This window comes from Symphodus melops, assembly GCF_947650265.1.
Source record: "Symphodus melops genome assembly, chromosome: 7".
Lineage (NCBI taxonomy): Eukaryota > Metazoa > Chordata > Actinopteri > Labriformes > Labridae > Symphodus > Symphodus melops.
In genome coordinates, this window is record NC_136697.1 from 2959094 (window position 1) to 3020135 (window position 61042).

Sequence of the window (61042 nt, forward strand, 5' to 3'; positions counted from 1 at the left end):
TTTTATTTGCCTCAGAGTAATGCAGGGCCCAGGTGGGACTTTCATACACTCTCTAAGAACACACATGAACCCTCCTGACAGACGTCTCCACATATCAGAGATTAGCGACTGAGCCTTCATTCTGTAGGAAGAATTTGTAGTGCGGGAAGGATCGGGTGTTTCCTGCAGTAACATCGAGCACTGAGCCAGTTAATGGTTCCTGTTCTTCTTAAATTGTTCACTGCAGCGCCATTACCATTAAAAAACCCTGCTGGTTCTGTCCCCTTCCTGATGCAACATTTATCATTTAAAACCTGCATTGTCATGAAATGTTTCCTGACCTGGCAGACACATCTAGCATTATTCCCCTTCTTTGAGTTCTCATGCTTCCAACAATATCAGCAAAACAACGAACAAGATTTGAAAAAAACATTTAAGATGTCTGATAAATGAGTGTATTAAGCTGCTTAGTGTTTGAATTCTCTTTCTATCAGACAGAGGAGGTCAGAGGCTGCAGACACAGCGGATGCTGATGTCGATAGCTCAGTGTACGGTGAAACTCTGAGGCTCCTTTAACTCTCTTTCCTCTTTCACCTGTCTGATAACAAGAACGCTTCAACAACCAGATATAAACAGTGGTGGTGAAATTTGAAAGAGTACGACTAGAGGTCTTTTTTGTGCTAAGCATGAAAACTAAAGCTGCAGAACAAAGAGCTGCAGTGGGATTGTAATCCAGCCGGTGGACGCATCTCTCCCAGGAGCAGCTAGTTTGAACGTTAGCTGAGAGTTTGAGCAGCCATGGCGAATCCAGGGGGGCGACCAGGGATGGCTAAGGGGCGACCTTAGCGCTCTGTGGACATGAAAAAGGCACTGTTGAAAGTTCTTGTTCTATTAGATCACCTTTGAAACGACTCGAGTTCAAAAGTACAAGTGCCTTCATTGAGCTCACTGTGGAGTATCACAGTATCACTTGTGATAACGCTCACCTCCACGCCAGGCTAACCTGTAGGGGTCACATCAAGAATATAGAAATGTTCCTGCAGCGCGTAACTCCAATCTCGAGCTTTAGTGTATTCCTTTCCCAGAGTTCTTCACTTCCTGCCCCCCCTGTTGTTTTCACGCGTCATCAGAATCACATGATTGCATACAAGCTATTCACTGATGTAACCCAGAAACAACATAAAGACAGGACAGCCGATCACTCTCTCCATTTTAAACTTGCTTGAAACTGTCGAGCCGTTCTGGAGACATGAGGATCAAGTATTTAGGAATGAAAACACGATATGTTGAAGATCTTTATTCGTAACATGACTTCAAATACAAACATGGAGTACCTCAGGCACTTTGAGGAGCTATCACTTTAAAGACGCTAGATCCACTGCTCTTCAGCTAATCAGTCTACTTCACACGGACAGCTGACTAAACAGTTCTCACATCATGCTAGCAGGTGCCTGTCATGGTAAAAAATGTCTAAAAAACAAAGCTAAATCCCTCTGCGAGCCTCCTCTCAGCTCTCATCAGTCTGAGCGGGCGGCTGTGTGTCCAGCATGTTAGCCAGCGTTTTAAACGGCTGTCCCCAGTCACCCAGAGAGCTGAAGTCTCCCGTGTCGTCAATGACCCAAGATTCCTCGATGGAGCTGAGAGAGCCGGCGATCGAGCCCTCGCCCTCATATGCGTAGGTAGCCAGTGAGTCGTAGGGCGGGGCGAGCAAACCCTTCTGACTCTCCTCCAGCCGCTGCTCGATGAACTCTCTGATCTTCACCGCGTCGCCCTCAGTCACTCTGCCACGGGAGGAGAGCGTCCCCGTGTTCACAGCAGCGATGACGCTTGCTGTTTGACAGTGGATGTCTGGTGTCCTGACGTTGTCTGAGCGAACGCTGAGATGCATCAGGACGCCGTCTCCGTAGCCATTTTTATCGTTCCTGGACGAGCTGCTTAGGGTGCTCGCGCGGTGTGGGTGTGTGTTTCGCAGGGTGCCCATGTCGTAGGCGTGCGTGTCAGCCTCGCCGCCGCCCTCGTCGTCATAGTGAATGACGTTATCACGGATGTCTTCCTTGGATGTCATCAGAGTCTCTTTCTCTTTGTGTCGCCTCTGGCTCATGTAAAGTGCTCCCACAACTGCAAGACACAATGAGAGATGATGGGTCAGGAAAAAATCTAACTGATACCTGCAGGTTAGTCAGGATCGAATACTCGCACACGTCTGGGCGTCAAAGATAATCCTGCATACTGATGCATGATTGGACTACTGAGTGGACTCAAAGACTGTATTGGCTTTTATTTTGATGGTGGACACAGTGAAGTGCGGTGCTTTTATTTTGATGGTGGACACAGTGAAGTGTGGTGCTTTTATTTTGATGGTGGACACAGTGAAGTGCGGTGCTTTTATTTTGATGGTGGACACAGTGAAGTGTGGTGCTTTTATTTTGATGGTGGACACAGTGAAGTGTGGTGCTTTTATTTTGATGGTGGACACAGTGAAGTGTGGTGCTTTTATTTTGATGGTGGACACAGTGAAGTGTGGTGCTTTTATTTTGATGGTGGACACAGTGAAGTGTGGTGCTTTTATTTTGATGGTGGACACAGTGAAGTGTGGTGCTTTTATTTTGATGGTGGACACAGTGAAGTGTGGTGCTTTTATTTTGATGGTGGACACAGTGAAATGTGGTGTTTTTATTTTGATGGTGGACACAGTGAAGTGTGGTGCTTTTATTTTGATGCTATTTTTTCAGCAAAGAATGCCGATAACCACGGCCGTGTTTACGTCTGATAAAGGAACAGTGAGCCACATGTTCCTCATCAATATCTCATCACTCCAGTGTGTCCTGTGTAAATGTGTGTGTGAGTCCTGACTGTCTCCAGTGAGGGAGAAGCTGGAGTCTTGCTGGCTGTGTTGTTGTTAGAGCTGTGTTTACATGGACGGCTCCTCCCCTCGTGTATGACAGCTGTTTTAGTCAAAGACTAGAGAGAAGAAGATGAATTATGTCCGCTGCTTGTGCTAAACTCCTTAATGCAAACGTGAGTAGAGAGGGGATGGAGGTGTGTCTCTGGAGGAGAGGGAGAATAGCAGAGGTGTTACCGAGGTTCTGCTCATGCTGGGAGACCCCTTCTGTGTCTTTGAAGGTTCTGCCCTAAATCATCATCCCCCTTTCTAACCAGCTAAGGCTGGATTCTCTGGTGGGTCATTCACCTTGGTAGTTAAGTTTGTGCCAGAAAATCAGACTCTTTGGAAAGAGTAAACTTTATCAAAGCAATAACTTAGGAGCACATATTCATAGAGGGATATGAATAACAAAGCAGTAAAAGGCGGGCTTGGACAGACCAGATTTAGTCAGACATTAAAAAGTCTAAATGTCTAAACACATGTATCAGGGTGAGACGAGCCTCCCAGGTCAGACTGAGGCTAATGTGCTCTGCTCTCAGCTGCAGTCTGCATGTCGGCTTCAACAGCGACTCAAACGAGGAACCAGCAGCTTAGAGGAGAGGAAGAAGAGGAAGTCCTGCTGTTTACATCAATCTTATCATTACACTCTCATTTGTGTTGGACTGCTGCTCTGCTGAGTTTACTCACCTGTCAACACCCTCACACACTGACTTTAACGCAGCGGAAACCCTACAGGCTGTGCACGGCGGATTACTGGACCGACTGACACTTCTGAAATAGATGACTTGTTCTTAAAAGCATGATATTCTCTGACACAGTGAAACTTGTAATTTACTGCATTCAGGTGGCAGCTGTGTTACATCTGGATGTCATGTTCAGTGTAAGAGGTTTAAAAGCTCCTTCACACTGCTGTACTCCAGGGGCCGCATTCAGAAAGCACAAAGAGTTGCTCCCAGTGATGAAATGCTAAGAAGAGTCTCAGATTCATGTTTTCTGAGAAGTCCCCTTAAAGGCTTAATGCGTAATGTTTTGATCCAGTGGCTGTCGCTCTTGAGCACCAGCGTGACACCAAAACAACTCGAGCTGCATTGTTATGTTAGCAGGCTAATGGTAGCGCTTGTTAATTAGCTTGTAGCTTCACACTGTATGAAAATTTACACAAAATGAGCGTGATCTAAAAACAGCGAGTATGTTCTTCTTCTTCTTCTCTCTTGTCTTTGACTAAAACAGCTGTCATACACGAGGGGAGGAGCCATCCATGTAAACACAGCTCTGACAACAACACAGCCAGCAGGACTCCAGCTTCTCCCTCTTTGTCATGACTCAGAGTTACTTACACATATTGGATTACTGCTGTATTTATATGTAAAGTGTTGCACATTCTTCCATTAAAGTTCAGACTCATTCACGAAGCATCTTGGCCTGAAGAGCTTTTGAGGTGAAGAGTTGTAAAGAGGAGTGAGGAGGAGTTTAACGAAGGTTAAGACGTTCTCAGATGGTGGAAATCTGAAGAGGAAGCAGAAGAGTTCTCCAAACGACAGTTTGACGCTACACGGCCTGTATTCACAAAGCCTCCTGAGTACTGACAGTTGTTCCTACATTTTTAGAGTCCAGATTTTCTTTTTCTCAGAATTTACCCTCAAAGTTCAGACTCAGGGTGCCTTCAGTTTGTCCCTCCTATCTCCTTTCACTCTCCTTTTTCCTTCACCCTGGAAGCAGTTAAATGGCGGCCATGATAAGAGCGGATTGAATTCTCTGAAAGTTAAGGAAAGGTGGGTCAATGCTTCCTTTATAACCTCCTTTAGGAAACACTGGACCATCCTTTACCAAAGGAGATGAAAAGGTGACGCCCCCCAAGGCATCTCACAGTTTGAGAAACTCTTCATCCTGTGAGAAGTCCTCCTCCTCACAGTGTGACAGCTGACGAGCTCTTTTGAGGGCTAACACTGTTTGTGGATAACTTTTAGGGGAAGTTCTTGGAAAATGTCCTGATTCTAAGAATGTGTGAATACGGGCCCAGGTTTGTCTGAGTGCTCAGCACGGTGGACAGGGTTAGTGAAAGCAGGGTGTGTTGAACTCAGGCCTGGATGTTGACCAGATCCACATGTGAACACATAGACAGCTGTGTATTAAAGTAACAGTATTCTGATCAGGCTGCGTGCACAACACTACATTACTGTTTGTAATGCTCTTTATAACTCGGAGGGTGAAACCTGATGTTGATGTGTTCGGAGGGTTAATGACCCCTCCCCTCCTCCTCCCCCTGTATGCAGACGTGTTGTCAGGTCCGTTAGAAACCCGCAGATCAGCACACAGATGAGTAAATACAACAACGCTACCTGGGGGGGTGTGAGCTATAGAATCCAAACAAGGTCACTCTGTGTGTGTGTGTGTGTGTGTGTGTGTGTGTGTGTGTGTGTGTGTGTGTGTGTGTGTGTGTGTGAATGTACAGGACTATATGATGTAACAGCTGGTTCAGCTCTTTGGGCGACTTAATAGAAAACCATCTTGTGCTGGCATCAGGGCTTTTTAGTGCGAACTGTATGCTATTCGAGGAGAGACAAACAGGGAGGAAGGAAGGATGGAAGGAAGGAAGGAAGGAAGGAAGGAAGGAAGGAAGGAAGGATGGAAGGAAGGAAGGAAGGAAGGAAGGAAGGAAGGAAGGAATGATAAGGATAAGGATAACCGTTTTAGGTGTTACAACGGCTCCAAAAAACAGTAAAACAGGGAATATAAACAGCATCAATAGCAAACAAGAAAAAACAGCAGCTATAAGCAAGTTTACATTAATTGAAGGAAGGAAGGAAGGAAGGAAGGAAGGAAGGAAGGTGCTTAAAGCCCATGCTCCATTTGAGTGTTGATTAGGTGCAACAAATGTAAATAGAATGATGCAGAGGAAACGCACGCTCCCAGATACTACACGATAAAAAGAGTGCAGCACTGTAGTGTGTTTTAATTCAGCTCGAGGAATAAAACTGATGCAGCATCACGGATGGCTCTTTAGCATCATCGATAACACACTTTAAATCCTACAGAGCCTTCAAAGTGCAGGAGGACATATTCTAAGAGAAGAAGTGGATCATCTCTAAACTGGAGCTGTCAAAGTCTTCTTTGCACTCTCTGTTTGTTTAGACAGCCAGCAGGGGGCGACTCCATCGGATGCAAAAGGAGTCCCAGGTGTGATTCACTAAGAATCGATGCTCCAAATCTGAACGTGTAGAGAAGCTGTCTGCACCCCAGGCCCTGTACAGCCCCCCCCTCCCCCTTCCTGTTTCCATGACAACAGTCTGTTGACAGCTCCATTGCTTTTTCTTTTTAAAGATTTATTTTTGTGCCTTAATTAGATAGTCGGAGTTGAGCCCGGGCCGCCCTCGTTGAGGACTATAGCCTCCGTACATGGGGACGCGCGTACTAACCACTGCACCACCAGCAACCCCGAGCTCTGTTACTTTTTACTTCATGTTTCATATTTGAGATTTATCCAGGACGTAGTAGATGTGGGTACAAGACACAGTCAGGAAATATCCTACGTTTGGAAAAGAGCGCCGGTGACATCGACAGCACCTTTCTGATAGGTTGAAAGATTTAAAACTAACTAAGTGAGCTCTGCTGCTGACTGATGAAATCAATCAATCTTTATTTGTATAGCATCAATTTATTACAGGTGTTATCTCGAGACACTTTACAAAAGCAGGTAAAGGACCTTACTGTTTGTCTGTTAACATTAACAAAAGAGCAGGTAACAAGACCATGCTCATCATTATGTTTACAAAAAGCAGGTAAAGGACCTTACTGATGGCTATATTACAAGAGCCCAGATTAATCCGTCATAGAAGAAAAAACTTCCCTTTAACAGGCAGAAATCTTCAGCAGACTCGGGCTCATGACGGAACAGCTAAACTGTGCTGGGCTTAAGAGAGAGACGGCCACATGACCGTGACATGTGTTTATGTGAAGAGGTCTGAGAGTCCCACTTTGTGAGAGAGGAACAGGTAAGAGGGAAGTTGAGTCACGTTTCCTGCAGCTTCTCCAGCCATGTGGAAAAGGTCACGTGTGCCTCACTTCTTAACACCTGAATTATTGAAGCTTCAACGAGCTGTCGCCAAAGAGCCGCAGCCCTTTAAGGTAGACTGAGGTGAGAGGAAAAGACCGACGCTGTCCTCCTGATAACTTCACCTCCATTCAAACGCCGGCCTGCTCGTCCTTAAGGGTGCACAAAGTTTGGCCCTAAAGGTTCAAGATGAAGCTCACAGAAGGAAAGCCACACAGGTGAATCTCGCGGCTCCACTCTCAGAGCGGCTGTGCTTTAACTCTCTAATGACTCGTCTTTTTAAATCTTAAAGGCCTCTGTTCTCACCGTGTTGAAGAGCTGAGAGACACAGTGTCTCTGCTTCATAAATCACAGCCCCATGCACACCTGTCTGATTCCTGTTCATGAGCTGATTCAGACATTCAGGTGTTCTGAGGTTTTTACCGACGTGGTGCGGCTCAGATATGTTTGAAAAAAGTGAAAAAGTTCATTTTCCTACTAGTTTCATGATATCTGCATGCATTAGCCAGGAAGTGAAACATATTGTTCAGTTTTCAAAGCCATCGTTGCGCCTTGTAGTTCAGGAAAACTCAAAATCTAATATATGAGAATATTAGAAAAAAGTAAAAACAGGTTAAGGTATCGGTGAATGGCGGTGGGGTGGAAGGGGCCATTTTATTACAACTTCAATATAGTGGTATACTCTGGGGAAAAGGTTTCTAATGACTGCATTTACCGCTCCATAGTGAAGCTCCAACAGAAAAGGGAGCAGGAGCAGTTGAAGCGTGTCCTGAACAGCACGGCTCTCACACAGACATGTGACATGGGGCAGGAGAGCATGGTGGATGTTTTGTGTTAGCAGCTATTAGCCCATCCTCCTTTCTCCTCGCTCGTCTATGTCGTCTTTCACTTCTCGTCCCACGCCACAGAGGTCGACAATGAAGGAGGGACAATGCCCCGAGGAGGCTGCTACACTTCTGTGACATGTTAGCGGTCAGGCGCACACGCAAACACACACTCTTTCAGACACATACTAAGAGCGTGCTGTCACGAGGTTAGAGAGGTTATGTAAGTGTGATGCTCTGAGAACAGAAGGATAGGAAGGATTCAGCCTCTGACAGCTCTTCATGTGCTCAGGTCAGGCTCCTCATAGGCCACTGCTGCCCTCTAGTGTTCAAACATGTACATGAACTTACTGGTACAACAATCCTCTTATCATCTTAATGCATCGTACTGTGAGGTTTCAGTTCTGTTTTGTTTTTCTGGTGTAGTTTGTGTTGTCTTTTCTCCCCCTCCCTCTTCTGGTTTGTTTTCCTTCTTCACACACATTCACACACTGATGGTAGAGGCTGCAGCGGGAGCACGTGGATCGAACCCTGGACCTTCTGGTTCTCTTCTGGGTAAACTAATGTTGGTGTCACCTTGTGAGAGTGTTTGTTGGCTTACCCATCAGCAGAGCTACACACAGCAGGATGGCCATCAGCGCTCCGGTGCTGAGGCCCACAGGAAGGAAGACGGCCTCAGCTGAACACGTGAGCAGCGAGCCCGCAGCCCCGCATGAACACACTCGGATGGTGAGGGTAGCTGTGCTGCTCTGGGCGGGGTAACCGCTGTCTTCAACCACGACAGGAAGAGTGTAAACGTCAAGCAGCCGGCGCTGGAATCCTGAACGCCGAGTCACGATGCCGGCCGTGTTATCTGGGAACAACGAGAGAGGAGGAAACTGCATCAGTGAAAATGTCACAGTCTTTATTTTTCATTTCATTTTGTTCATTTGTTCCGAAGATGTAAAAACAAGAACAAAATCCTATCATGTTCGGAAAGGAGCAGGGTGGAGAATAAATCTTATTTTTACCTGCCCCGTACTCCAAATAAAAAACAAAACAAGAAATGTCTGCTTTGACTTCACTTCCAAGTTGATAAGAAAAAGAAAAGAGCACACCAAACACACTAATTGCATTTTCACACAGTCTAAAAACTTTCTCCTCGAACATTTTAAACGGAAACATTTGAACTCTTCAAATCATTATGAAAGAATTTCACATTTTGATACCTGTTACAGAAAAAGTCTGTTTTAAGGTTGTAAGTGATTTAAACTGATGTTTAAAATGACATTTTCTCCTCTGCTCTTCATCTTCTGAACTAAAAACAAACATCTTTTGGTAATATGTTACTCTTTGCTCTGAACACAACTCGACTACATCTTTCAGTTTCATTAAGTCCATTAGTGTGCTCTCTGTCTCTCTGACTTCATGAATGATTCTTACCGCTCTTCTCTGTAAAATAAATAAAAAGGATTAATGTTTGTAACATAGATGTTACCCCACACTTCAACACAATAAATAAAATAAGGCAAAATAAGTGACCAATACAACATCCTCAGTGTCTTAATAAGACCCAACACAAACTTCACACCATAATTGTATCATTTAGAAATTCATATTGTGTCAAACGCTTTTTTTAAATCAATGAATGAACCAAGTGTATCTAGTTTTATTGTCTATTGCTGTAGAAATGTCTTCTATTATTGTCCTTAATGCTAAAGCTGTAGACTGGTTTTTCCGGGAACCAAACTGACTCTTACTTAACAAATTATTATTATTATTATTTTTTTTTTCAAACAATTTTCCAAGTAAATTGTGATAATAAAGACACTGGTCTGTAATTAGTGAAGCTTGGTAAACATCTTCTTCCTCTTGACTCCCCCACTTACTTCCAAAATCTCGGACGGTGAAGTTTCTGTTGCGGAGCTCTTTGGGGGACTTGAAGTAGAACCTCTGACCAAGAGGAGGGAGGTCTTGGTCCACGGCGCTGACCGTCTGGATCACCTGCTCAGGGAGCACACACACACACACACACTCTGTTCAGATCTGCAGCTTGTTTGATGGAGGATTCAAATCTACAAACATGCTGTCTGCTCATCTGATGACAAACACATGCTGTTTGTTAGTAAGTTCTGAGTTTTCTTGACCTGTCCCCCTCGAGAGTTTTCACAGACGAAGGTATCTGAAGGGACAGACAGCTCAGGGGGGAACTCGTTCACGTCCAGGACGTCCACGCTCACACACACTTTGGTAGACAGCAGCAGGTTATCTAAAAGGGTCCACATGAAGAGAGAGAGTCAGTGATACACAGACTGATGTCAGACATCGTCACACATGACAGAGAAACTGAGTACATAGAGTCCATACAGCCTGAGGTCAAAGGTTAACTCCTTCAGTATTAAAATGTGTCATAATATCAAAGTTGACTTCAAATGATTCTGGAAGCAAAATAATTTCAATTTCTCTTTTCTCAGTTTGCTCACTAGATGGAGACATACTTCTATCATGCACGACTCGCGCGTGTGTGTGTGTGTGTGTGTGTGTATGTGTGTGTGTAGGTGTGTGTATGTGTGTGTGTATGTGTGTGTGTAGGTGTGTGTATGTGTGTGTGTATGCATGTGTGTGTAGGTGTGTGTGTGTGTGTGTATGTGTGTGTGTGTGTGTAGGTGTGTGTGTGTGTGTGTGTGTGTGTGTGTGTGTATGTGTGTGTGTGTGTGTGTATGTGTGTGTGTATGCATGTGTGTGTAGGTGTGTGTGTGTGTGTGTGTGTGTGTATGCATGTGTGTGTAGGTGTGTGTAAGTGTGTGTATGCATGTGTGTGTAGGTGTGTGTGTGTGTGTGTGTGTGTGTGTGTGTATGCATGTGTGTGTAGGTGTGTGTAAGTGTGTGTATGCATGTGTGTGTGTGTATGCATGTGTGTGTAGGTGTATGTGTGTGTGTGTGTGTGTGTGTGTGTGTGTGTGTGTGTGTGTGTATGCATGTGTGTGTAGGTGTATGTGTGTGTGTGTGTGTGTATGCATGTGTGTGCAGGTGTATGTGTGTGTGTGTGTGTGTGTATGTGTGTGTGTGTGTGTGTGTGTGTGTGTGTGTGTAGGTGTGTGTGTGTGTGTGTGTATGCATGTGTGTGCAGGTGTATGTGTGTGTGTGTGTGTGTGTGTGCAGGTGTGTGTGTGTGTGTGTGTGAGAGTGTATGTGTGTGTGTGTGTGTGTGTGTGTGTGTGTGTGTGAGAGTGTATGTGTGTGTGTGTGTGTGTGTATGTGTGTGTGTTGGGGGGGGACAGACACAGAAGCTCTTGGACTCCTTCAGGAGCTCAAAGTGGAAACGAGAGGTGCACACACAGTCTGGATAAGTTCAGCTGACAGCACAAATCTACTAAATGTAGCTGCATCTGAGCAGGTTTAGGTATCAGGTGCATTTCAGGGACATGCCTATGTTTCACAGAATGATCTCAGTGATGGTGCACTGAAACTGTTTGAAGCAGATCTTCTCATTTTAAAAATAAATCCTTGTTAAAGTCAAAGGAGGATTTTTGGTCGGTTGAACTTTTTCTACTTTTACTTCTGTGATTTATCTTTTTGTTTCTGTCAGTCTGTTAATCTTTCAACAAAAACAACAAAATCTCAGCCCCTAATCTTGTCTTCATGGAAAGACTCCACCACTAGCTGTCAAGTATACGGTAACCACCCGGATGTAAGACGCCCACCCCCCATTTCAAGACTGCATTTTAAAATAGACTTTCTGAAGTGCAGGTCCTCAGGCTTTAGGACTGGGACGTTTCAGTAGTGCCTACAGAATGGTGCCAAACCTGCAGCGGTGCTGATCGTACTTATGGGCCAATATGGTTCTTCACATTTATGAAGCTCAAACAAGACACAAGATACATTTCTGTGTGAGCAGATGATTTCTGTGTGATCAGATGATTTCTGTGTGAGCAGATGATTTCTGTATGATCAGATGATTTCTGTATGATCAGATGATTTCTGTGTGATCAGATGATTTCTGTATGATCAGATGATTTCTGTGTGATTAGATGATTTCTGTGTGATTAGATGATTTCTGTATGATCAGATGATTTCTGTATGATCAGATGATTTCTGTGTGATCAGATGATTTCTGTATGATCAGATGATTTCTGTGTGATCAGATGATTTCTGTATGATCAGATGATTTCTGTGTGATCAGATGATTTCTGTGTGAGCAGATGGAGGGGCTTTAAAGGACAGATACTTACTGACTTTAGTCGCCACCACAGTGATGTTGTGCTGCACAGCCGTCTCTCTGTCCAGGAAGTCATTGGTTGAAATGGTTCCTTCAACAGTATCTATATCGAAACAGCTGTCAGACTCTGAGAGCCATTCCAGAGAATACCTGCAGAGGACAGAGCGGTCCACAGAGTCCATGAGACACACACTGGTTTACTGAGAGCTCGTTAAAACACTCCACCACATGAAGCTGTTTGTCACAGGAAACCCAGCAGAGACCGCTCAGTGACTTTTAGCACAACCTTCTTGTGTAGTTTGACAGGGTCTCTTCAGGGTTTTTACGATGTTTCCATCTGGATAATGACTCTTTTGTTACCTGACAGCACTGCTGCCGGCGTCCAGGTCATAAGCCGTCACCGAGCCGATGATGGATCCCGGAGGAGTGTCCTCGTACACTTCCAGAAAGTAGGAGGGCTTTGTGAACACAGGAGGCTCATCCACGTCCACCACCGTCACCTTGACTATCGCTGAGTCCTTAAAGGGCCCCAGATGAAGGAAACGGGGGTCCGGCTGTGCGTTGGACGCCTCCACCTTGAAGGTGTATGACTTCTTTGTCTCATAATCCAGAGCCTGCAGAGACAGGAGACAACAGAAACAGGGACACGGACATGAGACGCACGTATAACGTTCTCTTAAAGGAAAAAACAACTGCAACAAGTAAAACAGCAAATCATCGCTTTCATTGTTTCAACTCGATCATCAAACATTAATCTGGAGAGATGACGTGCTGCATTCAAGTGCTCCTCTGATGGTCCCAGCTTCTGAGGTGGGTAGACATTTTCCCAACATCAGTTCACGTGAGTTCAGTTTGCAAAGTCCGAATAGTGTAATAACAGCATCAAACATCGTGGAAATAAGACGTGTGGAATGTCTCTCTTACGACTGTCGGACATCTCTGTCAACATGGCGTCAAAGTTCAAACGCTTCATGCACGTCATACGCCAATGAAGCTAAAGAGTGGTTCCTCTCCAACAGGAAGCTGGCAAAATCATGACGCCAACGCAAACAACATGATGTCCTCCATCATCCACCAGCTGAAGACGTCTGATTGGTGCACAGCCGTGACCAGACAATCAACCAATCAGAGGCTGCCGAGTACACCTTAAGCTCTTGACCAGCTCAGTGTGCAGTTTGTTAAAAATCAGCTCGCCTCTGTGCCTGTCATAACTAAGTGCCTCGGTATTCTTGGTGTTGTGAGGTGTGGTGGACTGCTTGCATCATCTTTTCTTCTTGTCTTTAAGACACACTCTTTCGTTTCGATACGTTAAAAGTTTTGTTGTTTAATTCTGCTGGTTTTATTTTATTATTAGACAGATTGTGTTTGAGCAGCACCACAACGCTCTCCGTGTGATTCACCTTCGTTTGGTACACCATTCACTCTTTTTGTGAAAAATGTCCAAAATTATCTGACTTTAAGTTTCTGCACATTTCCCTTCTAAGTTTAAAAAACAAGAGCCAAACCAATGGGTGACGTCCCTGTGGCTTTGTCCATCATTTCCACAGTCAGGGAGTCACACCCTTAAAGAGTTTCCTGTCTTCTTCTCAAGCGTGATGCAGGGATAACCTGCCTTTTGTTGCATAGCAACCGTGACTGCATCTTGATTTAGTAATTCCTCACAGTAGAGACTTCAAAGGCAGCATATTTGGTTATTGATGTCCAATCACTTTGATGAAGGTTCCATGTCCTCATTGATTTGGGCACAGAGGAGGGTCCATCTCCATTCCTCCCTGTGCCACAGTATGTTTGTAATGCACAGGTGACAGATGCAGGAGACGGACACTTTGATATGGAAATGCAGCCGCAAACTGCACCAAGACACATTCTTATACACATCAGCCTGCGTTTGTCTCATAACGTCGGAGCATATTCACACTGTATCTGTTTTATACACTTCCTCAACACTTCAAGTGAACGAGTTCACTGGCAGTAAACACATCACATAAAACCCAAACACACACCTCATGTTCAGTTTGCTCAGAAACACTCCCGCCTGTCAGTCACAGACTTCCAGCATCCTCAAACACCCTCCTGTTTTCAGATGCACTGCTTCTCAACAGGCAAAGCAGGCAACTGCTTGGGGCCCCAGACCAGTAAGGGGGCCCCGAAGGGATCGCAAACTGAAATCAAAGCAGTGTGGCCCAAAATGTGCAAATTTTGCGATGACATAAGGAAGGTGTAACCGGACTTAACCTTGTTACGCAACAAAGAAAAATAAAGAGGAATGACCTGTCTATGGGGAAAAAAGAGGAAAAGGAGGAAGCGTTGGGACACTGGCATACATGATAGTGATGACAATGGATAGAGGGACCCCAAATCGTTCTAGCTGAGGGCCCCAACAGACTCACTCTGCTTTTTTCTCTTCTTAAAATTTTCTCTGCCTGTTTTGTAGGGTGATCGAAGGTGAGATCACGTGGAATACTCTCTGAAAGCCAGATCCAAACAGCATCAAGTTCCTCATCCAGGTGCTTTGTGACCTCTTGTTTGCACTGCGGTCACAAAGCAACCACCCGGCCCCCTCTGTGAGAACAATGGCAGTCTGGAAAACATCTTGAGCCGCTGCCTCGGAGCACTCGCTGATGGATGCTGTCCAGGTCTTCCGGACAATTCCTGAGTATCTGCAATATCCTCAACATCAGCCTGAAGACGCTGCTCGACGGGAACACCACGTGCTTGTCAAAGACGGAGAAAAAAGAACCAAAGGCTGGTTGCTCTTTACTGCCAGAGACTGGGCATGGAGAGCAGACCTCACAATCCTTGAGCTCAGTGTTCCATGGGAAGAAAGGATGGAGGATGGTTCGAGCGCATAGGAAGAGCTAAAAGCTCAGAGACACCTGCCCAAGAGGATAGGGAGCCAAGCGTTGGCTTGTGGAGGTCGTATGTCGGGGAAGTCACTCTGGAGAGCTTTTTCAGCACTCGAAATCCCAGGGAAAGGACGAAGAAGTTACCAACACCAGAGATACAGATCCAAACACATGGAGAGCTTCAGCTGTGGTTAGAGAAGGCTGATAAGGCACAGGCTGGGGTCTTATCAACCCGGATCAGCTCACATAGGCGAGGGTGCGTGATGTTCCAAAGACCTGCGACACCTGAGGTCCGACACAACACTGATCACTGAAAAGAGTTTTCTGAACACCAACTGGAGCTTGTAGCGATTTTTGTTGAAGAGTACCAGGTATTTGATTACAGTGCACTGTTGTGTGTTTCTTTGTTCTATTCGTAGAGAAAAAAGAGCTCCGGTGAGTTTTAATGAAGTTTAGTAAATCACAGTTTATACTGGTCCAAAGTGATCGAGAACATGACCCCAGACTCTCCCTACAGAGGACAGGACGTTTGTCGCACAATGTCCAAACTTCAAAAGGACATTATACTGTAAACACCGTCCAGGAATGAGAACAATGACACAACTGTTTCTGTTTGAGATCTCACTCTGCAGAGATCAACAGTCACAGTCTATGGTCGAACTCTACAGCGAGCCGTCTTTGATCAGACGCTCTTGTCCTTGAACATGAAGTTGCGTCTTGACGTAAAAGCCTGAATTTACCTGTCATATGAAATGAATGAGTAAGTCTTTTATTATCTGTTCAAACTCAGCTGACGGGAGGGATTAGAGAATCATCATCCAAACACCAAACTGCCTTTAGAGGCTGTCAGTGTTACAGAGAGTAAAAACTCTAAAGACCTCGACCTATCTGAGCATCAAGTATGGGAGGGGGTTGTGACTGCCGTATGACTCTGAGGAGTGAAACTTACCATGAGGGAGGGATGAGCACGCCACGGAGCAGAAACTGAAGAAAAGATGAATCTAGATGAGTCTGATTTTTTTTATTTTTTGTGTGTTGAATAAGATATATTTTTGAGTTTCCAAACAGTGGCAAAGGATTGTTTTTAAACAGAAGATGCAGAGTGGGCGACATTTCTCTCCAACCGTGAGCTACCAGAGGGTTTAGGATGTAAATAAAAGCGAGGTGTTGGACTTTGTAGAAAAGGATTTGTTTGTTTTCTGCAAGCTGAACGACAGTAGACCTTTTGGTGCATCTGATTCCAGACATGGTTCGATGTGTGTTTTCTTTTCTGAGCCCAAGATCCCAGCCAAAAAAAAGGCACATTTTTTCTTGCCACTGTCACTTTAGCTAAGACCACTGTGATGATAGAAATACAGATTGATTGACTCTGAGGTATTTTGACCAAGAACTGATAAAAAAGAGAGAGCCTTCAGTTGAAGCGATAGAAGAGTAAATCTTCCACAACATTCAAACTGAGCTCAAAAAGAGGGCCCAAGTTAAAATACAGCAACATGTCCATTATAGGTCACCTCACTGGTCTGATGTCCTCAGTATTAGCCTATGCAAAGGATGAAGTCTAACCTCTCCTGGATCAATAGAATAAGGTCTCTCATAAGTGACACACGTTCTTATCAGGTGGGGGGGGGGGGCAGGCCGACCAGCAGACAGGGAGCCACAGAGGATTTACCAGGTTGGCATCCTGTCACAGACAATGGAGAGGGAAGGTGCAGAAAGAGGAGAGAGAGATCAGTCTATCCAATCCAACTATAGAGCACATTTAAAAACAACAGAGTTAATCGAAGTGCTTTACGAGAAAAAAGAGAAGAAAAGGAAAAATAGCAATCGTCAGAGCTAAAACAAAACAAACTAAGAACACCAACGCATACAGATAGGCTTTCAGGCGCGATTTAAACATGGGCATCATGGTTTTTCAGCCGAGTGTTAAGTGAAACCAGAGGTGACTGATCAGCAGACCTCAGTGAGCAGTGATGTGCTCTCGCATGTGTGTACCTGTAAGGAGCCGAGCAGCAGCTTTTTGCTCACGCTGCAGGCGGGGCGATGAGTCCTGGCTCACACAACATAAAGAGCATTACAATCGTCAAGGCGAGTCTCTCCTGTCAATGACCAGCCTACAGGCCTGGACTATGTACTTCTGTTGAAAGGCTGAACTTGCAGCAGTTTTCTATTTAAAGTGTGTGTTGTTGTTTCACTTCAGTCTGCTCTCACAGAACCCACAACTTTTCACCCACTATCAGAAAAATAGGTCAAAGGACGAATGAGCAGTCCACCTGACAATTCTGAATCAGGCTGATCATAGACCTCACATGGCCCACACATCCTGGGTATGAACAGTATGAACATCACTTGTTCTGACTCCTCCACGCACATGCATCCATCAACCATGTCAGCACATTCATTCTCTTCGCCGGCCTCAAAGCAGAAATAAGGGCGCACATTATTTCAATCGCAGTATTTGAGCTTCAGAAGCTCCTCGCTGGATCCTGACCATCTGTTCCAAACTCACCTACTTACTTCATCTGCTCATCACTCTGCAGAACCACCTTCGTTCCCTCGCCTCCATCTGCAACTTCACGACCAGAGGCCATCCATAAATCCAGCCCTCCATTATTCTGACTTGCATCGCCAGAATTAACTTCTTTATCCAAATCAGTTATTGCAACGCAACACAGTCTTCCATTCCTACATAAGCATGTTTAACAAAGGTGCAAGCAAACCGAACCCCTTCAATCCATCTCTGACCTTCTTAGTCTCTGCATCCACACATTACCTTCAGGTATACTCTCAAATCCATCTTCCTGACTTCTTTCTGGGCTCCTCAGGTGCTCTGAATCAACTTCCACTTCATCCGTCTTCAATCTATCCAGCTGTCTGGCATCACACTCGGCTCAGCTCCTTTTAAATCGGACTCTTGGGGCCGTGATCAGCTCAGGCAGAGTCTCCTTCTGCCCTGCAGCCAACCAACGACATCCTCCTCCACACAATCATTGCCTTATATTCATCTGTCTCGTTATATGAGCCGTCATTAATTATCTAAAACCTATACGGTTTGGTTGTGGCGTGGTCCTTGCTGGTCTGAGTTCAAAGTAGGCCTGAGTTCTCCACTTTGAATAATAGTTCAGGATATTTGATAAAACATCTGTGCTAATCATTTAATGGATCACCTGCAGACCCACAGCCGAAAGCCAAACTGACTCAACCAAAAGTTAGAAACTGAAAAAACCCCACACAGAGCTAGGTGAACTAGATCATATATAGCACGATGGAATCTGAAAGCTTGGAGGAGAATCAAATAATGCTGCTGTCAGGGATCTAAGAGGAGAGAGCAATGTGCTGATCATGCTGTGATCCCAATCTCCCCCTTTTAACCTTCCACTTCCCAAGCTGTGGACACACACACACACACACACACACACACACACACACACACACACACAGTCTGAGTGGTGCTGTGTCAGCCTACTTACTCTACACTAAACTTTAGCAGCCATCACTCCACAGCTCTGTTAAAGTTTCCACTTCAACACAAACAAGTCCACATTCACTGAACCAAAATGTTGTTTAGCCAGTTCAAACAGCCAGCAAGCTGTCGCTGTCCTCACTGCCTCAGTAAAATATTTCATTCTCTGCTCTGAATTTCAGTTTCCCCTCGCTAACATTATAACATGTGGAGCTTTTATTTTGAAGGTGCACAAACGGAAGTGTGGCGTTTTGTATTAACAAGGAGGAGACTCAAATCGGCACACTGTCATTGAATAAAGTTTCTCTCTGGCGTTGACTCTCAGCATTTAAACCTGAGATGTGGATTTTTTTAATGCATCGTGACCGCCACTTTACAAAACAAGCTCACAAGCTCCGCCTTGTTCCTCGTCCGTCTACGTCAGTGACAAAGAGGAAAACAGAAACGTGTACGCTGCGTGGCTGGAGCTCGCTCTAAGTAAGAAAACTCCAAAAGTATTTCAATTCAAAAAACACATTTGTCCCCGGGGGGCGAGTTATAGGCACACAGGGCAGTAAAGCAGACCCAGCTGACCGTGCTGCTGACGCTGGCTCGCTTCACAGGACGGGCTGGGATTTATTCTCAATACTAACCATCAATCACACAGACACATGGTTTCAAACAATACACTCAATATCGTTCCAATTTTAGTGAAAAAACAAAACAGTTGGAATCTCCCTTTAAACATTACAAAGTCATATATAACCACTAACCAAATGACTGTACCGTTAAAGCTATTCACTTAGGCCAATGTAACTCCGCTTTTAATGTCCTAACTCTGCTGCACTGAACTGACAGTGTACTGTGACTGACTTCTTCTACTACTATCTGTCAAACCAATTACAATATTTATTCAAATGGACTTAAAATCAATGTAAAACCACTTTAACTGTAGACCTTCCCTTCTTACTTTCCGCTCAGCTGATAACTTTTATGCATTACACAACCACACACGTTTTCTATACACGACCTCAACTTATAACTTGACTTTAACTGTAATTGAAGTAAACAAGTTGTTGTTTATGTCTTTGCTTTGTGCTATGTGCACCTCTTTGTTTTGTACTCCAGCACTTTATCACAATTGTTAAAAAAAGGACAGGCTGTAAAAATAATGAGCGTGGACTGAAGGTAGGTCCAGGTCCTCTTTCTCTACAGGTGGGGGGCTCCTCGTAGGACCTCAGCACCTATGAGGGGTCTCATATTTGTATTAGCGTTTCTGACTTGACCAAGAAACAACACGCTGTACAAGTAGTTTTTATTATATTGAATGACCACAAAAAATCTCTGGGCTTAGGAGCCCACATTGCCCTGGTCAAGTCTCAGAGATCCCACTCTGCTTCTTTTAGACCTGCCAGAGTTCATAACCTGGTGGATTATAAAAAAAGTTAACAGTTTAGTACTTGAGTTTATAAGGACTCTTACCTTTTTCAGAACCACAACCCCCTCCTGAGTTTGGCTGTCAGAGAGGATATCAAACATGTTGCCCTCGTCTCCTGGAACGATGGCGTAGTCCACCTCTGAATTGCTGCCAGCATCCAGATCCTGGGCTCGAATCCGACCCACCGCTGAGCCAACTAACGCTGACTCTGGCACCCGCAGGTGGAAAATACCTGGCAGAGGGAAGGGGTCCAAATCAAGTCGGAGCAATTCCAGAAAGAGCGTTAATCCTCATTAATAACAATCAGTGAGTAAGTTCTCCATCCAAACAATCAATCAGAGCTCGTTCTTGAGACGTTCTTACTCTTAGCAAAGCGCGGTGGGTTGTCATTGACGTCACTTAAGCTGATGTTGATGGTGGTGGTTGAAGCCAGACCTCCCAGCTGACCTCCCATGTCCTTGGCCTGAAGGAGAACCTGGTACTCCCCCTTCACCTCCCGATCCATGTTGGCGAGAGCAGTCCTGATCACTCCTAGAGGAGGAGGAGGGGATTGCAAGGAGGCATATTGAGCTTTTCATACAGACAGATATACACAGATGCTGCTCATCACTTGTTTCTTTAGTTTGTCGTCAAACTACTCGCTAAAAGAAGTACAAAAAGTAAAACAACGAGGAACATTAACTCCCCCGCTTCAGCCCACCAGGGGGGAGGACAGCTACGTGTCCAAAAGGTTCCTCACACCAGTTTAGAGCTCAGACGGTGTGCTTTGATGAAGTGGTCTGAGGAGTTAATCACAAAGAAACCCAACATGAAAGGAGCAGAGGCCCTTTGGCTCTACGTCTGGTATTTGAACCGCTCTAACATCAAGTCCATCATCTGTTCATTCTGCTTATCAAGGATTGAGTCATGATGGCAACATTCACCTTTTCCAGCCCTCAACTTGTCCCTGCTTCTTCAGAGGGACCCGGCCGGAGGTGATAGGAGGTCGGGCATGGGGATGATGACTTCAGTACTTATTGCTTTCGCGTGCGTTGTTGTAGCTACATTAGTTTAACTTAGCGTTACTCGTGTAAGTAACCTTTTCTGGTCCGCAAAACTGAATGTACAAGAGTAGGTAAGTTTTGAGAGGGACACAGACGTGTAGCTTCTCCAGCTACAGCTTCAGATTTATTCACATGTTCCCAGCATGCTTGATCACTGCTTTATCACATACTACACACTACTACCTCATGGTGAAATACTCACAAGTGCCCTTGTCTGTCGACTGTCTGTCGTTTGTTATTTGTTGTCCAAATGTCTTTAGCTAAGTTATCTGTTTTATAGTATAGTTTTTTTTTTATTGCTAGTTTTTAGTGCTCTTCTTTTGCACTGCAGGTTTGCACTGGGGTTGGGGGGGATTGCAATTTCATCTGTGCTGTATGTTTAACATGGAGCATATTTGACAATAAACAACCTTGAACCTTGAACTTGAACCTTGAACCTTATGGCAGCTATGGCAAATCTCATGGGACACACTTCTCCAAAAGAAGAGAAACAGAAGGCTGTCCTGCGTCACAACATTTGATAACAATGTTAGCATCTTACTGAGGTTGAAGTGAAGAAGAAGAGTGGAGATAGAACAGCTGTGAGAGTGTAAAAGATGCAGCGGAGTGGTATAGAACAGAAAACAGACCCCTGGACAGCTGTCACCATGGACTCACAGACGTTAGCATCACTCGTCGTTTGATTCAGAGCCATGACTTGAAGACCAGACTGTCCTTTGGACACACAGTTCTGATGAGCGACATGCTGCAGGAAGCTTAGCGGGCAACCTGCCTGTTTTTGACTGATGGGGTTTTTCACGGTAAAGTAATTATAAGTATTTACAATAATTAGCATTAGTACTGGTTCATAAGCTGGAGCCGTACTTGAATATTTGTGTCGCTGGAAACCTGCACAGATAATACAGCAGTTAGCATGAATAGAAATCAAAATCCTCCAAGCAGGCAGCCTGGGTGGAATCTGACCTGCGGCTTCTTTCCCACATGTCACTCATGAAGGTCTCAGCCTTCTGGTTTATCCTTCAGTTAACCACATTGATGTGCCGACTCTGCACAAATCCTTCTGTGGATCCCAAGATCTAATTCATCAGCTTTCGGGCTCAGTCAGTAGGGACCTGGGTTGAGAATTGGAGGGTCGCCGGTTCAAGTCCTGGTGCGGACCAAGACTGGAAATTTGTCTGGTAGGTGGAGAGTTGCCAGACTGCCTCTTGAGCACGGCCAGGGTGCCCTTGAGCAGCTCCGTAACTCTGACGTCTCAAATAAATAAAAACTCTTGTGATCAAGGTCCAGAGATGCATAACTCCGCCCCCTCTGGGTATAGTTATAGTCCAGCTGGGCGTGGTGGCTCTCACTCGGAGGTTTTTGCAGCTCGCTTTGACTACTTCAGACTCTTTCGTGCCGGCTGGAGGTTATATTCTTCTTTCTGCATCTTGTCCCATCTCCCCCATCCCATTTCAAGCCCAGCACAGTTTAGCAGATGGCCGTCATGAGCCCGGGTCCGCTGAAGATTTCTGCCTGTTAAAAGGAAGTTTTTTCTTCTATGACGGATTAAGCTGGGCTCTTGTAATATAGCCATCAGTAAGGTCCTTTACCTGCTTTTTGTAAACATAACAATGAGCATGGTCTTGTTACCTGCTCTTTGTTAATGTTAACAGACAAACAGTAAGGTCCTTTACCTGCTTTTTATAAAGTGTCTCGAGATAACACCTGTTATGAATTGATGCTATACAAATAATAAAGATTGAGATATACAGTAGTTGGAAAGATGTTAGTCCAAGGTGCTAAGAGCGGACACTCTCCTCCCCGCAGCTTCGCCCCGAGATCCTGTCCATGAAAACACAAACACAACCTCCTTGGCAGTCAACATCCCCCGGGGGTTTGTTTGACTTTGAGCCAAGGTCACGGACACAGCTCTCACCAGAGACATGCTCGCTGAACAACCTTCTCTCAGTCCACACAACATTAAGCAGGACACGCACACTCTCCTCACCTGCCACATCGTCTGTGCTGTTCCTCCCCCGCCTGAAGTTGTTCATGAAATATGATTTTTATTGTAAAACAGCATTAAAGAGATACCATCTCAGAGAATCAGTGATGAACACATTTCACTCCCAGAGACGAACTCTTTGACAGAAATAAGAATCTGCACACAGCTCAGGTGACAAGTTCATAATAACATCCCCCTCTCTTTTTACCCTCTTCAGCTGAGTTCATTTACTTATCGATCCTTCAGATAAAAGCAGATTTGTTTCCAAACAGAGAGTAGAGTACCCTTTGCTTCAGAAAACAAATGTTATTCATCCAAAATAATTTTTTGAAATTCAGCGATTACTTGTGATTAAAAAAATTTACCTTTTGACTGTGACACTCTAATTTCATAATAATAATAATAATAAATGTTATTTATAGGCACCTTTCAAGACACTCAATGTCACCTTGAAGAAGAATAAAAACAACTCAATAAAACACAAACACAATTACTTCACCTATGATACAATACTACTTTTAAAGGGAGTCAGAACAGGCTGCAAACCAAGAAAGATGTTTCATGTACAAAGAAGGTTCTGATCAGTTCAGATGACTGTTAAAGGACCTAAAGTTGCACTTCTAACTTTAGATTCTGCTCCTGAATGCTGAGGATTTGTTTGCCAGATATGAGAGCAGTTATCAGGTGAACAGGTGTTGCAGCGATGGAAGCGGGCAGTGGAACTGGTTCAGATAGAAGTGATTGTAAAAAGCCTCTGCATGTTTCTAATAAGGTCCAGCAGCAGAAAGCTGCTCAAACTAGGATCAATGTTGGAGATGCTTTTGAAACATGGAGAGAGGTTAGAACGCAGAAAGCTTTACAGACCCATGCAGAGCTGGCTAAACACTGAAGCTACAGTGTCCACCACATGCAGAGCTGGCTAAACACTGAAGCTACAGTGTCCACCACATGCAGAGCTGGCTAAACACTGAAGCTACAGTGTCCACCACATGCAGAGCTGTGTGACAGGAGGGGGGGAGACAGCTCGAGACAGCTAGGGGGCCGAGTTATATTGCTCCTTTAAAATCTTTACTGGACAGTTGAGATGTCTTCAGATGGTGGCGTTGCTCTTAGTTGTTTAAGCATTCAGTGCAGGACTGAGGAGAATCACCACCTGCTGTGTTCTGACAGGTTTATTGGAGTGTAGTGTGAGCTGTGGGTTCACACAGAAGTCACAGATTTTTTACCAAAGCATGAAGAGCTCTGTGTTTGTTTTTTGGAAGCTGTGATGGGAAACATGAAGGTTGGCGTCCTCTCACCTGTCTTCGGATCCACGGAGAAGTAGGGCTGCCCGTGGAGGATGCTGTAGACGATCCGCGCGCTGTTACCATAGGTCGGGTCGTCTGCATCTGTGGCAGTCACCTGTGTCACATAGGTCCCTAAACAAACACACACACACACACATTAATAATGTTACGCCTCAACATGTCATAGATGATAAATAAACATCTGCTGAATACTTTCAAATAACCTGGTGGATGAAGCCAGAATATCAGTGTTACCGGTTTATAAGATGGCCTCTCAGGGTAAAACAACATTTAATCTGTCTTCCTGCATTCTGCCAAATCCACAGCATGCAGCTGTGCAGTTTTTCAATTACCAACAGTGTAAATTAATATATCTTTAAAAAACATCCCTATGACCTGAAGAAGCAGACGAGCTGTTAAAGGTGATGCTGCCAGCCTGTGTCGTAACGTATCCCAGCATGCAGTTGCTTCAAATACAAAACAATTGTGAGCAAGTTTTCAATCCCATCTGCTCACATGGAGTGTGGGATGCACTTGGTGCTCATGGCGGTGGATGCCTGCTGGAACTGCTGTAAGAAGCAGTCCACCTTTTAGATGTAAAACAAAGTATTGAAAGTGCACCATACACAACAGATTTTACACTGAATGTTTTCATAAAGAACAAATCAGTGTACAAGTTTACTTTCTGTATTCATGCTCTTAAGAAGTAAAAAAAGAAAGATGCGCCTTTGTCTTAAAAAAGTGATCGTGCACGGTGAGCAGCAGCTCTACTGAAACATCCATAGCGGTCATCTTCTTACAGACAGGATCATTTCTGTATCTTTTGGATTCTGGTGTTGTTTTACTTCCATCACTGCTCCGTCATTCACTTTGTTTCTGTGTTTCTCTGCAACAGAGACGTCCCGGGGTCAGACTCCTTTCAGAGCACTTTGGCCCTCAGCTAAAGCATTAACAGCTTAAGGCCTAAAGACCTGGACTGTTAAATTACCTCTCAGTAATGGTATTTAGCAGACAGATGGGCCACTAAGTCTGGCTTAGTGAGCTGTGTGTGTGTGTGTGTGTGTATGTGTGTATGTGTGTGTGTGTGTGTGTGTGTGTGTGTGTGTGTAGGTGTGTGTGTGTGTGTGTGTGTGTGTCAGAGTGTGGTCAGAAGCTACAACTCAATGTGTTGAAACAGATGGCAAAGTGAATCTTAAGATATCAGTTGAACCAATAATCTTGTATTGTATTTGATTGTGTATTTGATGGATAGTTTGGAGTTTTCAAGTGGTGAGAGTCAGAGGTGCACATCAACAGTCAGTGTGTTACCAGCAGGTGGACAGGTGAGAATACAGTGCTTGTTTCAAAACAACTCACGGTGTGAGCACTCGGCTTATTTACATGAAGATAGAAAGAGTAGATTTACCGCATCCGACATAAAAGTCACATGTTCTGTAAAGTCCTCTTCCCTATGTTCCTCTAACTCTAACATGTGTCTCTACTCTGTCTACAAACCCCCAATGATGAAAAAAGTCCATCCTGTCCGTCTTCTGCCTGCTCCACTTTTCAGGAAATGTGTGCTCAAACAGGCTGTTTAGAGAGTTTCCCTTCATGACATCACAAAGGGCAGTAGCCCCTCCCCCAGGTGGGTGACACTCCCACAGCTAGGTGTTTGTTCTGCCCTCTGAGTCTGCCTTCTCACCGTAAATAATAGGACATGGAGCCAGAAAGCAGCGAGTACACCCGAGCCCTTCCAGAGAGGGGGCGTGGTCAGACACAGCTCATTTACATATTTAAAGCTACAGACACAGAAACAGCCTGTTCTGAGCAGGGCTGAAATAGAGGGGTTTATAGACATGATCAAATACAGGATCAGAGTGGATTTACAACAAGACACTTCACACACACAAGCTCTGAGACTTAACCTGGTTGAAGACGAGGAGAATATGGGAACTTTAAAATGGACTTTTAATATGCATGCAAACATGTTGAAATATCCAAGGCCATATCCATCCTGGATGTGATTCTATTCATCAGCCATCATTATTTATCAAAGCATAACTTAATTTGTTTAGCTTCATGTGGACTTGTCCTACCTGTGGGAGACATCTCAGGGACACTGGCGCTGTAGGGTCCATCAAGAAACCGGGGCTCATTGTCGTTAATGTCCTGCACCTTAATGATGAACTCGGACTCTGGCTCCAAAGGGATGCTGGAGTGGAGGTCTACTACCTGGGCCCTCAGGGTGTAGAAGGACTTCTCCTCCCTGTAAAACAGCAGGTGTCACAGCATTATAAACTAGTGTCATTTTGACCAGCATGTGATGGAGTCTGTGGAATACCATGATAACATGAACATGGAAAACACAAGTAATTCAACTTTCATTCCAAGTGGGGTTCCATCCATCGATCCATCCTTTATCGATACTGCTAATCCTCTTTGAAGACTCTTAGAGCAGGAGCCAATCACAGCTGTCAGGGTGGTGAGGCGAAAAGTGGTCTAACCCCTAGATTGATCAACGATCAATCACAGGGCTGACATACAGAGACAGACAACCAGCCACTCTCACACTCAGCTACACAAATTAGCCTTTAACCTGACCAGCATGTGTTTGGACTGTGGGAGGAAGCCGGAGTACCTGGAGAGAACCCACACATGCACGGGGGGAACATGTGTGTTTGTGCTTATGAAACATGTCTCCACCCTTTTGGTAACTTAGTCATGTTAAATGTGTCTAGTTGTTTATCAAATACATATAAATCATCCATCCACAGGAAGAACTGGTCAGAACTGTCATCTCCCACGAAGAGGGTTCAAGGTTCAAATCTTCAGAGCATCAGGAATCTTTGTGTTCGGACTTGGACTGGTCTCTGTGTCTGTGTCAGTTAGGTTCACTGATCATTTTACACTTACCTTACATGTATGTGTAAGGAAGAGTCCTGTTATTATGTATGTACCCCACCTTCTATCCAACCACAACGAGGAGTGGATCCACTTCACATGAGACCCGAAACAGATAAATGGTTTGATAATAACAAGTGCAACAAAGAAAGACAGATATGAAGTGTGTGCTCGGGGTTTCTATTGTGACTAAAATCTGAATAAATAAAACCTACTTTGAAAGAAGTAGCAAACAAAATATGTAATATCTCTTTCCCAGACTTGGATCCTCGTGTGCTGGTTTACACAGTATTCTTGCCATGAGAAAACAACAGCTGTAATTGATACCAACCTATAATAATAATCTTAAGAGTGATAGTTCAACCCACAGCAGCCCCTCTCTTTTATGTTGTTTGTCTCCCTCTGTTTGTCTCTCCTGTGTGTCCTGAGTGCATGGCTGTGTGTGATTGGTCTCTCCACCACTTGTCGTCTGAGGCCTTGTCCACACGTAGCCGTGTTTTTGTAAAAATGAATATCCTGCCCCCACCGTCTAGAAAAAAACACGACCTGGTTTTTAGAATAGATCCACACGTACCCGCTGAAGTGTTTAAGCACATTCATAAGCATGCCAGACCTTTAGGTGGCAGTGGTTCCCCAAATCCTATCCAATCAGAGTAAGCTTCCATCCTTAACATCGACCTTCGCCTGTGTTCTTGAACATGGAGCAAAAACCGTTGTGAGGGTGTCCATACTGTTTCTGAATGTAAACACAGGTCGCACATGTGACGTAAGAAGAATTTTGTCAAAGGCAGTGACGTTTCGAAACGCAAAAACCCGGTTATTGACGTCCACATGCAAATGCATAAACGGAAAATTCGCAAATCTTCGCTTTGGTCGGAGGTTTTTAAAAGCTTCGTTTTTGATGCCGTAAATCTGCGTTTTCGTATGGATGAGAGGCCGAAACGTAGGAAAATATCTTTGTTTTGTGAGATACCCGACCACTGCTCAATCACTACTCTGCCTGTTTATGACCGTTACAGTGTTCCTCTGTGTCCAGAGTCTGACTTTGGGTCTTTCACCATCGTGTCGAGTCATTACACTACATTCTGAAATCAGTCACATCTCAAACTGTTTCAATGAGATCTTCATACATTTCTTCACCTATCACTGTCGATAAAACATGAGTGTTCTTGTTTGGATCAGTGAGCACTGACCTGTCGAGTCCCACCAGTGCGTGGATGTCTCCAGTGATTTGGTCGATGGTGAAGATGGAGCCGACTCCTTCTCCAGACAGCGTGTACTTGACTGCGTTGTCTCCGTGGTCCAGGTCTGTGTGGAGCTGCAGGACACATAGAACAACCACAGAGTCATTTCACATAGACCCTGAATGTCTTTATGCAGCAGCAATCAATCACAATAAGACTGAGGGTGTGGAGAGTAATGGGAAATCTATAATAATAATGCTTCAAGGCAAAACAAATCCCCCATACACACCCTGAAGATGGGAATAAAGTGACTGATAAAGTGCTCTTAAATAATGTCATGATTGAGACATTTCTCATACCTTAAAGGTCATGTTTGTTATTCAAAGGTAAGTCAACTGAACGTGATCACTTTCAGCAACAGGTGCTTCTTAAATCATGACAGAGGCTCAAAGTCTACGAGCGCTGGAAACAACAGCAGGACAAGATTTTGTATTCAGAAGATATCAACAGAGAGAGCTCATCTTCATGAGCAGTGTGATAGTTACATCTTTTCATTACTTTGGCAGAAAATCGTTTTTACTGTGTTTTTACTATGTTTCATTGACTGATCAAAGTGCAGTGCCTCTAATGGATCGTCTTACTTTAACCTACAGGCTCCCACAAACACAACCCACCAATAACCAAATGCATTTCTGTGCTCTTCTACAACCCCTCTCCAATCCAGTGATATATACAGTCCGTAAACGAACAACACATCCAGTTTGATCTGAAGCAACAATATGTAGGCATTTGGTTTTGGCGCCAACTGGAGGTCACGCATAGGCCTTTTAGTCTACGTCCATTTGTTAACAATCAGAGGGATTGGAAGTTATCGGAGACGTTGTGAAAAGACAAGGAACCACGTCGCCTGATGAGGATTTTGCACAAATCAGACTGTGCTAGCAACTACAGCCCGATGTAATCTAACTGTTAGTATGTGGAGTATGTGTCTTCAACTGTTACCATGACGACTATAGGCCGTGGCTAAAATGGAGACGCTAATTTATGACATGCTAGTTGAGATAGGTTTGTGAGTTTCCAAACTTTTGAAGCTAACTTCAGATGGATTTATAGATTTATTCAAACCTGAGACATCGATAGCGACATACAGTCTAATGTCAGGTCGCTCGCTCTTTTCATCCGTCAATGTTCTCCTACTTTTAGCCTCAGCCGTTGTATCAAATTATTAAAGTATAGTGGCTTTCAGCCAAACTAAACTCATTCTATGATCAAATCCTTCAAGCCTGTGTCATATATTCCTCTACCTCAAACAAGGGACTACACATCCCACAATCCATGGCGAATAATCAAAGCCGCTGTGGCGAATATAGAGCACACCGTTGAGCCCTGTAGACTTGACAACACAAGTATAATTTAAACACTATGAAAGAAGACGAGCATGTTTACACCCTCTGAAGAACCTTAGCCAGAAGCATCTTGATGAAAACACAGATTTTTTGAAAGTGCGCTAACACTCTCCGACAGTGAGTTCATTACTTTTCTCCAGAAGAAGTCCACTGATGTGAAAGTTAACAACGAACTGACCCAGTGGGCTCTGAGCGCTGATGAGAAATAAGGAGGTGAATATTGATGCAGTTTAATGAAGGTCCAGTGGAGCAGAAATGTGGGAGTGAAAATAAACAAGGAGGCGAGGAAGACGAGGAGCTGAACATCACACTGCAGGCACTCTGTAGCATTATAACTTTGAAGACGTTCATGTATCATATTTATTATATGAGGCTTTACTTAAATGTTGTCCTGGTCTTTATTGCATGCACTATCAGACAAAGACATGTAAATATTAACTGGGTGATTAGGGTTAGGCTCTTTCATCAACACAACCAGCTCACAGGGCATTAAACCTGGGACATACACAAGTTGTAGTGTTACATTCACATGGAGAAAATCTGCTCTCTGAATTAACAAGATCATTATCTCAGAAGTAAGCGTCACAGTTTTATGAGGAAGGAAAGGTTTGTGTCTCTGAAGACGTGTTTTGCTGTCCAGTATTTTCTGCAGTCGTCTGATTGGCTCTTGAGTCTTCACAGCCTGAATCTTTTTCATCATAATCACTATCAGTAATGTTGTGTTGGTTTGGCTTATCCTGACAGGTCGGGGTAGGATAGTTGCCTGTGAAAAGTTGACAAACTTGAGGTCTTATAGTGCTTCTCTAGTCTGCTGACTTTTACATGGCAGGTCACATGTACACATTCATACGCTGAATACGATGAAGCAGTGGGGGGAAGTTAGGGTGAAGTGTCTTGCCCAAGGACATATCGGACATGTAGCTGCAGGATCTGTGGATCAAACGTTCTACTTAAGAGAGACGACTCTACCAACTGAGCCACATCCGGACACAAGCATGTCACCATGATTCTCCCCCAAAGGAAAATAAAATAGAACAGATTGGGAAGGTTTAATTGTCTCATACATTCACTGTGTCTGTAGAATGACATCGTCAACATCCTGTCAAATAGCTTTGGAGAATATTGATGATGTGGCCTCTGAGGTATTAGCAGATTAGCAGATTTTATAGCCCTTAACTTAAAATCCTCTCTGTGTTAGAAACTGTTGAAGCAGGACTTGGTGTGATGAGCAGAGCTCCAGGTAATCACAAACCTAATCCAGGAAGTCCAGTTTTAAGAACATATCTGTGAATTTCAAGCAAGCAGCAGCCTTTGGTGTTACATTGATGAAGCCAATGCAGAAGTGCAAAAACCTACAGTTGAGGCCCAAGCCCACGTGCTAAAGTGCTCCCTTGGTTAGCAAAATAAAACAGGCCACTGTCATAACATCTGTAAGGTAATACATAAGCCCTATTCACACTGAACCCACCTCTGTGATCTGAGGCAGTCACAGCTGCAGTACAGAGGCGAGATGCAATGTGTGTGTGTGTGTGTAAATATCCGAGTGTGTGTGTGTGTGTAAATATCTGAGTGTGTGTGTGCGTGGAGCTCCAGAATGGGACACCAATATGTACAAAGATACAATGATAGTGGAGCTGTGGTATAATCCAGGTTTATGTTACAATGGGAGCCAAATGGAGGTGATCTGTCAGCATACATTAAACACTTGAGCGAGGTTCAACTCTGTCTCTGTGCTAATTATAGTGCGCAGCACCTCGGCTTAACCCTCCAAAGTGAAGGCGGGTGTGTGTTGTGCAGAAGCTGAAACCCAAGGAAAGTAGCCTAAAGGCCATCTGGTCCCCTCTTTATCCCATCAACCGATTTACTGTTGAGAAAGAAGCTTTCTTACCAAAACACTTTGACATCAGTCGACTGCTTAAGGTGGAAACCAACCACAGCTCTTCACTTCTAGCTGCTAATTCGCGGTGGGTTGGTTTGAGGGCTGGACAGGGTTTGAATCCCAGGAGCATCATGAAGGCCTTGGCTGCCATTACTCAAGTTTATGAATCTGTCACATATCAACGGTTTATCTGGAAAATATAAAGAAACTGCTGCAGGCTAATGCATTTAGCAAAACAGCGATGCCACCTCCGACATAACCAGGCCCCTTTGTGTGGATACATTAACTCTAATACCCTATACCACACCCACAACTCAACTGTGTGGGCTCATGGCCAGAGCGAGGAGACATCACGTGGGAATCTCCCTTCTCTGCTGTTTCGTCCCACAACACCTCGCCACACCACATGGCGATCGGCGCCCAAACAGCAAAGCCACCTTATACAGGTAGTGACCACACCCATACAACCAACCAACCACACGGCCCGTTATGGACGCTATACGAACAAAATGCAAATACTCCTGGTACCAACATTACACATGAAAAAAACAATGGCAAAGAGGAGAGAAGAGAAACGTCGTCAGAGATCTTTGAAGAAAGGCAGAGGCAGGCTAAATGCTCCCATTCATCAATAAATCATATCATCATCTTTCACATCATCACAGTGAGCAGCTCTGACACTGATCTGATCATCCTTACACCAACTTACATCACTTCATCTCATCCTTTAAACATTCGCCTTTCTTCTCCATCACAGTCAGGCAGAATGGGAGGTGATGGCGCTGATTAAGAGACGCCTGACGTCTCATTCTGCTAAAATACCAGACTGCTCTAAAATGACAGATCTTGTTCCATATTTTACAGTCGGGAGTTACGGGCTTAATGAACTAAATGCTCAATAAATAAGTCAATGTGTTTTTCATGTCTACATACTCTGCCCAGGCTGCACAGTGAGCAGGAGAGCTGTGTCTGATGAATGTTGATGACCTGAGCTGTGATTTTGTTAAGCCGTCATGCCCGGCGGAGACAGATGGAGGTGCGCCTGAAAAGGTCAGGCAGACATATGTAATGAGGGCAGAGAGGTGCTATGTCTTCACCTCAAACGAGAATACACACACACACACACACACACACACACACACACACACACACACACACTGCTGGGAGACAAATGGACAGCAGCACAACCCACTCAGGAGAAGATTGATAGTAAAGTCAGGTCACGGTTTGTATCTAGTGATATAATGCTTTATGGTTTTAAACATTATGTCGCTGAATATTTAGATGTGCGGACGAGTCTTCTGTGCACGCCGTGGTCCCTCAGTGCTGCTCACTAGGCCGCCGCTCGCTGCCAATCTGGTCAATGGCTGTGTTCCACGTCCGCGTGTCAGCAGCAGCACCTCTACGCTTTGCTCCGTTTCAAATACACTGCTCGTCTCGGCGAGTCAAGCCAGAGGCAGACAATAAAAACCCAATATACAGATTCCTGTTTGTATTTTTATCAACATTGTCACATTGTACTCCATCTTTTACGATTTATTTGTGATTTCCTTCTCGATTTCATCAGTGACCTTTGAGAAAATCCTCCGAGTCCGTCTCCACAGAGTCTTAATCTTCTCAACCTGCAGCTCACATTGAACCAAAGGCTCCAGCACTACGAGCTCTGAGTGAAACTCTGAGCGGCAGGAGGTCATCTGTTTTCTTCACCCTCTCTTTCCACATAGCTGTTTCTCCTCGGGTGATAATCAAGCTGTGTCCCTGCTATTAGCACCAACAGCACATTAATCCCGAGTCCCTGGGCATCATCCTCTGTGTCTGAGCGGAGAGGAGCTGACCAGGCACGTGTTCTGGTCTGCAGCCAGGCCAACAGGGAGATATGGAGGTTAAGTCAAAGCTATCTTTCCAACATGGGGACCGATGCAGAGAGGTTTAAGAAGCTTGCTTCAGACACCAGTGGGTGACGTCGCTCAGGCCATGTCCATGTTTATATACAGCAGTTAGCATACTTGCTCATCCACGCACTGCTCTTTCATTCTTAAACTCTCTGAAAATGATGCACATGTCGATAAAACGTCTGTTAACTCATAATAATAAGCTGATGTAATGAGTGTTTGGTGGCTCTTAGCATCCATCAGTGATTCACAGAGGGGACCAGAACGGAGCCTTCGACGTCAAGTGTAGCGACGCAGAAGAAACTGGAAGAGATGTTGTTCACTGCTTTAATCATTGAACATAACTCAGCTGGACAGTTATGGTGAATCATTTGTCATGACGTGTGCTGGCCAGGTCACCCTTGTGAAAGAGGGGTTGATCTCATTGGTTCATTACCTGGTTAAATTAAAACACAAACTGAAGGCACAGCACAGAAACCAGCACATTCATACGTGTGTCCTTTATTCCCTGAGGCCAAGATCAACTTTCTGCCAGCTCACGATCAGATTGTAACTTTCAGCATCCCACTTGTAAATGTTCAAAGCTGCTCTCCTCTGCTGCTGCCGTCAGCTTGCAGATCGATCTGATTATTCAGACCCTCCTCGAACCCGTAACATCGAGTCCTCAGTCTAAACTCTCCAAAGGCCTCTCATGTAAGGAGGCTGAGAGTTAGAGGCTGTCATGGATGGAACAGACGTCACTCAGGACTCATGATCAATGAAGTGTGTGTGCTGCACATGTTGATGAATGAATTCAAAACAAATGAAAAACATATGATCAGAGGATTTCTAAATGTGGGTTTTCGGCTTCGATACATTCAGCTCATTTCAGTCATGAGCTGCTCGACTGTCTGATATTAGATCATTATTGACACTGTATCCGTGCGTCTGTATTATCTGCTCTTAGTGTTGTTTCACAGCAGCTCCAGGCATTAGCACTAGGCTACAGTTAGCTTATTTAGCTTACATGTGATGCTAACATATTTTGACAGACATGCAGGTTATTTGATTTACAGAGTCCCTGGTCTCTGTGTCTGACCCTGTCCTCTCACATGGACTAGAACTCTCTGTGTGTACCAGCTGGAGGTCTCCGACCCCCTGCAGAGGAAACGAGCTCCCTGTTATACTTTCAGGTCTCAGATAAAGTTTAAGTTGTCAAAATTCTCCGACTTATTGGTTCAAACGACTCGACTTCTTTCTGATGAATTAAGATATCAAAGTGTGGATCTGATCAGGATCAGGACTTCAAAGTCAGCACAGGTATCCTGAAGCACCACTGGCGTACTGACTGTGGAGGAGTGGCATGATGTGTGTTCGCACACACACTCAGTTATTTGAACTTTTTACCCTTTTTATCCATCCAATGATGTCTACTTGTAAGAAACACAATTTGGCTCTTTAGGGACTCAAAAACAAAGATGTGTAACGTCACAAGTACAAGAGATCTGTTGGTAAACTCTTGTACGCTGTCTAACTTAAAAAAATATAGATTTATTGGCAATTAAGTCCACTGTAATTTATGGATAGAGAAAAATATTTATCTACAAGTGCCATCATTGAAATAGTACATTTAAACTTATGTCCCGCCTCTGATTAGGTAAATAGCCAATCATGGATTTGGATTTGGGGATTGCACCTCTTGTGACCAATCAGATTTCAAGGGGGGCCCATGCCACGACTAGCTACCCCCCCGGACACGCCCCTCACAGCCAGAGAGGTGCACTTCAGTTATCCTGTAGGGTTCGTGTGCAGTGAGTGACCTTAAGCTACTTTAACGCTGCTCAAAGCATGCTGGGATACCTCGCCATGCACTCAAGGCTGGCGGTGCAACTGATCACAGCTTATGTCCCCCATTGTCTCTTCATCAGTGGTGGGGTACAACAGGATTTAGTGCAAAGACGTTCTTACCTTTCCGATGTACTGTGGTTCAGACCCCATGTACTCCTCCAGGACGAAGAACTGGTTCCACACCCATCCTCTTTTAATCCGCTGGACCCTCGACCTCGCGTGTCCCCGGAGCCTCGTCCTGCCCTCTGATGATGTCACTTCCCATGAAGGGGCCCTCACTTTGTTGCCTCCGGGGCCCCCCCTGGCAGACATCCCTCCAGCCTTAGCTCTGCTTTGGGGTTGAGCCTGCAGGGGCATTTGGGCGCTGTAGCCCAACAAGAAGCAGGAGCCCACCAGAAACAGAGTGGCATATTCCCTTGTGATCATCAGGGAGTGTCGCTGGTAAAGAAGCTGGAGTAAAGTTCAGAGAGCTGGCTGAGTCCAGGGTGGGAACAGACATGCATCCAAAGCAGGGTTCAACCTGCAGGTGAGCATCGGGCAGAGATTAAACTCCAAGATGATCCGAGATGACGCCAGGCAAGTCTGTTGAATCGATATCTCTGAAAACCATGGTCCTGGATCAGCGAGTCACTGGATACCTCTGTTGGAGTTTAAGGGAACCAAGTCGACCAGCTGTCCTCGTTGTCTCTGTCTGTCTTCTTCTCAGATACCTGAAGTTAAAGATGGAGAGCAAAACATTGTTTAGTTCTTATATGCATGAAATGATGTGAAATATTTAGTTATTTGTGGAATTTACTGACATTCACCAGGGAACATTATTTGATATCTCAACAGCACACTTCTCTATATAAATCTGGAGAAAAAGCTTCAGTTTGGTATTGTTTTGCGCTGTCGTAGTTTGCAAATAAATAAAGACGTCATGGCTCTTTGTACGATGTCTGCAGACTTCAATAGCACGTAAACAACAAGGGGATCCAGCTGCTTGCAGACCACACTGGAGAGTCAGCTTCCCTGTTTCAAACCTTAGATCACTTTAAATAAAGGGGGACAATTAAAAAAAACAATGTGTTTTTGTGTGACACACTGCAGAGACAAGTTTGAGACACATCTGGGATCTAAAGTGTTCACTCAGTCATGCATGCTGGAGTGAACACTCATGACTTCAGGCATCGACACTAACACTTCAGATGGATCTCCATCAGATCATCAGCTCTGATTAGAAAAAGGCTTTAGCGTGCAGGCTTGGCAGCCATGCTGGATTACTCTGAGCGCTGATGAATGCAGCTGCACGTGCAGAAACTAAAAATATGAGGTTTGATTATGTCTTTCTGTCAGGACCTAAAGACACTTTTAACCAGATCCTTCAAAAGTGTGTTTGGAGGAAATGACCAACCCTGACTTTAATGAAATACTTTTTGATTCCTGATATTAAAAAGATAAAATCCCAGGGAAGATGCAAAAGAAAAGAATGAATCCATCAGAAATGATCCTGATGAATAATCCTGCACACCTGCAAGGATGTGTTTGCAAAGGTTCAAACTGACACTTCAGAAAAAAGGGGAAGGCACACTATAAAGTTATTGAGTGCTAAACAGAAGAGTGTGCGGCCCTTCCCCTTTTGTCCTGCACCTGGAAACAACACACTAGTCTTCTTTCTGATACTTTGCCATCAGATCTGTGCAAACATGCAGGAGTTTTATTTAATAAACCAGGAGGACAACTAATATTGGGAATTATCTATAAAATATGGAGCATCTAGAACTTTTACTTTGTTGCTATCAAAACAGGGAATGAACATCTAACAGCCTCTCCTGACAGCATGCACGTCTTGATTCAATTGTTTCCTATTGGACTTTCAATGTGTTTTACCCAGACGCCCAGTTTTGCATTTTTCTTTGTCCTTGACGTAAACGGATGCAAGGGTGCAGGTTTGATTCTGACTTTGGTAGGGACATGAAATCAGGGCTTACAGTGTTTGAAGTATTTAAATAATGTATTATATTGTCCTGGGAATTTCCTTAAATATTAAAGAAAATACTGGCAGTCTCTTCATCTCACTTATAAACAAAAACAAGTTGACTTATTTTAGTTTAGAATCACAATCACAGAGGTTTCTGCTGGACAGAAAGTGGTTTAGTCACTTCTCAGAATATAATATAAGACCACACCGATGTAATATATAATATCATATATGTAGATTTAGATTCATACTCAGTCTGAGGGTTTCTCTCCTGCGTTTGTATTTCAGATGTGTTGAGCTGCTAGTGTTGAAAATACCCTATGTCCTGATCATTGTTTCACAATAAAAGCCTGTCATCCACATTTAAACTTGGAACTTTTATTGTGAAGACCTTGCTGGATATAGAATGTGTTTATTATCGAGTGGGAGACGTTTCAGCGGTTGTGTATTTGGAGGCGTTGCCGAAGTGGGAAATGATTTAACCCTTTTAGTGCCTCATGAGGTGACTTTTTCACATTAACCTAAATAATGGTGTGGACATTTCAGCCATGGTTTGACATTGGGATGGACATGTCCATACGGACCAGACACACATCTACGCCTATGAACAGATGAAGAACAAGGAAGGAGCGAGCTCTACAAGGCGCTGTCCCCTCACTTAGCAGAGCATGTTAGCTTGTTTTACAGTGGAGATAAGGGTGCATTCAGAATATCCACATCATGGTTGACATCTGTAACATCTGTTTCTGGTCACACTTTCATCAAAAGCTCTTTTCCTCTGCGACGTCAGAGCTGTGAATGGTCGGTGGTGTGCAGCAGCTCCACCTCTGTTCAGCCCAGATTAACTGCTGCTGCAGGCTGGAGATGTGCTTCAGTTGGAAACAAGTGAATGTCCTCTCAACTGTGACATGTTGACACACTTCTATTATTCAAATAACAAAGACAAAAATTAAAGATAAAAACGCTCGACTGGTGAGACAATGCCACTTTATTTTGAATATTCCAGGTTGTGCTTCGGTCAGGAGGGAGCGTTCACCATCACGTGACAATGCAGGAATGGGTCAGTGCGTCCTGAAACAAGAGATGGTGAAAATGCCCCTGGGGAGAGGCTTAGTGTGTGTGTGTGTGTGTGTGTGTGTGTGTGTGTGTGTGTGTGTGATCTCCTGAGAGGCTTTAGTCCGGTCAGGCACATAACCTCACAGAGCATTAAAATAATGTGGAGAGGAGGATGTGAGTGGAGTTGTTCTTCAGAGCCTCTCTGAACTTAAAGTGTTGGCATGTTGTCATATCTGATTTCACATGAAAACTTTCTGACTGTGCGAGATGTTGCGAATGTGCAGCCCCTCACGATTGGCTGTTGGCTTTCACCACTGTGCGAGCGGTTCGGTCACCTGTCGAGGACGTGTTTATCATCGCGAGCTGAAGAGGAGCCACGATCACTCAAACTAAGGCTCCAAACTTCTTCTTTACTTTGAACACTTCCTAACCCGCTCTCATGGATCAATAGTCAGAGGACATTTGCTGCTACCTCATCTTTAAAGGATGAATGTGAGTTTCATCTGTGCAGCTACAAACATGAAACATGAGGAAAAAGACAACGGTGCATCTGCAAAATATGAAATATCTAACTTGAGCAGAAGCTTTGTGTTATTTTGTGATTTTGAAATCCACACAAGTGTCTTCATCCAGTCCCACCATTTTGTCACAAGAGTAAAAGTCCTCCATATTTGTAGTCCATGCAGCTGTCCATAAACTCCTCAGTGGACTTTGGGGAACAAACAGCCTTTCTTCAAACGGTGAACATTTTGCTGGGTCTCTGAACCTGTGATCCACTATTCTTGGAGGTCATTGATTTTTGTTTTTCTTCGCTCCAGTCTGGATGCTGAAATACTCTGGCACACGTTGTTTCTTCTCCTCCAAAGGTCACAATCTCCACTATCTCACAGGAAATAAGAGAAGCTGCCAAACTCTTCAGAACAAGGTCACAATCCCCACCGTCACATTTCAGACCCATCTTATCAGCAGCTCGTTCACTCTTTGTGCCTGAAGTGGGTTTTCTCTTTAATGTCATGTGAGTTTGTGAAGATTTCAAAAATGCTTCACCTGACCCAAAAGGTATGTAATAGAGTTGTGATGTTTGAGGATGAATTGAATCGTAAAAATGAGCCAAAGAAAGTGCAGCAGCAATTCAAATCTATATTTATGAACATTTCAAACTCCAACATCCCACAAATGCATATTGGTGGGATCTTTAAGTTTGAATAATTCTGACCCTGTCATTCCTCCCAGTGATTATTTACCAGCTAAAATGTGTAACCTTCTAGCTGGCTTCTAAAAAATACATGGATATAAAACGGAGCCAGTCTTATGAACGTTTCTTTGAAAGGAACGGCTCCTTTCAAGGAGTCAGAAACCCCCTCTCGATGTAATCAGGTGTTCAAACTTAGAGACACCTCCTGATATTAGCTGGATGTGTGTGAATGCAAACAGCTGAATATCTCCCTCCAGACCCTGAGGTTTTTTTTTCTACAACAAGTGCGAGTGAGCTGATAGAGATCAAGGCTGGATCGTTCACCTTGAGCCAATCGGAGCAGGAGTGACGTTTCTATACTGTGACTGCTGCACGGTGCAGAGAGTGGATGCATGCCACCGCTATGATCTCCGTGCTCTAATGCAGCCGTTCCCAAACCTTTTCTCCTGCGAGTTCAGCATCACAGTGCCAGAGACTGAGGACGCCCATTGTCCCTGGAGCTGCTTTAAACTTCTGACACTATTAGGCCTCTCCAAACACGGCATTAGAACACCACACAACAGCCCAAACACCATCATATCATCACATTAATTTTCAAATTAAAGGGTGGAATACAATTTTAAACCATTTTCCATTTTCAACTGTTTTTGGAAGGAATCTCGTGACCCCCCAGCGTGTCCCGACCCCCACTTTGGGAACCACGGCTCTAATGAACCTGCTGCCTTCTGTTTGCTGTATGTTCTTCACCACTCTGTAGTCCAGGTTGAGATTCTGTTCAACTACACAAGAAGACAAATATTCTCATTAGAGCCTCATATAGACGACTCTGTTGTGTCGTCTGTTACTTCCGCGATGTGTTTTTTCGGCGCGGCCCCCCTCCTGTCTGACAGGGAGAGTCTCCAGTTGTGAGGAGCATGACTGAACTACGAGGTCAGGAGCAGTCCAACATCGAGATGTTTTCAGGAGTGCCGAAGCCCGAACCTCTAGAAATCTATTAATCTGGTGTTTGCAAACCATGGCCTTTCTTCTTGATACAAACATTTTAAGTTGTTTAGTTTATGTTCCTCTGCTGCAGCATTGATCTTATCAGAGGGAGACAACATGAACAAAGTTTGACCAAAGTCGCACTTGTGACAGTCGCACTAAGTGGAACTAAACCATCACAGTGATTATAAAAACAAGCTTTTCAAAAAAGAAGGATCATTTGGTCGTGTTTCTACATCCAGACTCAACAATCGGATCAAAATGTGTATGATTTTTCTCATTAACCCCTTGATGCCTGTTGTCGCAAATTTGCATCAAACCGCTTCTGCTCCAAATGCAGCCAAAATAGTGTCCATATTCCTCCACTGCTGGTTGATGCACTTTCAGTACAAACTTTTACAAGCATTAGTTTGTCATAGGACCAGTGGGAGACAGAACAACATCTGTTTGATGTGCTATGTGCTATTTTTATGTAATATCTATTTATGTGATATTTTCAAATCAACATTTTCAACTTAATTTAGCATCTAAATGAAAGCAGAAACATGTTTTAATACTTGGAAACAAATTCAGACATCAAGGAGTTAACCCTTTAATTCTCACATCTAAGAGGGTCTATGGGTCCTCTATGATATTCACATGTTAAAGGAACAATCAGGAACAGATTCTTGAACGTCCTGGTGACGGGTCCTCCTGATGATGGTCTGATGTTTGCTTTACTTTCAGCTTGGTGGATTTCGTTGGACAGTTTGGGTCCTCGTGGTTTCTTGGTCTGTTTGTGTTGTTTTTAAATCTCCTGTGTTCGGGTACTCGTGCTTTGTTTTAAATGTCAAAGCACTGTGTTGAAAGGTTCAGTATAAATGAAGTGATGATGATGAATCTGCAGCCTGATTGGACAGATTATACGCACACACAGGGACTGTCAGTGAGGTGTTGCACAGACTTTTGAGGTTGAAAACTCTCAGCCAAACAGACAGGTGCCTCCTGTGATATTTCATGCACCATTGAACACTAACAAGCTAATTAGGGCCGTGTCAATCACACATCAAAGGAAAAGAGCAACAGTGACTTCTATTTTTAGAAACTCTCCATTCAAACCATGAACTAAAGCAGTCAGTGGAGTGATTACGAGAACAGCAGGGAGTCACAAACATCTGATGGTGGCATCAGTCAACACTTTACTTTAAGGTTATAGGGCTGTAAAGGCCACTGGCATTGCATCTCCACCTGGACATCGCTCGTCATGCCCAACAGAAATATAATCATAATGGCTCCCGACGTGGCCTTCAAATAGACGACTCCACAGCAATACCATCTGGTCTTCAACTCGTCATCCCTGAAAAAACGTCTGTCCTAGCCAGCCTCGCCAGGTCAGCGTCAAACAAGACCACACCGATGTAAACTCTCATACGGGCAAGGCTCATCTCCTCCAGGAGCTCCTGATTGACCATAAGCATAACTCACTAATGTCATTCTTTTCTGCCAAAATTTACCAGATTCACCAGCAACTGACTCCAAATATCTCTATTTTCAATCTTCCTTCTGTTACTGAAATATCTGACCTCATTCGGAAATCAAAGTCATTTACCTGTCTCTTAGACCCTCTTCCTGCGGTCCTGGTTAAAGCTTGCTTAGCCCCTCTTTCTTCCCTAATGACAGCAATCATACATTCCTATCTCACCTCTGCCTCATCAGCTGCAATAACCCCTATACTCAAGAAACCAGGTGCAGACCCCAATGATTTCCATAACTTTCGTCCCATCTCAGATCTACCTTTCCTTTCTGAAATAACAGTCTCATCTCAGTTTCACAGTCATCTTTCCGACAATAACCTTTATGAACAGTTCCAGTCTGTTTGCAGCCCTCTCCACAGCACAGTACTGGTAAAAATCACCAACAACCTCCTGATCACAGCCGACTCTGGACTTTTAACCATCCTCATCTCAGCCATTTCCAGTCCCTGCCGGTGTTCCTCAGGGTTCTGTCCTGGGTCCCCTTCTGTTCATCATCTACCTCCTTCCTCTTGGCCATATCTTCCCTGAGTGTAACATCCAGTTCCACTGCTATGCAGATGACACCGAGCTCTGCCTGTCCACCAAACCCACCTCCTCCCTCCCACCTTCTTCCCTGACTGATTGCCGGCAAGAAATAAAATCCTGCTTCTCCTCCAACTTCCTCAAGTTAAACAGCGACAAATCCAAGCTTCTTCTCATCGGCACAAAATCCACAATTTCAAAACTTTTCACTTCTCATTGATCACTCCACAGTCTCTCCCTCCCCTCAGGTTAAGAGTCTGGCTATCATCCTTGACAGCACATTATCATTCCAAGCTCACATCAATAATATCACCCTGTCTGCATATTTTCATCTACGCAACATTAATCGCCTCCGCCCATCCCTCACTCCCAACTGCACCGCCATCCTGGTCAACACGCATTGATTACTGCAACTCCCTTCTCTTTGGTCTCCCTCACAAGTCCATCCATAAACTTAAACTTGTCCAGATCTCCACCCGGTTAAATTTCTCATCAACTTCAAAATTCTGCTGGTCACCTTTAAGGCCGTCCATAACCTCGCTCCTCTGTACCTCTCTGAACTCCTGCACATCAACACACCAACCCGCAGTGTCAGGTCTTCTTCTTCCCTTCAACTCACAGTACCACCCTCACGCCTGTCCACCCCAGGGTCCAGATCCTTCAGTCTATCTACCCCCCCACCCTGGAACTCCCTCCCACCTCACATCTGTAACATCGACTCTCTCTCCATTTTTAAATCTCATCTCAAACATGTCTTTTTAAACTGGCATAATCTGTCTGATCATTCCCTTCTCCTCTCCCCAGTCTCATAAATCCATAGGCTGTTTCTGTGTCTGTAGCTTTAAATATGTAAATGAGGGGTGACTGACCACGCCCCCTCTCTGGAAGGGAGTTAAAATTCCAAGAGAATTTCAGTTCAATGACCCGCTTATCCAGGTCGAAGAGGATCCGTGTAGGGAGGAGGGGGTTTGGGGGTAACAGATTAGAGAGTCTTTAAGGTCAGTATCTCCACACTTCCCCTGCAGAGGAGCTGTGGACTTTATCTGTTCCAACAGCTCACTCATGGCCTGCGACACCTCCTTCATGGAGCGCTGCAGGGTGAATAATTCCACCAAGGGTCACAAAGACCTTTCAGGAACTTCAGGAGTTTGGGCACGCCATTTTCTGCTCTGCAAGATGCTCATATCCTTAAAACGCTTAACTTCAGACATTTGGCTTGAAAGTGTTTTTTGTCGTCGTTGTTGTTCATAATGTGATTTATAGGACAGTACAGTCGAGGTTTGTTTACTGATGCGTGTGCAGAAACTAAATATAGAACAGAGGGAAACACGTCACAAAAACACAGTGCTGTTAGTATTATGTATTTTCACACACACACACACACACACACACACACACACACAGCTTCTATTCTCTACCTGTGTCTTTAATAAAAAAAGTTATAAATTGCTGGTGTGGCGCTCGCTGATGCTGACTCGCTGTGACGCTGTCTGGCTCTTTAAGGATCACTGCAGAGAAAGCAGTCCTGGATACCTCGGCACAGATACTTGTTTGTAATGTCATGTGTAAGAGGCTCTTGTGGTGAACAACAGAATAAATGTGAATTATTAAACTGAGTATCTTAATAAACAAAAACAGTAGAGGAAATAGAAGGAAATCAAAAGACTGCAGCACATGCTAACATTCTTCTTGAAGGCTCACTGTCTGACTGAGAAGATTTTCATATCACAACCTCCATGCCTCATCACTCCCTGCCCTCCTGGCTCCAACCTTCCCCCGCTCCATGGCCTATGTATAATACCTTCAATAACCTGACATGCTGTATCCAAACGTCTGCAGGCCACAATGGCATCAAGGCAACACGTACATATACTTCACAAACATCCACATTTCAAATCCTCAAAATAAACATCTTGCTCAAATGCAAAAACACAGATACATTAATTGTGTGTGTTCAGATGTGTCAGATGGAGCCGCCTGTTATTAAGATCTAAGATAACTCCTTTATTTATAATTTCCTCCCCAGTTCATCTACTGGAGATCGTTGACAGTCCGTGACGTCTCTCTCATTGGTTGCCTACAACAGAGGTAACTTTCAGAAGAAAAGATGCTCTTATAGGGGACCCAGCTCTGATTGTTCACATTAAAGATTTGATATATTGCAACTATTTAACTGATGACTGATATTTGAATTTGTGCCTTAATGCCACATGTGCTTCTCACAAGAGAACATTGCTCGCTGCTAAAGTTACATAGTGATGAAAACAGGTGCTCTGTGGACACGAGAGAGAGAGTCATTCTCCCTATTGAAGGTGATTTAAAGGTGGACAAGTTACTGATTGTTCCTTTAATGAGCTTTCAGCTGATCAGAGTCAAATAAATATTTTGCAAAGTAGAGCAGTTTCCCATTGTATTCCTCACAGTTTGTCTCATAGTAGCTTGATTTTGCTTATACCTGTTATTTCATAAAAGCTTATGCTGCTAATTCTGCCGACGAGGCTTTTTGTAAGACCTGTTGATCACAACCGCCTCCAGCACTTTGGTCATTTAGCGGATTATAGTTTAACAGACTCTCCCCTCCACAGGACAGCAGAAGCTTAGAATTTCAGGGATTCGCAGACACAGTGATGGGAGATAAAATAATGATAACTATTCTTCAGGTTCATCAGCCAACTGCTTTCTCTTCGTAGTCCATCTCAAAGAAAGAGGTCGATTTCAAACATTTACCACATGAGCCTGAGAGACGCTCAGTGTGAACTCTGAGACATACAGTTTAATGGATTCATTAACACCTTTAATATCGTCAACGTTCGGAGCTCCATAAAGCAGGATCTGGGTTAGTGAGGTTACCCGATAGAGAGGCTGCATGAGGAGCTTCACTCAGGGGTTTCCCAGCCGACTTGCAAATGAACAAACGTGATAACACAATAAAGGGATCAGACAGATAACACGATAAAAGGATCAGTCTGCCAGCACCGAGGAAACCTACAGAGCTTTTGGAAATCCGACTGCAGAGGGGATGAATGAGTCAGAACTGAGGTTAACGATGCCCTGATGAAGTCTGAAGATCGACAAAAACAACCAAACTCTTGCTGCTTTCTGGGGGATTTGTTGTTTATGATTATGAATTTCTCCATATTTGTGTTCAAAAACTGCAAAACCTTCTGAAAATACACCAATACAAGTTTAAGGCCATGCATCGTCATGTTAGAAAAACACGTAACGCTACATTGCATCGTCATGTTAGAAAAACACATAACGCTACATCACATCGTCATGTTAGAAAAACACGTAACGCTACATTGCATCATCATGTTAGAAAAACAGGTAACGCTACATCACATCGTCATGTTAGAAAAACACGTAACGCTACATTGCATCGTCATGTTAGAAAAACACGTAACGCTACATTGCATCATTGTGTTAGAAAAACACGTAACGCTACATTGCATCGTCATATTAGAAAAACATGTAACGCTACATCACATCGTCATGTTAGAAAAACACGTAACGCTACATTGCATCGTCGTGTTAGAAAAACACGTAACGCTACATTGCATCGTCATGTTAGAAAAACATGTAACGCTACATCACATCGTCATGTTAGAAAAACACGTAACGCTACATTGCATCGTCGTGTTAGAAAAACATGTAACGCTACATTGCATCGTCATGTTAGAAAAACACGTAACGCTACATTGCATCGTCGTGTTAGAAAAACATGTAACGCTACATTGCATCGTCATGTTAGAAAAACACGTAACGCTACATTGCATCGTCGTGTTAGAAAAACACGTAACGCTACATTGCATCGTTGTGTTAGAAAAACAGGTAACGCTACATTGCATCGTCATGTTAGAAAAACACGTAACGCCACATCGCATCGTCATGTTAGAAAAACATGTAACGCTACATCACATCGTCGTGTTAGAAAAACAGGTAACGCTACATTGCATTGTCATGTTAGAAAAACACGTAACGCTACATTGCATCGTCATGTTAGAAAAACACGTAACGCTACATTGCATCGTTGTGTTAGAAAAACACGTAACGCTACATTGCATCGTCGTGTTAGAAAAACATGTAACGCTACATTGCATCGTCATGTTAGAAAAACACGTAACGCTACATTGCATCGTCATGTTAAAAAAACAAGTAACGCTACATTGCATCGTTGTGTTAGAAAAACACGTAACGCTACATCACATTGTCATGTTAGAAAAACACGTAACGCTACATCACATCGTCATGTTAGAAAAACACGTAACGCCACATCGCATCGTCATGTTAGAAAAACACGTAACGCTACATTGCATCGTCATGTTAGAAAAACACGTAACGCTACATCACATCGTCATATTAGAAAAACAGGTAACGCTACATTGCATTGTCATGTTAGAAAAACATGTAACGCTACATTGCATCGTCATGTTAGAAAAACACGTAACGCTACATTGCATCGTTGTTAGAAAAACACGTAACGCTACATCGCATCGTCATGTTAGAAAAACAAGTAACGCTACATCGCATCGTCATGTTAGAAAAACACGTAACGCTACATCACATCGTCATATTAGAAAAACAGGTAACGCTACATTGCATTGTCATGTTAGAAAAACATGTAACGCTACATTGCATCGTCATGTTAGAAAAACACGTAACGCTACATTGCATCGTCATGTTAGAAAAACACGTAACGCTACATTGCATCGTTGTGTTAGAAAAACACGTAACGCTACATCGCATCGTCATGTTAGAAAAACAAGTAACGCTACATCGCATCGTCATGTTAGAAAAACACGTAACGCTACAACACATCGTCATGTTAGAAAAACATGTAACGCTACATCGCATCGTCATGTTAGAAAAACATGTAACGCTACATCACATTGTCATGTTAGAAAAACATGTAACGCTACATCACATCGTCATGTTAGAAAAACAGGTAACGCTACATTGCATTGTCATGTTAGAAAAACACGTAACGCTACATTGCATCGTCATGTTAGAAAAACATGTAACGCTACATCGCATCGTCATGTTAGAAAAACACGTAACGCTACATCACATCGTCATGTTAGAAAAACACGTAACGCTACATTGCATCGTCGTGTTAGAAAAACATGTAACGCTACATTGCATCGTCATGTTAGAAAAACACGTAACGCTACATTGCATCGTTGTGTTAGAAAAACACGTAACGCTACATTGCATCGTCGTGTTAGAAAAACACGTAACGCTACATTGCATCGTCATGTTAGAAAAACACGTAACGCTACATTGCATCGTTGTGTTAGAAAAACACGTAACGCTACATTGCATCGTCGTGTTAGAAAAACATGTAACGCTACATTGCATCGTCATGTTAGAAAAACATGTAACGCTACATTGCATCGTCATGTTAGAAAAACACGTAACGCCACATCGCATCGTCATGTTAGAAAAACATGTAATGCTACATCACATCGTCGTGTTAGAAAAACATGTAGCGCTACATCGCGTGGTTGTGTTAGAAAAACACGTAACGCTACATCGTCATGTTAGAAAAACACGTAACGCTACATCGCATCATCGTGTTAGAAAAACATGTAACGCTACATCGCGTGGTTGTGTTAGAAAAACACGTAACGCTACATCGCATCGTCATGTTAGAAAAACACGAAACGCTACATCGTCATGTTAGAAAAACACGTATTGCTACATTGCATCGTCATGTTAGAAAAACACGTAACGCCACATCGCATCGTCATGTTAGAAAAACATGTAACGCTACATCACATCGTCGTGTTAGAAAAACATGTAGCGCTACATCGCGTGGTTGTGTTAGAAAAACACGTAACGCTACATCGTCATGTTAGAAAAACACGTAACGCTACATCGCATCATCGTGTTAGAAAAACATGTAACGCTACATCGCGTGATTGTGTTACAAAAACACGTAACGCTACATCGCATCGTCATGTTAGAAAAACACGAAACGCTACATCGTCATGTTAGAAAAACACGTATTGCTACATCGCATCGTCGTGTTAGAAAAACATGTAACGCTACATCGCGTGGTTGTGTTAGAAAACGACGCCCAAGTTCAGATGATGTGCAGTCGGCATCGGGTGAAACTTGTTGCAGATTATGTGCTCAAACTTTGGAAATTAATTTTTCATACTCTACACTCATAACATGATGTGCCATTAATATTTAATAACGACAATAAAGCAGCTGCACAGAAGGAGATAGAGCGTAGCCTGCAGAGGGAGCGACAGAGGGGAAGGGGGAGACAGAGGAGAGGAAACAGGTGCAGATCCCAGAACCCAGAAGTCATCAATCTTCCACTGAGGTGGAACAAGGCGAGCTGCCCCAGTTGGAGCCAAACAGAAACTCTCCAGGCTGCCAATGCAACGCTCTCGTTCATTTCCATATCAGCAGCACTTCCTCTATGAGAGCAGGAGAGCAATTTGACAGGAAATATAGATGGGTTATTAAAATGTATTTACTTATTCATGGCCTGCTCTTTTCTCATGTTCACCGTGTTGTGTGTGGCCTGAGGTCTGCACTGTTGGGCTGGAAGTTCAACACATTGGAGGTCAAAAACTCATCTTAGAGTAATTTAATACATCTTGCTGCTTCAATTCTTTCATCTTAAATAATGATAAATAAACTTAAACTTGCCTTGCCTTTAAGCATGTCTTCACAGCTTGATATATTTGATTATGATTGTGCTTATGTCTAGGAATCTAAAGAGGTTTAAGTTTTAAATCAAATATGGCACACTTGCCTCCCTAACAAATAATCATACTTGTGGACTCCTCACAGTCGCTGTAACTGAGTGTGTCCTCAACAAAGATGTAAGGTGGCCCTGAGAACTCATTAAGAAATCTTCCTACTTCAGGACTTCCCTGATGGTGTATCTGCACACCGTTGGTCAGTCTGAGCTCTTAAAGAGTTGTGAGGTGCAGAAAGGATGGAATATGCACGCTGTAGGTTTAGGAATGCAGATGCTGTATGGTAAAAGATAGTGTCACAAGTGGTAGTAGAGCAATAAAAACTGCTCGGCCATAGAAGAAAAAAACATTAATCCAGGTAGGTGAAACACCAACCGTTGGCTTTTACACGCGGAGCTGGTCTGCTTCCTCTTGTACAGGCAGGCGGGGGCGACGTGCCCAGGAGGAGGGGTCTCGTTTGGATGTTAATACAACATTTTCTTCAGACTAAACCTTTAAGAAAAATAACAGTGTCAAAAAAGGGCTGTATAAAAAGATTAAGAAGTGATGACTTAGTGAAGTGGGTTTTTATTTTATTATATTTATATATAATTTATTTTTATTTGCTGCAAAGATTGTCCACAGCTGTACCTAGCTCAGCATCAGTTTGCATTCTTCAACCAAGGGTCATGCGCCTTCATCAGTAACACGCTATTTATACATGTGAGTATTACCTTTAGGCCTCCCGCAGAGCCCGGGGTGATGCTACTGCTATGGATCTCAACAAAGCATTTGATGTGTGAAATGCTATTTAAGCCCCATAAACACTTATAGACTAAAAAATATAAAAAGCAGTTTTTAATGATCAAAACTATTCAACCTCTAAACAGGGTCCAGGAGCTTTTGTCTCTGAGAAGAAAAGTAGTTCATCTTGGTTGTCAAACACTGCATCATTCTCCTCCACGTCATCTTTTTTCCGAGTGCAACAGTTACTACAGGTGGATCCGTGTTTACAGTTTCAGCAGACTGATGCGGCTCGCGGCATCTCTACTGATTCTATTAAATCACATCACAGTCAGACTGGATTATACGAGGAAAACAACACAGACTCCACCTGACCTGGTTGTTCACACATGCACCTCACGTGAGGCTATCCAGGTTTGACCTGGGGGGGGCAGGGGGTCTCCTTGGCTAAGGCAGGACTGTGGCCATGTGAATCTGCCCTTGGATCAACTCATGAAGGCTCAAACTCATCACAAAGCTGCAACTCCAAAACTCAGCTCCCCACTACTTGATTTTAAAGTTTAGCTGAACATGCTACTGCTCGACTGTTGCACAGCCCTGCATGTGCTCCATAATAACAATATATATATATATATATATACCGTAAATTCCGGACTATAAGCCGCTACTTTTTTCTCACACTTCGAGCACTGCGGCTTCTACTCCGGTGCGGCTAATGCATGGATTTTTTATGGGGGACAATGAGCGTCTGCCGCAAAAACATTTGACTTCGTCACGTCGGATCTTAATATCAGTCATTTTGCGCTTCATGCACGCACCCTCATCATGGAAAACACACGGAGAAATACATATGATGTAGCTTTCAAGTTAAAGGCGATCGACCTGGCTGTCAAAGAAGCTAACAGAGCTGCTGCACGTTAAGATGACACTGACAGCGACAACAGAGACTGAGGAAGTGAGTAATGAAGTCATTCTGAGGCAGTGAATGGATGGACTTTTTCTTGTGAAATATATTACGGTCATCTTTTTCATCAGCCGTGTTACAGACACCGTCGGCTAGGCTTCGTATTGTAACGGTTCATGTTGTAAAGTCAGTAGTTGATAATGTGTTCATAATTCCGATTATGTGGAGAGTCAGTGAATGCACCAGCGAGAACGTGTTGAGTGGCTGTATGAGAGAACGCTGGGGGAGAGAGTTGGATTGTTACGGCAAGTTATGTGTTGCTCTCTGCTGTAAACGGCGTGGTCACGGCCGACAGTGATCGGGTTATTAAAAGTTATTATTTGAACGCTCTCGTCGTCCTTTAACGTCCGTACGGACGCTACAGTATTTGCGGATGTTACCGGTAGCCTAGGTCTGTGTAAATAGCTCTTGTTATAGCGTGGACACCTGCGGCTTATAATCAAGTGCGGCTTATATATGTACAAATACATTTATTTACTTATTTTTAGCCGGTGCGGCTTATATCCAGGTGCGCTCAATAGTACGGAATTTACGGTATATATATATATATATATATATATATATATATATATGTCCTTCGTAGGTGCTAGTCGGGGACTTTGGTACCGGACTCATTTTACAAGTTGGGGATGAGAAGGTGTGACACTTCACGAGGGGAATTCACAGTTTTGTGTTGCTCTGGGCTTCACCCTGTGAGCCCCACAGCGAGCTCAATGAACGCTGAACTTACTGAGGAAAAACTGCAGCCAGTGTTCAATCACATCACCACACACTGATCAAAGAGCTTTACATCAGACAAGTTCTTCCTCACCAAGGCAGGCTTCCCTGTTTAACAATGCACACCATGTCCTGCATGCAGCTCCTCTACTGTAGCTGTCACTTCTTTAATTGATTTAAGAGAGACCAGAAGCTCCCCAACCCCCCTCCAGCTTACCACCCCACCTGCACATTCAATACTTCAGGAATAGCCTTAATCATGGGATCACAGCGGGGAAGCACCGACGTCACGTGAACACTCTGGTGTGGAGTGAGTGCTCTTCTTGTGTGTTTACTCATCAACAAGCAGTGTTAGATTGACGAGCCGGGGACTTACCTCACAAAGAGCCTCAGTGTTCCTCCGAGCTGCTGCAGAGGAAAAGTCCAAATATTTCCTGTAAGTCAGTGTGTGTCGGTTTGCTTCCGTCCATTAGTTCACCCTGTTGAACTCAGAGCTCGCTCTATCTGCTCTTCTTATCTCCCCTCTCTACTCCTCTGTGAATCCTCTCAGTGCTCGCTCTCCCTCTCTTTCCTCCTAAGTCCCTCCCTCCCTCCCTCTCCCTCTCTCCCTCCCTCTCCCTCTCTTTCTCCCTCCCTCTCTCTCTCTCCCTCCCTCTCTCTCTCCCTCCCTCTCCCTCTATCTCTCCCTCCCTCTCTCTCTCTCTCTCTCCCCCTCTCTCTCTCTCCTCTCTCTCACTCTCTCTCTCTCTCTCCCTCTCTCTCTCTCCCTCTCCCCCTCTCTCTCACTCTCTCTCTCTCTCTTTACTCTTGAGGTTTTTCCTGGTAATTCAGATTTGCTGGACTGTGAATCAGGATGCACCATGTTTAAAATACACCTCCTTGCCTTCTTTTCACTATTGCAATGGATCACTATCATTCAGTAAGAGGCTTTGATGATGTTCACCTAATAAGAGCCAGTGATGGGCTCTGAAAATGTCTTAGTACTATCAAAAAGTAAACAAGTCACTAAACTATTTAACTAACATGCGCCATCACATATCACACACACACACACCTCACACTACCATCACATATCACACACACACACACACAGCTCACACTACCGTCACATATCACACACACACACAGCTCACACTACCGTCACATATCACACACACACACAGCTCACACTACCGTCACATATCACACACACACACAGCTCACACTACCATCACATATCACACACACACACACACAGCTCACACTACCATCACATATCACACACACACACACAGCTCACACTACCATCACATATCACACACACACACACACAGCTCACACTACCGTCACATATCACACACACACACAGTTCACACTACCATCACACACACACACACACAGCTCACACTACCATCACACACACACACAGCTCACACTACCATCACATGTCACACACACCAGCTCCCACTACCATCACATATCACACACACAGCTCACACTACCATCACATATCACACACACACACACACACACACACACACTACCATCACATATCACACACACACAGCTCACACTACCATCACATATCACACACACACACACACAGCTCACACTACCATCACACACACACAGCTCACACTACCATCACACACACACACACACTACCATCACACACACACAGCTCACACTACCATCACACACACACACACACTACCATCACACACACACAGCTCACACTACCATCACACACACACAGCTCACACAGCTCACACTACCATCACATATCACACACACACACAGCTCACACTACCATCACACACACACAGCTCACACTACCATCACACACACACACACACACACACACACACACACAGCTCACACTACCATCACACACACACACACACAGCTCACACTACCATCACATATCACACACACAGCTCACACTGCCATCACACACACACACACACACACACACAGCTCACACTACCATCACATGTCACACACACAGCTCACACTACCATCACATATCACACACACAGCTCACACTACCATCACACACACACACAGCTCACACTACCATCACACACACACACACAGCTCACACTACCATCACACACACACACAGCTCACACTACCATCACACACACACACACACACAGCTCACACTACCATCACATGTCACACACACAGCTCACACTACCATCACACACACAGCTCACACTACCATCACACACACAGCTCACACTACCATCACATATCACACACACAGCTCACACTACCATCACATATCACACACACAGCTCACACTACCATCACATATCACACACACAGCTCACACTACCATCACACACACACACAGCTCACACTACCATCACACACACAGCTCACACTACCATCACATATCACACACACAGCTCACACTACCATCACACACACAGCTCACACTACCATCACATATCACACACACAGCTCACACTACCATCACACACACACACAGCTCACACTACCATCACACACACAGCTCACACTACCATCACATATCACACACACAGCTCACACTACCATCACACACACACACACACAGCTCACACTGCCATCACACACACACACACACACACACACAGCTCACACTACCATCACATGTCACACACACAGCTCACACTACCATCACACACACAGCTCACACTACCATCACATATCACACACACACACACACACAGCTCACACTACCATCACATATCACACACACACACACACAGCTCACACTACCGTCACATATCACACACACACACAGTTCACACTACCATCACACACACACACACACAGCTCACACTACCATCACACACACACACAGCTCACACTACCATCACATGTCACACACACCAGCTCCCACTACCATCACATATCACACACACAGCTCACACTACCATCACATATCACACACACACACACACACACACACTACCGTCACATATCACACACACACAGCTCACACTACCATCACATATCACACACACAGCTCACACTACCATCACATATCACACACACACACACACACAGCTCACACTACCATCACACACACACAGCTCACACTACCATCACACACACACACACACACTACCATCACACACACACAGCTCACACTACCATCACACACACACACACACTACCATCACACACACACAGCTCACACTACCATCACACACACACAGCTCACACTACCATCACATATCACACACACACACAGCTCACACTACCATCACACACACACAGCTCACACTACCATCACACACACACACACACACACACACAGCTCACACTACCATCACATGTCACACACACAGCTCACACTACCATCACATATCACACACACAGCTCACACTACCATCACACACACACACAGCTCACACTACCATCACACACACACACACACACAGCTCACACTACCATCACACACACACACAGCTCACACTACCATCACACACACACACACACACAGCTCACACTACCATCACACACACACACAGCTCACACTACCATCACACACACACACACACACAGCTCACACTACCATCACACACACACAGCTCACACTACCATCACACACACACACAGCTCACACTACCATCACACACACAGCTCACACTACCATCACATATCACACACACAGCTCACACTACCATCACATGTCACACACACAGCTCACACTACCATCACACACACAGCTCACACTACCATCACATATCACACACACAGCTCACACTACCATCACACACACACACACAGCTCACACTACCATCACACACACACACACACTACCATCACACACACACAGCTCACACTACCATCACACACACACACACTACCATCACACACACACAGCTCACACTACCATCACACACACACAGCTCACACTACCATCACACACACACACACACACTACCATCACACACACACAGCTCACACTACCATCACATATATCACACACACACACAGCTCACACTACCATCACATATCACACACACAGCTCACACTGCCATCACACACACACACACACACACAGCTCACACTACCATCACATGTCACACACACAGCTCACACTACCATCACATGTCACACACACAGCTCACACTACCATCACATATCACACACACAGCTCACACTACCATCACACACACACACAGCTCACACTACCATCACACACACACACACACAGCTCACACTACCATCACACACACACACAGCTCACACTACCATCACACACACACACACACACAGCTCACACTACCATCACATATCACACACACAGCTCACACTACCATCACATATCACACACACACACACACAGCTCACACTACCATCACATATCACACACACAGCTCACACTACCATCACATATCACACACACAGCTCACACTACCATCACACACACAGCTCACACTACCATCACATATCACACACACAGCTCACACTACCATCACACACACACACAGCTCACACTACCATCACACACACAGCTCACACTACCATCACATATCACACACACAGCTCACACTACCATCACACACACACACACACAGCTCACACTGCCATCACACACACACACACACACACACACAGCTCACACTACCATCACACACACAGCTCACACTACCATCACATATCACACACACACACACACACAGCTCACACTACCATCACACACACACACACACAGCTCACACTGCCATCACACACACACACACACACACACACAGTTCACACTACCATCACACACACACAGCTCACACTACCATCACACACACACACAGCTCACACTACCATCACATGTCACACACACCAGCTCCCACTACCATCACATATCACACACACAGCTCACACTACCATCAAATATCACACACACACACACACACACACACACACACTACCGTCACATATCACACACACACAGCTCACACTACCGTCACATACACACACACACTACCATCACACACACACAGCTCACACTACCATCACACACACACACACACAGCTCACACTACCATCACACACACACAGCTCACACTACCATCACACACACACAGCTCACACTACCATCACACACACACAGCTCACACTACCATCACATATCACACACACACACAGCTCACACTACCATCACACACACACAGCTCACACTACCATCACACACACACACACACACAGCTCACACTACCATCACACACACACACACACAGCTCACACTACCATCACATATCACACACACAGCTCACACTGCCATCACACACACACACACACACACACAGCTCACACTACCATCACATATCACACACACAGCTCACACTACCATCACACACACACACAGCTCACACTACCATCACACACACACACACACAGCTCACACTACCATCACACACACACACAGCTCACACTACCATCACACACACACACAGCTCACACTACCATCACATGTCACACACACAGCTCACACTACCATCACACACACAGCTCACACTACCATCACATATCACACACACAGCTCACACTACCATCACACACACACACACAGCTCACACTACCATCACACACACAGCTCACACTACCATCACATATCACACACACAGCTCACACTACCATCACACACACACACACACAGCTCACACTGCCATCACACACACACACACACACACACACACACAGCTCACACTACCATCACATGTCACACACACAGCTCACACTACCATCACACACACAGCTCACACTACCATCACATATCACACACACACACACACACACAGCTCACACTACCATCACATATCACACACACACACACACACACACACACACACACAGCTCACACTACTGCAGAGTTGCAGCAGCTGTTTGTGTATTTTATGTGAGAGTTTTAATCCTCAGTGCTTTTCAGAATATGGTGTTACAGAAGGTCAAGCAGGAAGACTGTTCGTTTTTCATGATCTTATTCACACATTGATTCATTAGTCTTCATTCAGATATATATTGCTAGTATATATCTCCTGCTCAGGTGACCAGCTGATAATCAACCAATCGTCCTGCTGTGTTACGTTTCTAAATCTCTTCTCCTTTTTCACAACAAAGCTGCTCCATCGTGTGCTCCTCCTCACACCCTGCATCCCTGCATCACCACCTCCCCCTGATCATGAGTGTCCTGCTGTCTGTGCCCAACAGCACCCTGAACCTTACACACCGCTGCAGACCAAAGCCATGCAAAGTCTAACCCTGTCCCTCGCTGAAGACTTCAGCACCATGGACAGCTCCATTAGCAATGAGGCACTCAGTCCAGCCAGAGTGTAAAAGCACCATTACACATGTTGAACTTGTATTAATGGGGATTAATGAAATCAATAAACCTCTCTTATTTCAATGTATTGAAATAAACACCTTGACACAGTTGTAAAAGACAAGTTGCATTTCAAATGTGCATCACACTGAAGAAAGCACCATTACCATGTGTGTGTGTGTGTGTGTGTGTGTGTTTGTGTGTGTGTGTGTGTGTGTGTGTGTGTGTTTTCAGTTCAACAAAGAAGCCATGTTGGCATGACAACAACAAAGCCATTATGGCTCCCTTTAAGGCAGCGCTCTGTGGGCCTGGCTTCAGACTGAGTCGTATACAGCTTGGAGTTGATCAATGTCCAAGTCTGCTTTCCATTCTAGAGAAGAAAGAGAGAGAGGTGTGGACATTCACTAGTGTGTGTGTCTCACTGGTGATGGTGTGTTAAGACAGCATCACTGGTGCTTCCTAAATGTTGTAAATGAAGCGGCTCACAGGCAGACGCTCTGCACTCTGCCTGTCTGCTGATCACTGAACTACTGTACAGGTAGCAGGATTACAGAGTGAAAACAGATGGTGCCACACAGACACTGAACGTTGAGGACTTTGATGGTTCACACCTGCTCTCTGAGAGATCTGCATCTTTTACACTGCTGCACTTTATTACCCAGATTTAATGCTGTTTGTACGTCAGTGAATTAATAAGAAATAAAATCATACAATCACATTCATTTATGTATGATTCTGTTTGTCTTTGTTTCTGTTTACCTTTCAGGTCAGTTGTTCAACCTCACATGTCTCTCTCTCTCTCTCTCCCTCTCTCTCTCCTTCATACTCCCATTTTCACTTCATTTTATTCCCCTGCCCCCCCCCCCCCTCCCTCGGTAAAGATGGTTCTGACTTGTTGACAGAGTTTCACTTGTGAAGAATCCAGGCAAAGGGTCTGTTTCTCTGCCGGCTGTTTTCACTGTTATAGCTGAGATGCTATCAGACTGCATCTCCCCCGAGCTTCTGAAGGAGGTTTCTCTCCGAGCGCTTAATCACACACACACACACCCACGCACACACACACACACACCCACACACAGTCTTAGAAGTGTGTGCTGTTTTGACAGCCGAGCACACAAACATCGGCTGCACAGTATGAGGAGCACACACACAGCTGAAGTTCAGCCGCAAGAAAAAAAAGACGTTTATGCACAAAACACATCAAGTAATCCAAACACTCGCAACGTGCGACTCGCATGCAGATGTGTACACAGGATGATACACAAGCAGCAGGTTGACACACAAATACTCGCAGAGACAATCGTGGATTAGTGTCCGAGCCCCCCAGACCCCCTCCGTCCAGAGTCTATAAGCTGAACCCTCTGGGGTCTCTGCCTATCTGAACCAATTACAGACTTAATACGAGATGAGGTGCTGTGTGTGTGTGTGTGTGTGTGTGTGTGTGTGTGTGTGTGTGCAAACAGGACACAGTGAATCCCAGCAGATGAACAGTATGATTACAGATCACAGGTGCATGTGTGTTGTGTTGTGTTCAATGCTTGATTCTGATTGGTTAATCACTGCATGTCATGGTCTGCGCCCTAACAGGTCATGTTTAGTGCTGCAGGATGTGAAAAGGAGTGAACGCCTAAAGCACACCTCCAATCATGAGACAAGCCTTCTTATTGTCAGAATAACAGGCCTTTGTACTTGTAGTCCAGTGGGATTGTAATCTGCTCATTTCAGTGATGTTGTTGGATAAATCAGATAAGAAGGATCACTGATAGCACGAATTTCTGTGAATACGTTCAGTTTGGTTACACTTTGTAGAGGTGACTTTGCTGTTAGCAGACTACGATCTAAGTATAATAATATTATATAATATTATATTATAATAATATACTAAGTATAATGTATGGCAGTTGACAGTAGAATGAGGAATTGTTCTTCAAATAGAGGTTTAACATTGAAAGAGTAAAGGTGATGTGATTCTCTAGACCATGTATAGAAATATCTAAAGTGGGAAGGAATTTGTGACACCTGTTGTACTGTATATAATGGCTCCACACTGATCATTAAATTATCTATCTTTCAGGATGCACAGAGTCTCAGTGTTGTCTGTTAGATCAGAACCACGGCCGTGATATGCTGCGTTAATATTATCCAGTCTGTTGATAGATTCAGCTTTAGGGACATTTATATTATTCAACCCATCAATCACCCACTATAAAAGAAGGATCTCATATCCACAGTACGAAGCATTTTCCTTAAGTTAACATAATACCATTTTGTTTTGTCATGTTTTATTCTAAGTTTGTGTGTATTGATTTTACTCTCTGACTTATCAGTATATGAAGGTGTTTGTGTGAAGAATGACTCCCCACACTCCAACATACGTTTAGAGTGATCCTGGGCCGTTCATCTCTTTAATGATCATCTCCTTAAAAGGAATTAGTTACTAGCCTAGATGTCAGGTTCTTGATAAGAAACAGGTAGGAAGTGTCTTCGACTACAGACTGGAGAAAGGACGCAGGAGTATGATGCACCAATGAGAGAAGGGGAACCGCATCATTTGGAGACACGTACTTCAGAAAGCTGTGCCAATGGGAGGAAAGAAACCGAACATCTGAAAATGCATCATTTGTTTAGATAATCTCTGTGTAGAGTAAAAAAAAGGGCTCAGACTTCCTACCTACAACGTCCTCCTCCATCATCATCATTACCTGATATTCATCTGCCTCATCATTCATACCATCTGTCATTAAATATCATATCTTCAACCTGTTAGTGCTCGTGAATCATCTTCAAGTTTGTGACTTTCTTTCTCCTCTTCTGAGCGCTGTTTTCTTCTCTGTCCTGGGTTTCTTACGTTTAACCCCTCTCAGGACTGATCAGAGTCCCAGGAAACCGCCTGCTTGTGTCTGAACAGTGAGTCCGTGCTGCTTGAGTCTCTGTGTAGACATTGTGGTGGGAGACATTCACACGACCTGCACACGACTACAGACTGTCTGCACACCACCAGCTTCATGAGCTGATAACAGCATTGTTGTTACAGCCGCAACCCGGCCCCATGGTGTGGCTTGTGTGTGTGTGAGTGTGTGTGTGTTATGGGGGGATGCATCTGTAAGAGCCTATTTTCAGATAGCGAATGAAGTACCGCCTGGGAGAGCCAAGCAGCCAATCAGTGAGGAGGATTCATCGGCATGAAGGTTTAAGAAGTCTTTGGGTGCAGCAGAACACAGCAGGCTCTTAGAACTCTGTTTCCTCTCCCGCCTCTTCAGCATCACATCTTGTCCTCCACTCAGGGAAAGAGGTGCACGTGTGAACGACCAGGTCAGGAAGACTTTGGGAGCAGTCCTCCAGTTTCAGAC

At 44.3% G+C, this 61042-nt stretch overlaps 1 protein-coding gene across 1 annotated transcript; it reads right to left on the reverse strand.

Moving 5' to 3' along the window:
- Nucleotides 1-1261: 1261 nt before the first annotated feature.
- LOC306826857 (cadherin-12-like) lies at nucleotides 1262-51914 on the reverse strand. Its single transcript, XM_079348392.1, has 13 exons — nucleotides 51771-51914; nucleotides 35161-35750; nucleotides 28046-28170; nucleotides 26048-26217; nucleotides 23985-24104; nucleotides 20023-20190; nucleotides 19704-19891; nucleotides 12297-12550; nucleotides 11950-12086; nucleotides 9865-9986; nucleotides 9607-9721; nucleotides 8340-8591; nucleotides 1262-2097 (listed from the first exon to the last, which is right to left on the reverse strand). Exons 2-13 carry the CDS (start codon nucleotides 35464-35466, stop codon nucleotides 1487-1489), a joined length of 2568 nt encoding a protein of 855 aa, XP_079204518.1. The 5' UTR covers nucleotides 35467-35750; nucleotides 51771-51914; the 3' UTR covers nucleotides 1262-1486.
- Nucleotides 51915-61042: the final 9128 nt, after the last annotated feature.

What these genes read in the sequence shown, in the direction of transcription:
- LOC306826857 (XM_079348392.1), bottom strand. Translation starts at nt 35,466, where the DNA reads ATGATCACAAGGGAATATGCCACTCTGTTTCTGGTGGGCTCCTGCTTC. An exon ending in CTCCGTGGATCCGAAGACAG is followed by an intron (nt 20,191 to 23,984) that starts GTGAGAGGACGC and finishes CTCCTCCTCTAG; the next exon opens with GAGTGATCAGGACTGCTCTC. An exon ending in GCCGGCAGCAGTGCTGTCAG is followed by an intron (nt 12,087 to 12,296) that starts GTAACAAAAGAG and finishes TGTCCTCTGCAG; the next exon opens with GTATTCTCTGGAATGGCTCT.